The sequence below is a fragment of the Peromyscus eremicus genome, chromosome 1 (assembly GCF_949786415.1).
Source record: "Peromyscus eremicus chromosome 1, PerEre_H2_v1, whole genome shotgun sequence".
In the NCBI taxonomy this organism is placed as follows: domain Eukaryota; kingdom Metazoa; phylum Chordata; class Mammalia; order Rodentia; family Cricetidae; genus Peromyscus; species Peromyscus eremicus.
Genome location: NC_081416.1, coordinates 124800660 through 124871964, shown reverse-complemented (window position 1 = coordinate 124871964; position 71305 = coordinate 124800660). Strand labels below are relative to the sequence as shown.

General features: G+C 49.7%; 1 protein-coding gene across 1 annotated transcript; it reads left to right on the top strand.

Moving 5' to 3' along the window:
• The first annotated feature begins 23780 nt into the window (after positions 1-23780).
• Rgma (repulsive guidance molecule BMP co-receptor a) lies at positions 23781-69516 on the top strand. Its single transcript, XM_059272992.1, has 4 exons — positions 23781-23907; positions 40589-40704; positions 58010-58524; positions 66956-69516. Exons 1-4 carry the CDS (start codon positions 23894-23896, stop codon positions 67652-67654), a joined length of 1344 nt encoding a protein of 447 aa, XP_059128975.1. The 5' UTR covers positions 23781-23893; the 3' UTR covers positions 67655-69516.
• The last annotated feature ends 1789 nt before the right edge of the window (positions 69517-71305 follow it).

The following is a 71305-nucleotide window of genomic DNA, read 5'->3' as shown; positions in this document are numbered from 1 at the left end:
ATCTTTTTAGGGCTTAACAAAACATTATAACCCAGAAAAATAATCTTCTCCTAACCCAAGCATTTCTGATATATTTTTTTGCTCACTACAATAAACTCCTCTGAATCTACTCCCATTTCTATATTCATGAATTTATCTATTGTTTTTTTTCTCTTTTAAAATATTCTTATTACATTTATGTATTTGTATATGTGTGTGTATGGTACATGCGCGTGTTTGCATACCATAACATACATATAGGGACCAGATGACAATTTTGGGGAATCGGTTTTTGCCCTTTACCACATGGGGGCTAGGGATCGAACTCAGTTCATCAGGCTTGGTGGCAAGCTCCTTTACCTACTAAGCCGTCTTGCTGGCCCTGTTTGTTGTTTTTTTCTAAATAAATAATATATTCAGAGGCCCAAACTGTTGAGAGTCAGAAACATGTTCAGTGAAAGGGAATCCCCCACTCACACCAACTCCTCTCTGACTGACTTCTCAGAGCAATCAGCAATCAAAAAATTAATCATGTTTTCATTGGTGTTGTGCAAATACTTGAGGAAGAATCCTAAACCCCCTCCTGTGTTCTTTAGGCTATCCTTTCTATGTCCATCTAAACTACTCAAAAAGATCACCTGCACCCGGCCTATCTCTGCTTAGTATCACAGTTTTACCAGGGCCTTCTGCTTCCCTCTCGAGGATCGCTCTGCTTCAGCAACTCTGCCTCCTAGAACTAACCATGAGTCAGTTGATGAGCGATTTCACTGTCCCTCTTATATGACAAACCTTTTCCTGGAGAGATGCAGCACACACATGTACTCACCCTAGACAGGGAACCCCAGACAGACCAAAGTATGGATACCACCAAAGTCCAATTTGGTGAGCAATGTGTTTTACTGGGGTTACTTACAGGCATATGGGTGAGGAGTTACTTACAGGGGCAGAGAAGACTTAAAGACAGCTGCATCACCGAGGCCCGCCCCAGCACGGGTGACAGCTCACAAAGCTGGGAACCTGGCACACTGCGCAGCCTGCAGGCAGTTCGACAGGTTGGAGAATAAGTCGCTGTTGCTTACCAGGAACCTCAGTCACTGCTTCTTCCAGACCACTGGCCTGGACTCGAGAATCTTCTTTTCAGTTAGGGTGTCTGAGAGCCTTCTATACAGCCCAGCTTCCTGGGGTCTGAGAGGGGCTGTCAGTTCTTGATTACTCTGGCAGGGCGGGGCCTAATGAATCTGGTCAGTTTCAGGGACTTCCTGATGCTGTTTTGGGTTGTTTACTTTCCTATTTAAGGGGCTTCCCTGCAGGATGGAATACTTCTACTTCTACACTGTTACACAACATCCTTCTTCAGAAATCCCGTCTGGGTCCGAATGAGAAGTCCTATTTGGTCTTCTATTTCCTGATTTCTCTCCCTTCATGCTCCTTGTATAGGGATGTATTTTTGTTCTGTTGGGGCCCCAGCACCTGTCAAAGTCATGATAGCAAACAACAAAACAAATGGCTCTTGTACTTGATTCAGAACAAACTGCTTAAACATGGGCTCGCCCTTGGCGGTTCCAAGAAGAGCAGGAGACAGTTGACGCTGACAGGTCTAACTTCCCGACACCTTAGGAAGAGCTAAGGAGGGACTGTCTGTGGTGATACTGTGTTCCCCAATATATTGTGCACTCTAATAAACTTATCTGGGGTCAGAGAACAGAACAGCCACTAGACAGACATAGAGGCCAGAAAATGGTGGCACTCACACATTTAATCCTAGCATTCTGGAGACAGAGATCCATCCGGATCTCTGTGAGTTCAAAGCCACACTGGAAACAGCCAGGCATGATGACACACACCTTTAATCTCAGGAAGTGATGGCGGGAAGCAGAAAGGAATGTAAGGCGTGAGGACCAGGAACTAGAGCTCTTTAAGCTTTTAGGCTTTTAGCTGCAGCTCTGCTGAGATCCATTAGGATGAGGACTCAGAGGCTTCCAGTTTGAGGAAACAAGATCAGCTGAGGAATCGGCGAGGTGAGGTTAGCTGTGGCTTGTTCTGTTTCTCTGATCTTCCAGTGTTCACCCCAATACCTGGCTCCCGGGTTTGTCTTTTTATTAATAAGACCGTCTAAGATTCGTGCTGTCCCTGCTTTATGTGTGAGCAGAGCTGTATATGGCCATGAGTGTGCCCTTCCCATTGTCCACGTCATCTGTAAACCACAAAGGGAAAGAGACAGGTAACAGAATAACATAAGCAGGGAACATCTACCCAAGAGAATGGTCGATTAGGGTCATTGATCCACTCTCGTGATTCAAAGGCAACATCTCCACCTGGGGGAGGGAGAAACTCACAGGAAGATATGGCTGGGACCTGAGCTGCAGCAGATGGCAGCTGGAGAGCCACGGGTCCCTGGAAGTCTGCCCTTCTTTTTCTTCTTGACCTTTCAACTCCATCATGGCTGCCTTTTGTGTCCAGGGTGAAAGCTATAGGCTCCAGTTCCCTGGAACCCTCCAAAGACAGAAGAATGCCCTAGCTGGCTGTCCTGGCTGCGGGCGTGGGTGACAGCTTGGTACTGGACAGGTGCCTGTGCCACCTGACTGATGGGCATGCCTGGTCTCAGAAACCTGAGCAGATCTGGCCCTTAACTCCCCAAGCTATGTCCTTACCCTGAAAGATGACAGGAGCTGGTGGAGAGCAGGAGCTGGCACGTGGGACTAGTTTCAGCTGGACTGTTCTGCCTCCTGTACTTCTACCATGTGGCCCTTCAAGGAATGTTGGGGCCTCTCCACTTCCAACCACATCCCTATGCAGACGGACACCTTGAGATGGTGGGTGCTGGAAAGATGGCTGCAGGGTCCTCAGTAATCAGACAGGGGTGCAATAACACCTGAGTCAGGAAGAGTTGGCCTCGGGACGATCAATGTGAGAACAACATCCACTTTGCACAATTCTAGAAATGTGAATAAGGCAAGCATGGTTTTCCTGTATGCAGTAAGGGAATGCTGTTGTATGTGCCTGGAGACTCTAGCTCATCTCTCTGACCCTAAAGGCCTTGCTCCTTCACTCAGGGATTGGCCTGCTCTGTTTCTGTGAAGCCCACAGCAGCTCTCCTGGAGAAATGATTGGCATCTGATGAGAAAAAAAAAAAAAAGAAAAGAAAGAAAGGAAGGAAGGAAGGAAGGAAGGGGCCTGGGCCTCAGCCTGGCGGTGCACACCTGTAATCCTAGCTGCTCAGAAGGCTAAGGCAGGGAAATCACAAGTGTAAAGCCTTGAACAGTTACAGAGTGAGTTCAGGGCCAGCCAGAACAACTTCGTGAGACTCGGTCTCAAAATATAAAGAAAATAGGGAAGGAGATGTATGTGGAGAGAAAACATAGAGACAGGGAGAATTGGATCTTACACAGGAATGGACTGTACAGGGAGAATTGGATCTTACACGGGGATGGACTGTACAGGGAGAATTGGATCTTACACAGATGGACTGTACAGGGAGAATTGGATCTTACACAGATGGACTGTACAGGGAGAATTGGATCTTACACAGGAATGGACTGTACAGGGAGAATTGGATCTTACACAGGGATGGACTGTACAGGGAGAATTGGATCTTACACAGGGATGGACTGTACAGGGAGAATTGGATCTTACACAGGGATGGACTGTACAGGGAGAATTGGATCTTACACAGATGGACTGTACAGGGAGAATTGGATCTTACACAGATGGACTGTACAGGGAGAATTGGATCTTACACAGGAATGGACTGTACAGGGAGAATTGGATCTTACACAGGGATGGACTGTACAGGGAGAATTGGATCTTACACAGGGATGGACTGTACAGGGAGAATTGGATCTTACACAGGGATGGACTGTACAGGGAGAATTGGATCTTACACAGATGGACTGTACAGGGAGAATTGGATCTTACACAGATGGACTGTACAGGAAGAAATGGATCTTACACAGATGGACTGTACAGGGAGAATTGGATCTTACACAGATGGACTGTTTGTTTGCTTCTTCCTGGAGCCGTACCACCCACAGCTGGGAAACAATCAGTATGACCTAGGTTCCAGTGTGTGTTTCTAAAAGGCAGCTCAGTTTCCTACTGTTTTTAAGGGAAAGATACATATGAGAAGGATGAACAAAGTTCATCATCCATCCTTCATGTGACCTCAAGTCCACATTCTTCACAGTTCCAGGCAGGACCTCATTGGCTTCTTTTGCCAACCCTTCAAAGAAAGAGGCTGTCCACTTCACAGGTGACAAGTGGCAGTTCAGAGTTGTGTGGCTTGCCTGTGGTCAAGTCCATAGTCACAAGGCTGGAGCCAAGACTTCCATCAGAGTTGTCTGGCCTGTTGGGTCATGTTCTGATCTCATCTCTCCCCTTCCTGCTCTTCTTCCCTTCCCCTCCATCTCCAAAGCAGTCACAAGGTGTTCATACCCATCCCTCCCCCAAGGGTAAGTAGAAGCATCCCACAAATTTAAAAGGTTTAAAACCTAAGCCAACCTAGAAATTAGAGTCATGGAGAAAACGGAGAAGGTTGTAGTGTTTGGGAACACTCTGCCCATCTTCCCATCATGAAGCCACTGGGATTTAGACTTGGGAGTCCCCACAAAGGGAGCTCTATGTAACCAAGCCTTGGATATATCTTTGAGGTTCAAGGACACTCACTACTTTGCAGCACACAATGCTCCTACCAGATATTTTCAGGGATCACAAAGTGAGTCAATCATGTTCCCATAGCATTTCACAAGTCATGTTCTGTCTCCTTCCCAGTGTTTATCTCAGTAAGTTCCCACTGATGGGATGAAGGTGTGAATGCATACTCCTTTCTCATAGGTCTCCAGTTGAATGGTTGGAATACTGTCTACTCAGGGTTTCCAGGGAAACAGGAATTGACTCTCCATAATCCATGGATTCCATGCCTATGGATTCAACCAGCTGCAGACTAGAAATACTTAGGTAACATCATCTGAACATACACAGACTTTTCTTGCCATTTTCCCCCAGCAATGCAGTATAAAGAACATGTGGGGGGGGGTGGTGGTGCACACCTTTAGTCCTAGCACTCAGAAGACAGAGGCAGGTAAATCTCTGAGATTGAGGCCAGCCTGGTCTACAGAGCGAGTTCCAGGACAACCAGGGCTACACAGAGAAACCCTGTCTTGAAAAACCGACTACAAAAGAACATCTGCCTGCTTTAGAAATAAAGTCATCTCAAGAAGATTTTCAAGTCTATGGAAATGTATGTAGATTCCATGAAAATGCCACACTACTTAACATGATAAGTATGATAACTGGAGCATCCTCAGCTATTGGTAACCTCTGTCCATGAAGACTGAGGGATACATACATATTTTTGTACATAGAGCTTTCTTTTGAAACATTGGCTCTTAAAATTGTGGGGCTAGAGCCGAGCGGTGGTGGCACAGGCCTTTAATAGCCGGGCGGTGGTGGCACAGGCCTTTAATCCCAGCACTTGGGAGGCAGAGGCAGGTGGATCTCTGTGAGTTCAAGGCCAGCCTGGCTACAGAGTGAGTTCCAGATAAGGTGAAAAGCTACACAGAGAAACCCTGTCTCGGGGGAAAAAAAAAATTGTGGGGCTAGAAAGTTCAAACTATTAGGCTGGGTAATCTGCCGACTTAGAAGACAAAACTCTTCAGGAAACTCCGGTCTTTTTTGTTTGTTTGTTAAGGCTTTTTAGTTGATTGAGATTCAACCAAATTGTAAAAGGTGATCTGATCGGTTGTGCTCTATCTAAAGCTACTGATTGTCACTGTCAATCACCTCCAAAGCCTTCGCAACAGCATACACACTAGTGTTTGAATCAAGTGGCCCCCTTAGTGAGGCCTAACTGATGTATAAAAAAAAAATCATCACAAATGCATGCATCCCTCGAAAACCTAGAGATTATAACAATACTGCAGGCACTACTGAAGGGGAGAAAGATGTCAGAAGCTGGCGATCATCAACAGTATGATGACCATGAACTTACAATCACCAGGTTTAGAGTTAGCATGCTATTACTATTTGCGTTCTGTGCACTTGCAGAAAATATTGGACGAATCTGGGAATCAAGCAAAACTCTGGACACTGTCAAGAGAGCAATCAGTGAGCATCATTGAAGCTTCACTCTAAGTAACAAAAAACGCTATTGTATCTCGACCGAATTACACAATTGGAGAACTGTGAATGGTCTTGACTTGGAAGCCCTTGTTTTACATATAGGGAACCCATGACCACAGAGATAAATTAGTTTACTGACAGTTACATTCCATTCAGCTATATGCCTCAGTCTTTCTTTCCAATAGGGTCACAAACTACTTAATCTTTATTGAGTACTTACCCTATGTATGGTTTGCTGGAGATACTGTCAGGCAATTTCTTGAAAGTCACGTAAGCCTCTAATGATACTGTATGGTATGTATTACCAGCCTTATTTTACAAAAGGAAATACTGAAAGTGTAAGAAATTTTCTTAGGGTCACTGAGTATAAGACAAGATCACTGGAACTCAAATGCCCACTGCCTGGCTCCTGACACAGCAGGCGAGCTCTGGAGGAAGATGAGAGCAGTTCTTGTGAGATTTATGCTTTGATGATTGGGAGTGGTGACACCACACAGGGGTCAGAGCCTGAGAGTAACACGGCAAGACAGGTCAATACAGAGTAGGGTGTCAGCAGATTCAGACTCTGGAGAACCTGGAGCTATCAAAATCAGAGATATGGGAATTTGATATGAAAATAAATATTTGCTTAGAATAAGAAAAATTCATAGACTTCAAAGAGTTGACCACAAATGTTTTACCCTCTAGAAGAACCGACGAATCTTTTTGTTAATTAGCTGCCTAGCAACCTCTACGGTGCCTGTATCTCCACACACGTTCTACATATCCTTCTGTCATCTTTCTGTAGCAAGGTAATGTCTTCTACACACACACACACACACACACACACACACACACACACACGCACGCACGCACGCACGCACACAGGATAATTCAGCTCTTCCTATGAAGGGATGGTAGAAATTTTATTTTGTCAGGTGGTGGTGGTGCACAACTTTAAACCTAACACTTGGGTGGCAGAGGCAGGTGGATCTTCGAGTTCGAGGCCAGCCTGGTCTATAAAGTGAGTTCCAGGACAGCCAGGGCTACACAGAGAAACAAAAAAAGAAATTTGACTTTTATTCTTAGCCATTTAGAAAATAAAATTTTCCAACTAATTTCCAAGGTGGCTGTGCAAATGTTCAAGACAATTGTCAAAACAGAGAAACCTTCAAGGTTCCATGAGAACTGTGATATTTCAGGGGACTTCTGGGTTCCCAGTACAGTGACCGGTCTTTGAACTGATGAAATACATTGGTCAATTTGCTGTTGATGTCTTCATGACTGCGTGGATTAGAAATGTAGTCATCTTACTAATATCACAATTTGAGGTCAAATCAGCAAGAAACTGAAATCTTTTCCCAAAATATCCATATGATTTAGCCCTCAGTTAACTGAGCTATCAAGATACCCAAGGGCTCACTCATCACTTCTGTCACGAGTAAAATGTCACTCACTAAGGACTTTCTTTTAATAAAGCTATAATTTCTGACTTACAGAGTTTTTTGGTTTTTGACAGGGTTTTGCTATGTAGTCCTGTCTGGTCTGGAACTCTTTACAGACACCAGGCTGCCCTCAAACTCACAGTGATTTTCTTGCCTCAGCCTCCCAGGTTTCTGGGATTACAGGCATCCACCACCACAGCAGGCCTATTACAGTTTCTATTGTCAAAATAATTTCCCTGATTTCTGTTTAGTTTGTTCATGGTCCCCTCAGTTTGCTTCAATTTACTGAACTTTGTTTTTCCTTAAGGGACAGAGTCTTTCCGTGTGGCCTGTGTTGGTCCCTCATTCCTGAGTTCCAAGGAGCCTCTGCCTCAGCTTCCTTCTTTAATAGACAAATTTAACAAACACAAAATAGCTTCACTTTCATCTGCATCCAAATTAGAGTCTGTAACTTCTCACTTCTTTTATTCAAACATTCTAAACCGTTTCCAAATTCCGAAAATATGAATATTCAAGCCTTATCAACTTTTTCAATATGCCTTTTGCCTCTCATTTATGTTCAGGCTTTCTTCCAAGCCTTTGAAAATATCTTTTTCTGTTCTTGACGTGTCTTCCTATGTCATAAGGCTTAAACAATTTTCTTATAGGCAGATACCCTCACAACACACTCACTAAAGAAAAAAAAAATCAATTCTTGGAAAAACTGAAAAGAAATCGTGTCAGAGCGGCAAAGAATGGACACAGCCAACAGAAAGACACAGAGAGAAAATGTTCAAGGTGACCTTCCATTGCAGTCACACATCTTAGTTTTATAGAGTTACGACACTTCGACCAAACCAGAATGCTTTTCTAGGACACTTTCCCAGGCCCCACAGCTGAGTCAGAAAGAACCTGGGTGTCCCAGGAGAGCCTGCAGGTGGACAATACCACGGGAAGGACAGCTCATGGTCATGAAGAGAGTTTGGCTTCGGGGTGATGAGGGCCTCAGAAAGAGCTTTGGTTTTGAGGTGACATTTTCTGCTTTGTTTCATTGGTACCCCCACACACCAAGAAGAAAGGAGAATGAAAAGTTGATACATAGGGGTGCAAAGTCTCAATTGGGGGGGGATGCAAAAGGATTACCACAAATCCAAAGCCAGTGTGCTCTACACAGCCTAAAGCCACCCAGAGATGCATGCGAGACCTTGTCCCCACCTCAAAAAGACATACTCCATGCCACAGAATTTGGGCTTAAAAATTATTGTAATGGTAAATGGTATGCTATATATATATATATTTTACCTCAATAAAGAAATGATTAATAGGGTTGGGGAGATAGCTCAATTAGCAAAATGCTTCTCTTGTAATCATGAGGATCTGAATTTGGTACATCAGAAACCACATAAAACTTAAAAACAAAAATCGCCAGGCAGCCGGGTGGTGGTGGTGGTGGTGGTGGTGGCGGCGGCGGCGGCGGTGGCGGCGGCGGTGGCGGCGGTGGTGGCGGCGGCTGCACACGCCTTTAATCCCGCACTCAGGAGGCAGAGACAGGAGGATCTCTGTGAGTTCAAGGCCAACCCGGTCTACAGAGTAAGTTTCAGGACAACCAGGACTGATTCACAGAGAAACCCTGTCTCAAAAAACCATAAATGATAGATAGATAGATAGATAGATAGATAGATAGATAGATAGATAGATAAGTAGTCACTAGGAATGGTGGCACATGCTTGTAATCCCAAGGTTAGGGAAGTGGAGATAGGTGAATCCTTGGGTTACCCTAGCCAACCTAGCCTGGGGTGCATGTCTATGTACATGTGTGAAAGTCAGAAGAAGGTGTTAGGGGGTCCTCCCATTCCTTTGAGGGAGGGTCTCTCCCTGAAGCTGAGACTTGCATTTTCTCAACTGTGTTGGAAATCGGCAAGTATCAGAGATCCTACTGTCTCTATTCCTCCTTGGAGAGAAGGGCTCGAGGCACACAGACCTCTGGTTTGTTATGTGGGTGACGGGACAGGAACTCTGGCCCTCATAATGGCACCAAGAGTGCTCTCAGCCACAGAGCCATCTCTCCAGTCCCTCTTTTGTCTTTTTCTGCGCTGTGTTATTTCCTGGAGACCTCTCCTCTTAGTGGAATGTATTAGTAATTGAATCCTTGCGCTGAACAGTTGTCCAAAGTGTAGACATGCCGCAGTTGTATAACCATCCCTCTATGGGAAGACATCTGGGCCACCCAAAGATGGTTTTCACTATTATAAATGAAGTTTCTCTGGACGTCTGTGTTCCCAGGGGTTCATGTGAATACAGCTTTTCTTCCTCTGGGGTTTATGCTGAAGGCTGCAATTATTGGGTTAAACGTAGCTGTACGTTTAGTTTTAAAATAAACTGTCAAAAACTTGAAGGATGAGTCAGTGGGTAAAATGACTGCTGAACAAACGTGAGGACCTGAGTTCAAATCCCCAGCACCCACAGAAAAAGCTAAGCCTGGTGGCGTGTGCCTATAACCTGAGCACTGTGGACACAGAGACAAATGGATCCCTACAACTCGCTAGCCAGTCTAGCAGAAATGGAGAGTGCTGGTGTCAGCAGAGGTCCTATCTCAAAAACTAAAGTGGAGACCCTGGGGCTCAGGGACCATCCCGGAAGGAGGTAGCAGTCAGAGAAGACAAGGACAAAAACAACCACAACCAGTGTCTTCCGACCTGATAGGACCACTGCACAGCAGATGTGCTGGCCTGATCAAGATCAAGCCAGTCAACATTCCAGCATAGAGAGGGGAGGGGCTCCTGAGCCCCTCCCCCTAGAGGAGCTACTGAGAGCTGATGGCTCCTCAGGGAAGGAGAGTCAATTTCCTTTCAGGGTATGGCTCTTAGTAAGTCGTGACCATGTTTCATTGAATAACCCCACACCCAGGAATATACGGGCCGCACTGACTGGACTGGATGAGTTATGAAAAAGGACATGAAGTTGAGAGGCAGGGGTGAGGAGATGGGGAGTGGATAGGAAAGGAGTCAGAGGAAGGAGTGAATGTGATCAAAATGAAGTCTATGCATGCATGAGATCCTCAAAAAACTCTCAAAAATATTTTATTTTAAAAAATAAGTAGAGAAATAGGAAGAAACCCGAAGTCCACCTCTGGCCTCTGGACATAAACTCACACACTCGAGCACACACACACACACACACACACACACACACACACACACACACACACACAAAGAGGAAGGAAAGTGTAAATGGCCTTCCCGAGTGGCTGTGCCTTTTACAGCCCCACCACCTTGTAGAGGTCTCTAGGCGACCCACGTCCTCGCAAGCATTTGCTACTGACTTTGTTTTATTTCAGTCACTCTGACAGCATGGTGCACCTCACTATGGTTTTGCTTTGCATTTCACTAGTGACTCCTGGTGCTGAACAGCCTTTCGAGGAGCCCTGGGAAGCAGTGCCAGGCCAGTGTGAACTTCTGAAGAGTCGCTCGGAGGAGTTGGTTGGACCAGTCCCTGACAAAGGCTACCAGGGGTCTGAGCCGGAGCGTGGCAGCTAAAGGACAGAGTACGATGAGGGTTGGGGGTTCCAGAAACATCTAGAGAGCTGGCCAAATGACTCCTGAGACAGACAGACTGAGACACTGTGAGGGAAGATGGAGGGATCCAAAGTAAATTCTAGGTTTCTAATTCAGAGAAGAATCTCTCAAAACACTTCGCTTTGCCTGTCAGCCCTCCATGTAACCCACACACGTTTGGATATGAGCTCTCAAAACTGTACTTGAGCCGAAGATAGAAATTAGAAGGCTCAGCTCTTCTGCCGCTGATTTTTAAAGTCTAGCTCATCGAATTCTATCTGTAGACCTCCCACCACCCCCAGAAGCTCGGCATCCATCATTGACAGGCATACAAAGCGTTCTCAGCAGCCCATGACACACATCTCGTGCCTGAGAACCATTTATCCAGATGATAGAGATGAGGTTTTATTTCAGAGTTCATTTTAAGATTCGTACATTTTAATTTTTTTTCCCACTGTGATTATTTTTTCCATTGGGTAATGAGAAGGAAATCTGGTGTAGAAGCATACAATATGTTAAGTCCTTCAGAAGTGGTTGTGACTTCTGGCGGCTAGCTGGTCTTCCTGGGGAGCAGGGTCTCAATGGCGCAGCAGTGTTGGCTTCCGGTCCCCTGGGTATTATTGGGTTTTGGAGGAGTTCCTGCTCTGCCCCTAGGCCCCCTCCCTCTTGCCACAGGTGGCTGCAAGCCCTCCCTTTGAACCTGCAATTCTCTCCCACAGCCCACACACTGCAGAAGCCCAGAGGGTGCACCCTTGGCTCCAGAATTCATCCCTTGGGTCCTGGCCCTTCCTGGTGAACACTGTCACCCAGGAGGGGTCTTCTACAGGTCCTCACACTTCCAGCATAGTTGTAGGACTTGGCAAAACTTTGTGGTTTTTTTGTTTGGGGTTTTTTTTGTTGTTGTTGTTTGTTTTGTGGGTTTTTTTTTTTTCTTTCTTTTTTTGGAGACAAGGTTTCTCTGTGTAGTTTTGGTGCCTGTCCTGGATCTCACTCTGTAGACCAGGCTGGCCTGGAACTCAGAGATGCACCTGGCTCTGCCTCCCGAGTGCTGGGATTAAAGGCGTGCGCCACCGCTAACTTTATGGTTTTAAAATCACGTTCCCTGAGGCTTTCCAATCACCATGCGCACAACAGCAGTACCCACATCATTTAGCCTCCAGATAATGCAGCATGAAAAGGAAGCCAACCAGCCCAGCCATGGAGGGAGCAGTAGATACTCAAACCTGGGCTCTCATTTCAACTTACAGCAGAAAACACAAAGCCTGCAGCCCAGCCAGGCCTTTTAATATGCGAGGCGGTCCACAGAGAAGTCCAGCCAAACCCCAGAAAACACAGGCTCCAGCCTTGCCACTGGTATTTCATAAGTCTATTGCTTCGGTGCAGTCCCAGAGAAATTGAGGTTATCCTTCGAGGTTCGGAAGGAAGGTTAATGAGCAAAAGCCAGCTTGCTCTGTTTTATCACCTGAATCGCAGCCGCTGATCCAGGGTAACACAGAAGCCACGGGTCAAATCCAAGATCTCACTGCAAATCAGGGAGTTTTTCTCCCAGGAATATGAAAGTGACCTGGTGTCTCCTAATAACACCTCAGAAGCCGTCAGCCCCGAGAATTGGAAGGAGTGATAACGCAGGATTGCAAACCTGAACCGCACGCAGGGCTAGCTCGGCATCCATTCCATTGATTGCCTCTGCTCTTCAGATCTGGGCTTCCAGGCTCCACGGTAAGCTTTTTTATTTTTCATTTTTTCCACAACTGAGAAAATAGTGAAGCTTCATTTCTTCCCCCATTTATATTTATCTTCTTGCTTTATTTTTGTATTTTCTAAAATTAAAAAAAAAAAATCCAATGTCCGGATCCTGCTCATTTAAAAACAAGCAAGCTGACTTCCGCTGTGTGAAACGGGGCCCTTAAGGAGTTTCCCTGGAGGATCTACAGTTCCTGAAATGAACCCAATCTGAAGAAGCTGGGACACAGTAGGGAAAGAGGAGAGCCATGTGACCTGAACTTCCTCCTGGCATTTCCCTCTGGGAATTCACTCAGGTCCCTAGATCACAAGCCCCTTCTGTGCTGAGCTGGCTGGCTTCTTTTTCATGCTTTATTTCTGCAGGCCAGGAGTGTGGGTGCCACTGTTATATGCTTACAGACTGGAAGATCTTGGCCAATGCAATTTTAGAATCGTAGAGGTTGCAAATAATCAACTGTCCACAGTCATGCCAACCACAGCTGTAGCTGAAGTTTTCTCCAGTCCTGCCTGGCCCAGGTCAGGACAAATCTCTCTCACCCGCCAGTCCCACAGCCGCTCAGACCCAACCAAGTAAATACTCAGAGACTTACATTGTTTACTAACTGTATGGCCATGGCAGGCTTCTTGCTAACTGTTCTTATATCTTAAATTAACCCATTTCTATTAATCTATAAGTTGCCACGTGGCTCGTGGCTTACTCGTACCTTACATCTCGCTTGTCATGGCGGCGGCTGGCAGCGTCTCTCTGACTCAGCCTTCCACTTTCCAGAATTTTCCTCTCTCCTTGTTCTGCCTATACTTCCTGCCTGGCTACTGGCCAATCAGTGTTTTATTTATTAACCAATCAGAGCAATACATTTAACATATAGAACATCCCACAGCACACAGCCCTCTTGAACTTGGCAGTCCGGCACCCCATTGGGATGATGAGGTAGAAGTCCACACTCCAACCTCTGGGAAGAAAAGGACAGTAGGCTGGGTGGTGGAGAAGTGAGTTTGGGGGTTCTACAAAAGTGATTTCTCTAAAGGATAAAGCATCCATCATGCTCCCAGTGACATGGAGAGCCTTACACTGAAGTGTAATATAATGTCTGCGAATGTTCCAGAAGAATGGGAGAAATTAGAGAGAGAAATATGCATTTAGTAGCTTTTTACTTTGCCAAGATATTTTTTAAAACCATGACTTTTACTATTGTTTTATCACAAGAATAAGTCCTGCACATGTGTATACAAAAGTAAAAGGGGGGAGGAGGGAGGGAGGGGGACACTCAGATTAAAGAGCAATGCTTTAACTGACCACACCCAGCTTCCTGCTGGATCTTTTCATCTCCTTGGTTTGGGTACCAGTCCCCTCCCGGGTTGTGCAAGGGACTTTCTGAGCATCCTTTCTCACAGGAAAGAGTAGTAGGTCTCAGATGTGGGTTTCTTGCTGAGAACTTCTCCAGTAACCAAGCCTAAGAATAAATCAGCTCCAGTGGAAATCACGCCCTCTGGGGAAGAGAAGAACAGAGAAATAAAATTCTAATGAGGAAATGTTGATTGACTACTTAACTATCAAGAGCTGACCCCTAAAGTGGATTCCCTTTCTCAGTTTAAGCCTGAAACCAGTGATCTCTCTCAGGGTTGATAGGGAGTTAGTTGGCCCAAAGCTTGGCCGGTACCATTTGCTGCACTGAGAGGTTCTGCTTACCTAGGCTAAGGCCTCAATCACTGAAAGCGTTCCCTGAAGACTCAGAAGGTATCTCTAGAGGCTCACTTGTCTGCAGCGCTTGGATGCTCTATGAAGACTCTGATTGGTTGGCCTCAGTCTACTCTACATAAACTCACAAAACAGATGAAGGGTACTTCCCTTCTTGAAGATGTCCCTGCCTCAGTTTCATGGCTTTGGGCCAAGTGAAGGTCTCCCGACGATCATTCAGACACAGTTCCTAAGGGATTGACAGCCTCGAGCCAGGTTGTAAGAGACCAGCCCTTTAGTCACAGCTGACTTCTTCGCACACCTCCTCAGGCAATAGACCCAGGTAACTTCTTTTCTACTAGTGTGGAAGAGGGCACTTGCAGGGAGCCTGCAGAGCACAGAGAGAAGCCATGCCCCTCATTCCCGCAATAAAGACAAAAGAGGAAAATCCATAACCAAGAAAGCGAAAACCACATGGAGATAAGGTGCCAGTTTCAAAAGGGAGCCAAGGGAGTGAGCAGGGTGAAGGAGGACAGAAGCAAGAACTCAATAAACAAAGGGAAAAATTCTGTACTCCTGGTGATGATATTTTAAGGTATAAATTGATACATTTCATAGGTGGCATTTTTAGTACATCAAATTGACAAAAATTTACAGTCCTCTTCCTGGGGTCTTGGGAAGCTGGCACTCTCACACTCCTAGGAGGCACTGAAAACAATTGCAGCTTTTCTGGAAGTCATCAGACCCAAGAGCATCGACATCCTTTGACTCAATATTTCAAAGGTGTGTGGGAGACATGATGAAGAATGTGTAAAAATGTCTCTATATCAGAATGTGCACTAGTGCCCAATACAAGGAAGTTAAGTTAGGTATGATGTATCTATGTAAGGAAGTAATGTAAGCATAGTAAGTCAGTATTTGTTGAAGTGGAAAGTTCAAAATACACAGTTAAGTTTTCAGAAGATCAGAAACAGTGAGCATACAGTTTTGGGGTTTTGTCGTCATTTTTTGTTTGTTTGTTTGTTTTTGAGACAGTTTCTCTGTGTAGCCTTGGCTATCTTGGAACTTGCTCTGCAGACCAGTCTGGCCTCGAACTCATAGAGATCTGCCTGCTTCTGCCTTCCGAGTGCTGGGATATAAGGTACGTGCCGCCACCACCACCAGGCAAGTTTTTTGTTTGTTTGTTTGTTGTTTGTTTGTTTTTAAATTTATACAGTTTATTCTAAAAGGATCCCTGAGCAAAAGAGATAAATAAAGAGTTGCCTACTTTTACAAAGATTTTACTTGTTGACATGTTGAATTCTGTGAACGGAGTACCAACTGGGGCTGGAGAGACGCTCAGCTGTTAACAGCATTGGCTGCTCTTGCAGAGGACCTGGGTTCAGTTCCCAGCACCCACATGGCAGCTCACAACTGTCCTTAACTTCAGTTCCATGGAATCTGACACCCTCTTCTGACTATGCCGCCACCAGGCACAGATGTGTTGCCTAAAAACAGATGCAGGCAGAACATGCATACACATAAAATAAAAATAAATAACTTTTAAAGAGAAGATGTGCCTCCCTTATTTTTTAAAAAAAAAAAAGGAATTGGATAACAATAAACATAGATTAGTAAGAAAAGTGTAAAATCATGGTAAGTATTGAGTAGAGAAGGAAAGAAAATAGGGTGGTGAGTAAGAGAGAGACCATGCTGAGATTTAATACTGAGATGCAAATTGCTAAAAGGAGAAGTTCTTGAGAGGCTTCCATGCAGGGGTAATAGCTAGAGCAAAGGCCCTGAGGCAAGAGCCAGATGTAGAATACACATTTAGATGCAGCTGGGTCGAGTAGCTAAGGCAAAGTGGGAAGGGCAGAGTGGTAAGTGCTGTCGGAGAAATCCTCACGGTTACAGGCTACAGGAAGCCATGACAAGTTTTAGTCAACACACTGTCAAGAGACCGTTGAAGTCTCAAAGAGAAGACAGGATCTCGTAAACAATTCTACACTCCGTTCTGGTTGCTGTGTCAAAGACTGGATTCGAGAGCACGAGAATGGATGCAGAGAGACCAGACAAAGGGTTATTACCATCCAAGCAAGGTTCAAAAGTGAGGAGTTGAGATGGAGAGAAATGGATCCAGTCAAGATCAAGGTCAAAGTTAGTACCGATAGTATTTGCTAAGACATCGATGACTCCTGGGGTTTCCCCTCTTTCATCCTGTTCCTCTCAAATATTTCCAGTTCTAATCCCAGGCCTTCCCCACGGAAGTTCATCTTTAGATGTCCTGTCTTCAGATTCTATAAGACGGTTTGGCTCTCAAACGAAATTCCAGTTCTTTAGCTAGCTCAAGGTCATTTTCATCTATTCCAACTTGGAATAATGATATCAAACAGCTGTGGTGTTCATAATCCTCCCAGTGGCTTTTGAAGGAGGGAGGGTACAGCAGTCAAAGAAAACATGGGCCATCTTTTCCAGTACGAGAGACACAGATTCAAACTCGGGTCCTTTGGGTCCAGAACCAGCACTTTCCCTCTATGCCATGTTAGATCAATAAAATGCATTCCTGATCTGGGCATGGTGTTGCACAGCTTTTATCCTAGCACTCAGGAGGCAGAGGAAGGCAGATCTCTATGAGTTCAAGGTCAGGCTGGTCTAAATAGTGAGTTCCAGGAAAGCCAGGACTATGTAGAGACCCTGTCTCAAAAAACAAAATTACTCAGCTGCAAGTTGTCAACCAAATATTGCTAGGCAACAACAATCTAAATTCCCTGTTGCACAGAAAGAAGTTGATAACTGCCCAGCAACTTTAATATTCCAGCTTCCCTTGCAGCTAGATAGGGACATATGAGAAGCCAGTCCTCCTCCACATGCTTTGCCCTGCTTACACTGCAACCCAGTCATGCAACACTCCAGCTCTAACTATTTATATCACAATAGGGCTTTAGGGAGGGAGACTGAATGAAACAATGACTGGCAAGAATCTGAATGACCACATGGAGCAGAGTCTCCTGCCAACCTAGAAGTTCACCCTAGACTGCAATAAATAAACTTTGTTCTTGAAGTCTTATTATTGAGTTTCCTCTTTACAACAGTCCAGCCTTACCCTAATCAAATATCACATCAATAGTCTAAATACTAGTGATATTTTTTGTTATAAGATCAATGAAGCCAGGAATAGTGATTACACAAACATGTAATCCCAGCACTCCAGAGTGTGGAGAGTTCAAGGCCAGACTGGGCTATATAGCAAGTCCATATGTGTGTGTGTGTGTGTGATATGTATATGTGTATGTGTGTATATGTATATATAATGTGTGTGTAATATATATGTATATATGTATGTGTATGTGTATATACATATATGTCATATGTGCATGCATACACACATGATTGAACACCTCAAGTAGTACCTTCTGATAAATCTTAACACTCTAAAACTCTGACTCTCTCTCTCTCTCTCTCCCCTCCCCCTCCTATCCATGGATAAATGTGTCTGCTCTGTAGTCTGCATTCAATTTTTGGTGCTTTCCTATGGGAACCTTTAAAATTAGTCTTCACTGGAAACCAAGATCTCCCTGTGTGAAGTATGATTTGTTTCTATCCAACCAGTGAGATTTCCTCCAGAAGGACCCAAAGTTTAGCAACCAAAACAAGAGCCCATGAAACGGGTATGACTCCCTCATTCTTAGGACACTCATCAGAGTGCTTAATGAAGTACAGTGTCTCTCTGAGCGTCCCTGTGGTTCACATGACTCGGAGTCCTCGGAGCCCACAATGTACCAGTGGAGCTCATCCATGAACATTGGATGCATTTCACTGTGGGTGACAACATGAAGGGCTTACTCCGCTAGGTTTGGCAGCACTATAGAAAGCAGAGGTCCATGCTGACTCCCTAGGACATGGGGTGTGTAGTAGTTCTGTCCTGAGCCTAGCAAGAAAGGTAAGGAAATGGGGCGGGGGGAAGGCTACCAAATTGATTTAAAATGCATCGGCTTTGGACTCAGGTAGACATGAATGCGAATCCTGATTGCTTATTCACTTTGGAACCCGTTTCCTATAAAATACAACGACTAATTCTTACCTGTTAGGATGGTACAAGGACATAGGCAGCATCGATGATGGATACTGACTGTGCTTGTAGGGGAGGAACTTAGTAAATGATTGCCAAACAAAATCCAAAGGGATCCCCCCCCCAGCCCAGAAGAATAAGAAGCCAGCAGGCCTCCCCACCTTCCAGATCACCACAAAGGGAATGCGGCCTGCCAAGCTGGTTCCCAAGGCCTCTAGACTGTCAAGGCCTGGCTTCTGTGGGTGCTATTGTGGGATGGGAGGAGATGTTCACTGACCACATCCCAGCTGGTCTGCAGCTGCGGCTACCCAAACCCTCCAACTACACTCATGTCTAAATCAGTCAGCTTCACAGAAAAGTCCACTACCAAGTGACTTTATTCTGTTGCCTAAAGTCATGAAGGAAAAAGATAAATAAATGAAGAAATGTGGTGTTTGTTTTCTGTTCCTAGGACTGATAGTTGATTTTTTTTTTTTTTAAACAAACCCAATCCTCATTTTACTTTGATTACCATTCTACCATACTCAGCAGATGGGGCTCAAAAGCTGACAATGTCCGTCATGATAGTGTGTGTGTGTGTGTGTGTGTGTGTGTGTGTGTGTGTGTGTGTGTAACAATGTCAGCCATCTATATGCCACATCGTGCAGGAGGAGGTCTGAGGACAGCTTTTGGAGTCAGCTCTCTCCTTCTGCCTTGTTTTTGAGGCAAGATCTCTCCTGTTGCTGCTGCTATGCTGTGGACTCCAGGCTAGCTAGCCTACAAGCTTCCAGGCCATTCCCCTGTCTCCACTTCCCATTTCACTACAGGTACTCAATGACAGATGCAATCCTTGCATTCAGCTTTTTACGTGGGCTCCAGGAATAGAATCCAGTTTACCAGGCTAATGTAACATGTTCACCCACTGACCGGCACCCATGTGCACAGGCCCTGGGTTTTTAGATTAAACATTCACACATATTATCAGGTATAGAAAACTAAGTGACTTTCCAAGGATGGCTTGGCGGTGCCCAGCCACGTGAGTCTGATTATCATCCACCTCTCTCTTCCCAAGTCTCCCCTTCTTCAGCTCTTTGTAGCAGAACTTCATGGTTTCCATATGTTTTTATCCTTTGTAGTGTTAAGGATCAAACCCAGGGTCTTGCACTTGCTGGGCAAGCATTCTCCCACAGAGTTATCTGCCCACCTCACTTCTGCCACTTTGGTATTTCTTTATTCCTCAATCCCGTGCAACGTGGGCCTCCAACAGCTCCTTCTTCCTAGTGTCTTCTATGTGTCCAGGAACCAAGAGTAATAGGATCTCCTGGCTGCTCTTCTGCCTCTTGTCTCTGCCGGTAACGAAGTTCCAGTCATCCATTTCTATTCTTTTTCAACTCAGCTACCTACCTTCTATGGTTCTCTTCTGCTCACTCCTCAGTGAAGACGGCAGTCAAACCCCAACTTTCTGTAGTCCGTTCTCCCCTCCTATCACGTGGGTGCAGGGACTGATGGGACTCAGGTCATCTGTCTTGGCGGTAAGCTGCTGCAGCAATCACCTTCACCCTGCTGAGCTGTCTTGACAGTTCCCACAAACTTACTTAATCTAGTTACTACCTTGGTGTCCGTTTTTAGAACGGATGTAAATTGTTTGAAACTCGGTTGTTTCTTTGGCCTCGTTAAAACATCTCCCTTTTGTGTGGTTTTCTACCATATGGCCTGCATGTTCCTCATTCCATGGACCCCCAAACCCAACACACCCCACAGCTGCTGGCCAGGATAAAATCTAACGGGCAATGTCAGATCATGCAGCTACGACCCTCCCTTTCACACTTACTTCTTTTAGCAGGTCACAGCTTCATAAGGTCACTGTTTGGAAGGGAGGGCCAGCAGGTGGACCCAAAGTAGCATTTGCAAGTGCAGATTTTATTAGGACTGTTTTATTGGAGGGAGGGGTCTACACCGATGGACAAGGAGCCTGCCACTCCTCAGAAAGATCCTTTTCCTCCTGTTTTCCAACTACGCTACAGGTGGCTCAGGGCAAAGACTGTGTTGTGCAATCAAGACGTCCTTGCAGGGTCCAGCCTCGGGCCTGATGATGAAGTAAGTGTTTGATACAAAACCCCTACACGGATCCGAGAGGGCAAGCTCCCAGCGCTGACTGCCTTCCCTGATGCCACTAGGGCCAGGGGTGAGCTAGAGTGACACTCTTTCTCCACCGGGTCTTGGCCGAGTTCTGACTCGGTACTCTTGAGTCCAAGCTATGCTTCTACAGCTCTGCACTTGAAGTTATCGAGAAAGATGGGTTGAGCGTGGGGGCGCGCGGTGGGGTGGGGGGTACTCCGACCCTTGAGAGATAGCCCGCCATGTGCCTGTTTTGTCCGTCAGGCAAGAAGGAATCTCTCCTCTACTCATGTTGCATTCACTTTCTGAGGGTGCCTTCTCGCCCAGCAGGTGCCACCACTCATTTGCAACCGACAGAAACAGCAAATTGCTCCACACCCCGGGAGCTCCGCCAGCTTTCCCGCCCGCGGGGCGTGGTGCTCGGAGGAGAGCCGCCTCCCGGGTGCGCCAACGCCGGGCGCTTCTCGCAAGCCGGCCGTTGGCTCTTCTCTCGCCTATCTGCTGCTGCTAGTGGCAGCCTGGCGACCTGGCCTCTCCGTGGCCAGCAAGCCCTCCTTCTCACAAAAGGAAGGAAAGAGCGGCCGGAAAGGAGTAGACGCCCCAGCTGCCTTTCTATGAAGCCAGATTTTAACTCTCGCTCTGCTACTCTGCACAGCAGAAGAGAAACTGGGGCCGCGTGTAGTGGCGCCCGCCTTTAATCCTAGCACTCTGGAGGCAGAGGTAGGCAAATCTCTGAGTTCGAGGCCAGCCTGGTCTACAGAGTAGAGCAAATTCCAGAACAGTCAAGGCTAATCAAAGAAACCCAGAAACCAAAAGGAAGAAAGAGGAGGAGGGGGAGGGGGAGGGAGAGGGGGAAGTGGAGGAGGAGGAGGAGGAGGAGGAGGAAGAGGAGGAGAGAAAAAAAAACTGCTATAGATATTTCTGTGGCTTGCTGCTTCCTGTTCTAATTTGCTACTGCCTTATTCAAACAAACAAACAAAACAGTCTTGAGTCCAAGTTAGCCTATTTTCTGTTCCTATGCCTAAGGAATTCAGGGTCAAAAGAAAAACAAAGGTTCCCTGGAGTTTTATATTAGGAACGTTTCTAGATTATTCTTGAAGCCATGTACAGTTGTTAATTGGCACCCTCAACATACCCCCATGGCCTTATTTAAAGACAGTGCTCACAGGCATATTTCAGCTGCCTGTGCATAGTTCCACTGGAATTGAGTATGGATGAGTAGTATTTATAGGCTTGTCTTCATCGACCACGCTCATCAAGGTAAGTAACTCTGGCTTCCTCCACTGACCCACAGTTGAGCTGAGATTTAAAGTCTGGTCCAGGAAGTAGGCTGTTTGTACCCCAAAGTGAGAAAACCCTACCTGGTACTTTCCAAGGATGACTTTTGAAAATGAGACATAAATTGTGAAATGCCAGGCTTTTCCAAAGAGCATTTTTTAAAAGGAGAGAGAGAGAGAGAGAGAGGGGACTGAGTGATAGCAATTACTGTGTATCTGCAATACACCAGACTCTCCTGGGTGCTGGGGATGGCATGATGACCCAAGGAGAGGTTCCTGACCACTTACAGTATGATGAGAAGACCACAAATAAAGGCGTAATTACAGATTGATGTCAGAGCCAGGAAAACAACACCTGGGATTTGGGAATGGGGTTGGGGAGCGTCCCTAAGCAGAAGATGACGGAATGTGAAAAAGAAAGATAAACACACACACACACACACACACACACACACACACACACACACATTTTCTGGTACAACTCCCATATTTATAGACAAGGAAACTGAGGCTTAGCAGACCCAAAAGTTTTGTCCAAGGTCGAGGCTAATTATGGAAACTAGCCAACTGCAACACCCAATCCCTTCCTGCTAAAAGCACGTGGATCTTATTTATAGCTCAGTTATAGATTATCCAAATTCATTTGGCCAATAAAACGCAGGACATCGAGTTCAAAACCACATCCCTTAAGACCACAGAATAAATAACGATGGTGTCTTAATAGCAACGATACCTTTTCATTAAATATGGAGTTCCCATCCTATCAAAATTCAAGCGCTTGGTTCAGTATAAAGGGAAGGTCAGGTCGTAACCCTGTCTAAAATGTCCTGGCAGCGCTAACTGTGCAGTGCTAATTTGGGTGTGTGTCCCGGCTGACTTCACACCCCAGCTAGGGTTTCAGACCTACACGTGGCGTTGGGGCGAGACCCTGGGGATGAGCCCCTGCGGGCTTGGCGGTGCTCACCACTGTGTGCGTGAGCTGCATGAAGAATCCTTTTGAGAAGCCCTGGAGTTTCCTCTGGCAATCTATGCGAGGAGGGCGGGGTAGGGTGGTGGGAAGACGCAGTGACCGGAGGTTACCTCTGAGGCTGGACCGCAGTCGGGAGGGCGTGCGAGACGGTCCTTTTACTTCAGACTCTGCAAATGTGTAATTGTAGTCGAGTATATACGGGCACTGAGCATGCGATACACATACTATTTATTTTTTCCAATAAGATTCTTAAACGGGAGTAAAATCCCATTAGAACAAAGGCGCGGCTCGGCAGAGGTCAATATTTATCCACGATAAGAAACCTTTGACCACCGAGGGTCCCCAGATTGAAAATGTGGACTCCACGACATCTTTGCCCTGGGTTAGGAAAGTTGGTTGCGTTGGCAGCAGGGAGGGTCTCCGCACTTGCTGCTGGCACCCCGGGATCGCGAGCCCGCAGGGAAAGTGTGCGCTTTCTGGCAGGCGCGCCCCCAAGTCCTCACACACCCCACTAGCACGGATCGGCAAGGGTGGGACCGCGGAGGGGCGGAGCCTTCGGAGCCCCGACCCCACCTCTCCCGCCCCTCCCTCCGCCCCGCCCGCGCTCGCCCCCCGCCCGCTCCCGGGGCGCCCGGCCCGCCCCCTCCCCGCCGCGCGCAAACGAACCTCGCGACACCGCGCGGCGGTGGCGGTGGCGGTGGCGGCGACGGGCCGGGCGAGGGAGCAGGTTAGCCCGAGTCGCCCTACTCTGCAGTTGTCTCGGAAGCGCAGGCTGCGCCGCCCGAGCCCTGCTCCCGGGAAGCACTGGCCAGCCAACCGCTCCCGGGGCCGGCTCCTCCAGGCGCTCGCAGGCATGCAGCCCGGGAGCAGGCGGCGCGCCCCGGGCCGCTCCTGAGTCCGCGGAGCTGCGGGGACCAGCTCTAGCCGGGCCCCTCCCACCTCGCCCAGGGGCCCACGAGCGACCGCCCCACACCTAGTCTTCGCGCTCAGCCCCGCCAGCGCCACCCCCCGCGGGCTGGAGGGGCTCATGCAGCCGCCAAGGTAAGCGCAGACAGCGGGGCAAGGGGTCCTGACGTCCCCAAGGCGCCGCCGGCACTTGCGGCTGCCACCGCACTGATCTGCGGCTCCCCCAACCCGGTGTCTCATCTCACACATTTGGGGCTTTGCCTGGGATGAATCGCCTTCGCTCTTGGCAGCCGGAAAGTTTTGTGGTTTGGTGTTTGTTCTTTTTTTTCCCCTCTAAAATGCTGTCCTGCGGGCAGCAGGCGCTGCGCGCGGCTGGGCAGACCCGGCGCACGTCTCACCCACTGTGAACCGGCCTGGAGCTCCCTCTCTCCTGCGCGGCCACCTCTTCCTGAGGCAAGAGCCCCTCCTGACCCTCAGAGCTCTGGACAGGTCTAACCACCCTGCCGACCGACTGTGAAACCCCATTTGCTCGCTTCATCCAGGCTGGGGGTGCAGAGGCTGAAAACGAGCGCGCCTGCCGGGGTGAGGTGTGGGGGGACGTTGGCGTTGTACACCTTCCAGGCTCAAGTGTAAGTGACGCCTTGCTTGGGATTGTCCGGTGTGCAGGAAGGTGCAAGACTTGGGGTGGGTGCTAAGGGGAGAGAATCCGGAAAGGCTCGACGTTCCTAAGTGGAGAGGAAGGCAAGACACTCAGCGCCTCACTTGCGCCTTGGCTCATTCCCAGGTCTGAACTAGGGAAGAGGGGCAGGTGTATTGGGGGACCGGTGCAAATGTGAAAGACGCTCGGATGCAACTCTAGATTGCATCTTAGTAAAGTAATTGCATTAGATTTGCTCAGAGGGAGAGTCAATTTCCCCAGACTGGGATTTTAATGGGAGTCTTGCGCTGTTATTATGTGGTGTGGTTTCGGAAGGCGTTGGATTGTATTTATTTTATAAATTGGGTGTCTTGAGGCTGATGGATTAGGGAAAATATCGCCATCTAGCGGAAATGGGGAGCTGTACCTTCCTCTCAAGCCACAAAGTTGGGCGTCCTCAAAATAGACGCCTGTGCGAGGTGGAGAGATGGGGACTAGACATGCCCAGAAAGACTAGTTTGCAAGTGTCCCTGCCTTCCTGCGGAGCTGGAACATCCTGATGCCTGGAGCTTAGCTCCAGGGACCGAATGGTGAATTGTATTAGTGTATTAGACACCTCAAGGACTTCCACTCCCTTTGTGTAGTTTTAGGATCTTCCAGCAAAAACAAGGTAGACAGTCACCTGGTGCCTTTCTCGCCCCGGGATCTGGAAAGCCTGTGTGGTCACCTTACTGCTCTCCAGTGTATCTATATCTATATAGGTGATTTGTGAAATTAATGTTAAGCCATGACCCTTAGAAAAGAGATTAGATGTTTAAGTGCACTCTTCAGGGGTAACTAAAGATCTGGGCAAGTGTCATGTCATCTGCACTGAAAGGGAAGAGTGTACCCCCAAATGGTCTCTTTTTCTCTACACACGAGGGGAAGAATTTCCACTTTTCACCTACCAAAGCATCATGACAAGCAAGCCTGCTTCACTGAAATGACTGACGGCGGGATGGCATGCAGATGGACAAAGGCTCTGGGTGGGGCACCCACACATCCAGGCAGGCTGTGCATTCTTTATGGCTGGTTTGTGCTGCCACCTTCCAGGCCAGCTGATACTAGCAGGGGATGAGCTCTCTGTGGGAAGGGCACTCTGCGCCTTGGAGAGCCTTGTGGCTTTCTGCCTGTGATAAAGTGTGTCCCCCACTCCCTCCCCACCCCCGGACTCCTCTGGGTTGCCGTGGTAGTAAGGGGGGGACCCAACCTCCTTGTTCTTTCTTCTTTCCTGGTAAGTCTTATGTATCCCCAACTGCTCTTGACTTCTCTACCTAGCCAGAAATGACCTTGAACTTCTGATTCTCCTACCTTTCCCGTCTGAACGCTGTCACCTGATATGTGCACCGTTGGGAATCGAACCCAAGGCTTTGTGCATGCCAGGCAAGCACTCTACCAGCCGAGCCACATCCCTAGCTCCAACCTCCTTCCCTTACCCCCCGCCCCCCCTCAAAAAAAACCCTGCTCCTCATTTCCTTCCCTGGTGAAGACTGGTGCTTTCACTCCTAATACACATGATGTGTGGCTGGTCTGCCCATCATACCCCCACCATTCTGTCTTGGTTCTGTCTCCCCACTCGCACGTATTTGCTTAATAAGCATGACAAAAGGGACCTTTGACTACCTTGTCATCTTAATAGAGGAGAGCATATCTGCCTTTCACTGCTGCGTGCCCAGTATGTGGGCTGATGTAGAAGGCAGGCTTGGAAGCTCCTGTTTAATACAGGCCCTTGAGTCTGCTCCTCAGCAGCCTTCTGTAGTCCAAGTTCAGAATTAAAGGCATAGATACTACACACCCCTGAAGCCAGGACAGAGGGACCCAGCCCCCTTTACCAGGATGCTCACTGCTCCCAGGAAGCAGGCTGGCATTTGTACGGTTGCTGGCATTTTCATTTCCTGGAAAAGGATTCCAAAGAGGTCAAGGGGAATGGCCATAGTTCTAAGTCTAGATCAGTGGTTCTCAACCCGTGGGTCGCCACCCTGGGTCCAACAGTCCTTTCACAGGGGTCACATATCAGATGCCTGCATATCAGATATCTGTATTCTACAATTCATAACAGTAGCAAAATTACAGTTATGAAATAGCAACAGAATTTTGTGGTTGGGGGTCACCACAACATGAGGCCCTGTCTTAAAGGGTCACGGCATTAGGAAGGTTGAGAAGCACGGCTCTAATGTGCTCTTTTCTGCTACAACCTTGCTAAATGAATTGGGTTCAAGCCCATTTTAAAAACCATATATGGCTGCAAAATTTGGTCATGCCTTAAAGTATGCAGGGGAGACAAAGGGGCAGGTATGCCCCCTGAAACCTTCAAAAGCAGGCACCCAGAGTTGGGGGAGGGGAAATGGGTACACCCATGTGAAACAGCAAAACCAGAGGAGGATTATCAGAAGGCCTCACAGACTAATTGGAATATGCTAATTCTGCTAAATAAATTAGGCGAAACCCCTCTAAGATGTCATTGTTCAAATTACCTTTGTCTGTTTCTGTTTCTCGTGGGATCCTCGAGGAGAATGGCTTTGTGTTTCTCAATATTCATTGTTTAGTCGTTCAACAACCCTAAACTGAAGTTAACCCGGTGAAGACAGTCTGGTTTCCCCATCTGTCTGGTTTCCAGCCCAAAAGACAGACTCCTCTCTCTCTTTTTTTTTTTTTTTTTTTTGGTTTTTCGAGACAGGGTTTCTCTGTGTAGCTTTGCGCCTTTCCTGGAACTCATTTGGTAGCCCAGGCTGGCCTCGAACTCACAGGGATCCGCCTGGCTCTGCCTCCCGAGTGCTGGGATTAAAGGCAAGCGCCACCACCGCCTGGCTAGACTCCTCTCTCTTTAACCCACAGCCCGATTACATCCCCCTTCTCTTAGTCATGAACGGGGATGACTCAAAAAGCGAAGGACCGCTTTACCAGGCGTAACATCAGGCAGACTTCCGTGTCCTTTGGGTGGAACATGCTGTACACGGTTTAATCAAGGGTCAGAGGCAGGAAGCCGGGTGAGGTATAAAACTTCCTAATTCTCAGGACAAGAAGAAGCAGTTTTGAAATCTTGGCAGAAATCGACGATGTAAATGCAGAAGTCTTTTATTTAAAACATTTTAAAGGCGCTGCTAATTGATGAGCCTGCAACCCCACGCCCTCCGCGTGAGAAATGAAGGTGTGAGCAAGCAGTTTACGCAGAGGGTTAATGATGGAGCTCCCCGTGGGATTTACTTTGAGTTTTTCAGTTGTCTATTTAAAGTACTGCTGCCCAGAGGTCGGATTTTCAGAAATGAAAATACTGCACTTAGCCAGAGTGTGAAAAAACAGAAGGGAAAAGAAAAATCCCTGAAAATGAAAGATTTTACTAAAACAAGGCCAATTCCTTTAGCTTCGGCGTCCTCCAAGGGCCAAAACAGAGATCAACAAAGTGGAGAGAAATGCTCTCAAACGTGTTGCCTTGTATTTCATTGGAGCATTTTGAGAGATGCCATGTTTGGTCACCTTCCAGGACGCTCCGATCTCTCCAGTTCTTGCAGGAGCTTGCCCTGCCTGATGGCGGCAATTGGTCCTGTTACCTGATAGTACTTTTGGCTCTTCTTATCTGTGTGCACAGAGCTCATCTGCCGGAGCCCTCCAAGGGTCTGTACCAGTACATTCCTCTTTGCATGATTGTCTTCTGAAGGATGGACGCAAACAAGTTTTGCTCATCCGTAGGCATGTTGAAGAATCTTTTCCTCAATGGCTTGTGAGGTGGGAACACACAAACACACCAAGACTGACGTGTGACAGCCTTGGAAACCTTCGTCACTTCTCACGCGACATCAGCCATCCTTCAGATGGTCTTTCACAGAACTCACTTTCCTGTTAGACTCACACGTGGTACTCAACACTTGGTGCTTGTGTGTCCCCCTCCCTCCTGAGGGTCTGTTCGTAAACCCTGAGGTCACACTGTGCTTTCACAGTTTGCTAACACAGGTTCCGTTCACTAAGTCTGATTCTGTCTGCTAAAGTTTGATAGCCCACTCACTCGGTCTTGCTGGCTAACTTTCCCCTGGTAGGGATACCCATTTAATCTGTTTAAATGCTGGCTCTCGAGCTGATGGACAGCAACTGAGCAATCTTGCTGACTTCAGAAGTCAGCTCCCAGTAAGCTCTTTCTGCCCTTAAGGGTGTCATCCTGAAAAATAGATTACTTTGACCAAAACATAACCAGGGGACACTGGAATCCACACGAGGATACTTTTTTTTCCCTAGTCATCCAAAGAGCACACAGAAATGCATAGCTCACTGACAGAACCACAAAAATTACAGGGTTTCTTTAAAATAATTGGTACCTTGAAGAGAATAATAATTAATATTTGGACATTGGGGTGGGTAATGTGCTTTTATTCTCATTTAATTAAACATCTCTGAAGGGAGAAGGTATAGAATAAATAACAGAGTTTTCACGCAGTTGCATTGCTGAGAGGCTATTATGCGATTCATGGTGACGTCTCCTCCGGGTCTATCCCTGCTAGGCATGGGCAGGTCATTTCTGCTCTAGCCCAGGAGATGCATGAGCGTTTAGCTGACTGTCACGCCTCCGTCACGGCAGCAGAAAAAGTTTGCCGTCTGGACTTCAGAATGCCGTCTGTTTTGTTTGAATTGTTTCCCTGAGGCTCGTGCACTGGGGTTGTCAGCTGATGGGCTTTTAGGATGTGGTTGGATCTTGGAGGCGCTGGTTTCACCGTGGATCAACCCATTTCTGGATTCACAATTTGACAGTGTTACTGGGAGGAGGGGGTGGTAATGGAAACATTAGGAGACAAGGCCCGATTGGGGGAACGTGAGTTCACAGGGAGAGTGCGCTTGAAGGATGTATCCTGTCCCTTACACTTTTTACTCTCTCTGCTTCCTGTCCGCCGAGAGATGAGTGGCTGAATGGCCTCACCACAGACCTAGATAAGTAAGAGGCTCCCCTCTGGTGGTTATCATAGCGATGCTAAACTGACTACTCAATGTCCCAACTTAGGATCGTAGGACAGGGAAAGCTCGTGGTGACCCCCTCCTGTCATCCTAGCCCTTAGAGGCTGAGGTGGGAGGATCAGGAGGAGGTCAAGGCAGCCTGGGCTATGTAAGAAGTTCAAGGCCAGCTGAGGGTTTGATGTTGCTTTCACTTTTCTCTGCTGGGGATAGCTTCAGAAAAGAGCTCCTAAAGGGCGGGAATGAGATCTCTTCTTGAGTAAGTGGCTGCCATTGGCAGGGTCTACTGACTCAGGGCCTGGTTAAGGAGCAGATCTCCCCCCGCAACCACACACACACACACACACACACACACACACACACACACACACACGAACCGGAGTTAAGAGTTCACAAGAGAAGGTGAAACTCAAGGTAAGCAGGTGCCCTGTACCACCCTTCCCCTCCCCTTGCACAGGCGTGCACACAGACACACACACAGACACACACACAGCACACACATACACACACACCACACACCACACACACCACACACACACACACACACACACACACACACACACACACACACACACACCGTCCAAGGCAGACGCCACCTGGCTTGCAATCCGAAACGCCTCCAAATGGTCTGTAAGCTGGAGGAGATTGTACAGAATTGATGCTGCAGCTGGACTAACTTAACCATTCTCTTGTGTAATTTTTCACTGTGGTCTAGAGCATGGTTAAACCCAGGAAAGGGCACTGTGAATACTTGGCAGAGAAAAATTTAAAAAAAAAAAAAAAACCTCTTGCCACCCGAAAGACATGAAGACTCCTGTAATCCGTTTCTACTTCTGAAGTTACTTAGGAGGGGTGGGAGAGGTTGTTGCGGGAAATACTCCTTTTCTAAAAACGTTTTTCTATTTGTGTGTTAGTGTCTGTAAAATAGTATTTCTCTAAACATATTCCCATTTCTAACACACAATCCATCATGAGACATATGGGATGTGTTATTGAGCTGACAGGAAAAGATAAACCTTGGGTGAAGACGAGGCCCAGCTGTGGCTTGGTAAGAAGAACACTGGACTTGGCATCACAAGGCCTGGATTTAGCCTCTGCTGTGACATTTGCGTTCCTGGGGACCTTGGGCAAGTCACTTAGCCATCCCAAGTCTCAGACTCGTTTATAAACAGGAACTGGCTATGTCCACTTACTTAGTTAAGGCAATTCTATGGTTATCTATAGAATTAGATCTTGTAATAAGGGCTCATTAGGCCCTAAGACCCACTCAAAGTCAAGGTTATCTAGGGATCCTTACAGGGTGCTGTGGCTTCCCCCCAGTTCCCACACATGCAAAGGCTCTAACAGAACCTGGCATTCTATTATAACCCAAACAATGGTCTTCATCCACTATACACAACTAATGTTGGCAAGCACTTTTCAACACTTTCTTTTCCAGGCGGTCTGTTCTGAGTGGATTGTATAACTGAATGAATTCCCTTAACCCTCACAGCAACCTTCTGAGGGAGCTACCAGTACACCCCCGTTTTACAAATGTTTTGGGTTTGATGAATAACTTGACGGTTCCTCTTGCTAAAGGTCCATGGTATTTGTGCTTGGCACCAAATTGTTCATTAATACAGATAGGGTGGCCTTCTGCTGGTGAGGAGAGATACATTCTCAGCTCACTGTCCGCTCACACAGTTGCCATGTGGTGGATAAATGGTTTCAAGCCAGTTCTGTCCTCGGGAACTTACTGGAAGAGGGAGAAGTAAAGGCTGTGTGGTCCACTCATCATTACAAAAACGGCATAGTTTGTGTGTATAAGTATCCAAAAGCAGTTTTCAAATTTTTTTTAAGATTTAGTTATTTTCATTTTAGCTGTATGAGTGTTTTTCTTTTGTGTATGGTTGTACACCACGTGCCTAGTGCCTTAGATTCCAGAAGACTGTGTCGGATTCTCTGGAACTGGAGTTATGAATGGTTGTGAACCATCATCACATACTGGGGCTGGGAACTGAACCCTGATCCTGTGCAAGAGCCTCTTGAGTACTGAGCCATCTCTCTAGCCCCTGCTTTTAGTGTTTTTATTACATTATGTTAGAAGACAGCTTGCAGGAGTCAGTTCTCTCCCACCACATGGGGCCCAGGGATGGAACTCAGATTGTCAGGCTTGGCGGCAAGCACCTTTCCCCACTGAGCCATCTCACTGGCCCCCAAAGCTGCTTCGAAAATGAGAGGAGGTTATTAAATGGCTTCAGAATATGGTTTCAGGTAGATCATTATTGGAGAATTTCATGCGGACAGTAAAACATAAAAACATCACTTCTCAAATAACATTTCCTACTTGCTCAGCAATATTTCCGCTTGGGGAATGCAGAAATGGTAAAGATGAATCTCTAAGTCGGATGTTGTTGGACTAGGACAAGCAGTTATAAAGATAGCATGAGTTCAATGCATCCCTACAACAGGGACTGAGGTACTTGAAGACCCATCCACCACACCCTCAGACGCAGCCAGGCCATGATTCTTCAGGTGTAGGAGCCGAAGGGCCCTAGATAGGACAAGCCATGATTGGACCACACAGCTAGAAGTAGGCAGTCCTCATCCCCAGATGACTCCTTCCTCACATGTACTGCAATATATTTGGAAGGCTGAAACTTGACACTGACGGTTAAGCAAGTCACAAATGTGCCTGCTATTATATTGGGCTTTGTAGGGAGAAGAATGGGCAGTTTTGTAGACAACGTTAGGTGTTTTGGAAGCTTCGACAGATATCTCAAGAGAAAAGTAGGGACAGAGACTTTGATTGCGACACTCCAGTGGCATGCACTTTTATAATCCCTGAAGAGGGACGTGGGGGAAGTGCTGAAGGAAGAAACATGGCTGATCCAAGAGTTTGCTGAGGATCTTGGAAGGATAATAGCTGGACCAAGACACAAAGATGGAAATACGGTCCTAGAAACTGCTAGAAGATCATCCGGAGGAGTCCTGTGCATCCTTGATCCAGGCTGGGAAAACAGAACACAAAGCAAGCCCTTGCTTCTGTTCAGGGCAAGAGAAAGCTTATACCGTGGCCTAGGTTAGCAGAGGCAGGGCTAGGAAGCAGCTGGTGCCATATTCGAGGCATCGTGGCAGCAATACTCACACCGACCAATCTGAACTTTCTGAGAAAAAAATGACTTTAAAGTGGGAATTGAAGCCCAGGAAGATGAGAGGCCATAACTGTAAAAGCACCTGACACCCCTCAGATGCACTATTTCGCATTTCATTCTGTCTGAATATATGCACATTGGCTTTGGCTGGTGAACTCAACTCTTTGCTGCCTCTGCCATGTTGGAGGATTCATGGTACGATTTAAATGGAAATAGAATAGGAAACACCCACTGTGGAGGGGACAGTCAAAGGCTGATAGTTTTGGGCAATAGTAATGTTATAGTAAAAAGAATAGTAGATTGATAGACGATAGATAGATAGATAGATAGATAGATAGATAGATAGATAGATAGATATTAGTGTTCTATTTAAAAGGATAGATAGGTAGGTAGTTTGATATGTTCTTATGCACACATGGAAATAGAAACATCTGGAAAGATGTGCATGAACCATTAACAGTTACTGCATCCAGGAAGAATTACTTGACAGAACACTAAATTTTTTTTTTTTTTTTTTTTTTTGAGACAGGGTTTCTCTGTGTAGCTTTGCGCCTTTCCTGGAACTCACTTGGTAGTCCAGGCTGGCCTCGAACTCACAGAGATCGGCCTGGCTCTGCCTCCCGAGTGCTGGGATTAAAGGTGTGTGCCACCACCGCCCGGCTGAAATTTTTTAACATGGACCCATATTATTATTTGTTTTCTATAAATATATTTGGTACAGGGTTGAAGGAAACTGAAAGCCCAGGAAATTTGTTCTTCTAGCATGTTCTGTCTTGGAAATGACTTTTCTCTCTTCCTAGCACAGTGAATAAATACATTCATGCCAATAGGAAGGGATAGAGTTTGTGAGGTTCCAAGAACACTCCACGCACACGTCCCAGGTCCACTGAGCTGGTCCGTTAGGCCCTGAAGATTCTCTGACTGTTCTAGAAATGGACTGATAGGCATGAAGGCTGACGTATGGGTCTGTCTGATACAGTTTGTTCAAGAAATGAAATCCTGACAGAGGCTGGTTTAGACATGTGAGGCCGATACTGATGGTGAAAAGCATTGTGGGTAATGGCTGTGCATTTGTAGCAGAGGATGTATGTCATGCTTTGCAGACAGTTGTCCTATTTAAAAGAAGTTACTGGCAACCATCTCGCAAAGCCTCGCCAGCTTTGTGGAGGTTCGTGTTGTCTTGACAGTGGAATGGGCCGCACACTCAGGGCTGCTAAGAACCCCGAAACACCCCTCTTGGGGCGCTGTTATCTATCCTGTGTTGAGAGGCCAGGTTCTCTACTGAGCTGCCTGTGTAGACCAGGCCTGCCTGCTGCTCATCACAGGGTATCTCAAGTCCAGCCCAGAGCCCTCAGTTCTTTGAGTGAAACAGAAAAACAATGCATAAACAAAAGGAATTTCTCTCTTGTGAGGAAAAACTATTACTAATCTGATAATACATATTTAAAGTTTCAGAAGTGACTAGGATCTGCAAATATGGTTTTGTTTTGTTTTGTTTTTTTTGTTTTTTTTAGTGCATGTGAAAGTATCCCAGGTGAAATGATGCCTCAGTTTCTAAAGAGAGCTATTGGAATATCAGGGTAATATGTTCTTTCAGAAACAGTAACACTTAAATGGTGGAGAAAAAAAATCTCCAAGAAGTCTTCTTAATTACCAAGAAGTCATCCTCATAGTAACAGGAGAACCATCAAAACAAAAATAGCATGCACACACAGAGAGAAAAGAGACCAGCTAGAAAGCTAGGAAGAGAGAGTGGGCCAGATGACTCAAGGAGCATGTTTCGAGAGTCTTCAAAATCCATAGTGTGTGCGTGTGCATGTGCGTGTGCATGTGCGTGTATGTGTGTGTTTTGCTGGATCAACCCAGAGTCCTGCATACACAGACAAGTAACTGTCCCACTGAATCCTACTCCCGAGCCCTGAAGAGGTTCTTAGTGCCAGCGCAGTGACAGCAAGTTTACAAATGCTTTGGAAGCAAATTAATAGGGCAAAGCCCTCTGCTAACCTGTTATGGCAATGAAGGGAGAGGAAGTTCTATGGCTGCCTATCCTATCACCTACTGCAGAGAAGACCATCGTAATGAAGGGTGGCAGTGGTGTCCTCATGGCCAAAATGTACAATTGTCCTTGCACTTGGCACCCTCATCCCCACAGAGGGAGGCTGCCTGTGTAGCGGTCCCCTTCAGTAGTCACGCTCATAGAATCTGCACTGAATTACTATTGCTAAGCACACTCTAAAGTGTCAGTTATCTAGATGAAGCCCTACAGCTCCTAGAATGAACGAGAACACGAAACTGGACAATTTAATGGGAGGGAGGTAAACCAAACCCAAAGACAAGGAAGAAACCTAGGGATGAATTACATTACTTTCAAAGTCCCATCCAAATCAAGGTTCCACTCAAAAGGTCATTTATCAGCATCCAGTGGCTAGCCGGATGGTGGTGGCGCACACCTTTAATCCCAGCACTTGAGAGGCAGAGGCAGACGGATCTCTGGGAGTTCAAGGCCAGCCTGGTCTATAGAGTGAGTTCCAGGACAGCTAGAGCTGTTACACAGAGAAACCCTGTCTCAGAAAACAAAAGCAAACAAACAAACAAAAAAAGAGTTCAGTGCCTGCATAGTAGGAGGAAGGGAATTGCCAAAGATTAGAATTATCCTCAGAGACAAGAAACGAAACTAGACTAAACAGTACTTTTCTGGATGAAGAATTAAGAAGAGTGGGGAATCCCCCAGGATTGATTGTGTACCCAGATTTAGCTTAAATTTACATAGATTATCTGAGGAAAGCAAGGTTGGATGGTTCCAGGCTGCAGAGGAGGGGCAGGTCCTGTGGAGACAGCAGAGAAACGGTGACTATGTAACTCCTGGGTGAGCCTAAGACTGAGTAAGAAAAACACAAACGAAGCTTTGCAGGCACATGCCCGAATTCATGCATTTCCAGTAACACAGTCCAAGGGATGAGAAAACAGCCTCTAGAGCCCAGGCCGTTTAGAGTCACACAAGGGGATGCTGCGGGTCTTTGTAGTATGTTTGTTAGCTAAAGGCCACGCAGGTCTAGATATTCAGAAACTGCTTAACGTTTTATCAAAAATGGTACTGGACACCAAGCCAAAACAGAATGTTCTTCCCAGGCTGACGTTTGTCCTCCCACTGCAGAAATAATATCTCAAGGCTGTAGAAGGCTGAGCAACATTTAATCACCCCCGAGAGCATCTTTCACAAGAGACTGCCCTGCTGTGTTCCTTTAGGGCTTCAGTGTGGGAAGATAAAGGCAGGAAAGTGATAGGATCAAACTTGAAGGTCATGGAGAACACAAACAAAGACTGCCTCATCAACTCAGATGGCTAGACCAGGAGTTGCCCTTGAAGTATCAACGAGGAATGGACGGGTAAATTTAAAAGAATAGGTTCACACTTGAAGCTATCAAGTGAACCAATCCAGTTCTAAGTAAATTGTGTGTGTGTGTGTGTGTGTGTGTGTGTGTGTGTGTGTGTGTTTTTGCATGTAACACATGTGAGTTTCTGGGATTGAACTCAGAGCCTTGTGTACACTAGGCAAGTAATGTACCCTACAATCAACTCAGGTCCTCATGTTGGCAAGCACTTTACCAACCATCTCCCCTGTCCCCTCCCCTACTTTTTCAAAGCAGAGTGAGAGCAGAGGACACTCAAGAATATTTATCAGATTTACAACTGAGAGGTAACAATGGATTGAGAGGCACTGGCAACACATCTCTCCATTGATGAGGTTGGCAGAAATACCTGAGACCAATATGAGACCATTGGCTTCATCTATATCCAGTGGTCTGTTTGTACAAGTAAGAGAAATCTAAACCAAGAGTGAAGCCAGCCAAATGAGGAATGCCAAAGTTTGCCCTATCTGGAACAAGTAACCGTGTTTCCCGGAAGAACCTATGGGGTGGGTCATCACATGATGAAGACTCCATCGGCCCCTACAAAGCTCAGCAGCTTAATTCAACTTCAGTGAAAACCAGATGGCATCTCTGTGGACAGCCTCAGCCCCGGCATGCAGTAATCCCCACCATCCCCTTGGAACGCCTCTGGCTGATCTGGAACTTACTATGTAGACCAGGCCAGCCTCAAACTCCCAGAGATCCGCTGGCCTTTGACTCCAGAATGCTGGGCTTAAAGGCATGCACCACCACGCCCAGCTTGAGTGAGTGTTTCTGATCACTCAGCCAATTTCATCCTCTGTACAACAAGGGTGATCATGAGCCTAGCTTAGTTGAAACTGTCTGAAGATGTAAATCAGCACAGACAGCGTAAGAACAAATCCAGGGACTGGAGAGACAGCTCAGTGGATAAGAAGAGTATGTGTTGCGCTTCCAGAGGACCTGAGTTCAGTTCCCAGCATACCCACATCAAGTGGCCCATAACTGTTACTCCAGTTCCAGGGACTCCAACATCTCCGACCTCTGCAGGCACCTCCATTCACATGCCTATACCCCCATACAGATGCACATGCATACGCATAATTAGGAATAAAAATAATTTAAAAAAGAAAAAAATCAAACTATTAGCCATGATCATTAGAAAGCAGCCCTCAAGACCCCTGAAAATTCGCATCACCTTTTTGACAAAGACCATCATATCTCACTTCCCTTCTCCGTCGTTGTTCGCTAGTGTTTATTTTCACAGCAATTCAACCCAGGTTGTGTTAGCTTTCCATAGTGATAACAAAATAACCGAGCTTGTTAACTTACAAAGGGGGAAAAAATCGAGGTTTGTCTTGAGACACAGGAATGGGTACACTGGATACTAGAGTGGAAAGGGAGAGTTTGAAAAGATCTGATTTGAACTAGGGGTTGAGAAGAGAATGAGAGGTGAGGGATACCAAGTCCTAACGAGTTCCACGGGCAAGACGAAGAGCACTGTGAGATGAAGCCTTGGAAGCTAGGAGGGGCTGTGGAACCTCAGGAGCCTGAGCTCTCCTCCGGGCACTGGGGCTTCCTGCAGGCTGTCTGGGACTGGGAGAGGGGCAAAGCAGAAATGGACTGCATGTGGAAGACACCGCTAAACCTGCAGGCGGGGCTCCCGTTGCCTTGCCAGAGGGTGTCTGTGCCAGTGGAGAGAGGTGGAAGATCCCTCGTGAAGCATAGCACAAAGGACATGAGATGGATGGGTGTTCAAAGAAACACAAAACAGGTTGTCTTGGCTCCCAGTTTGGGAGTTTCCAGTTTGGGACCAGGTGGGCCCACGGCTTTGGGCCTCGGGAGGGCATGCTGAATGGCATGGTGGGAGCATGTGGCACCATCAACATGGCCAGGAGACCAAGGAGGAAAAGAGAAGGGTCAGAATCTCACGTCCCAAGGACATAAGGACCACCAGGCTCCACCTCCTAATGCCTTCCCTGGGGACAGCTGGAGACCATTCTGTCTCCACACCACAGCAAGAATTGCGTAGCTTCTTTATCCCCTGAGATAGCACAGAGTCTATCCTGAACAAGCACATTTAACTGACTGATCCCAGCCCTAGCCATGGAGCGAATAGCAATCGTTAGCTGCTGAGAGGAGAGTTTCCTCTAAGGGTATATCCCTTGGTAAGTTGACTAGTGGAAGACCACATGCCCAAGAATATTTATATTTGGACATCACAAATTGGTCTTGAAAGACACAAATTTGGGTGGGTAAGGAACAGGGTGGGGGAGGGGTGAATATGATCAAAACAGGTAGGAGGAAATGCCAAATTCAAAGAGCTGGGGGAAAAAAAGAAAAAGAAAAGAAAAAAACTTGGGTCTCAGGCTGGAGGGGTTTCTCAGTGGTCCAGAATGCTTGTTTTCTTACAGATGACTCATGAAGGGAGCTCACAACTTCCTGTGACTCCAACTCCAGGGCACCTGACGCCCTCTTCTGGCCTGTGTCAGCACCTGCACACATGTGTACATACTCACAGACACACACATAAACATAAATGATTTTTTTTTTTAAAGTTGAGTCCCCTCTGAAGACAGCACCTATCCCTAGCAGGGATGCTGGGGAAACTCCAGGGCCTGGTGCCCCTCCCAAATTATATTCAATTGTGCTCTTAAGTGACAATAATAGCCTGGCCCTTTCACATGGACAAACAGGTGTCGAGATGAAAAATCTTGCTGCTACAGGGCGAAGGACAGGGCTAGAGAGGCACTCCCTTCCTGCTTTCAGAAGGCCACAGACCTGGAGATGCTGTGCTCGGGGGCTGCTGGGAATACTTACAAGATCTCTCATTATACAGAGGTTTAGAATGAGCTCCTGGAAGGCAGATTCCAGCCAGTGGTGTTCATTGCTGGACCTAAGGAGTGGAAAGGCCTCAGCAAGCCTCTGGGCCGTCTGGCTGAGTGCCCACCTCAGTATGCCCGGGCTGCTCCCGGAGCAAGCTGCTCTGCTGTGATCCGCACAGTTGTAGGGTTTGGCCGACCAGGCTTGAAAGGGAAACTTTTGAGCCCTGGATTGGAGACAGTGAACTCTCCCCAGACAAACTTACACTGCACGCGGAAGCTTCCGTTCAAGGGAACAAGAAGTATGCAGAGCCTGTTAGTCTGGGACCTAAGTATTTGAGAAGAATCCCCCCGGGGTAGCCCAACGGGAACCGGCGACCAGCTGTAACCAGGAGCTTTTTGACCAAAGGGAGCTGCAGCCTCCGGCGGCCCAGGTGACTGAGGAATTAGTCCCCCTCACCTGCTTCAGGAAAGCCAGATTCTGAAGCTGTGCTGTCTTGCTGCCTGTCTGAGCCGCCTTGTGACTTCAGGGCATAGAACCCCACCCCCCTTTTCCTCTCAGCCTCCTTCTCCCGCAGTCTCCCCTCCCACCGCAGAGCCCTCAACTCAGACATAGCCTGCAGCTTGTGTGGCCCTGCAATGAGACTGTGATAGCTCTTAAGAGAAATTGGATCAAACCCCAGAATTTTTACCCCCAAAGAGCCAGCTGGGCAGGCTTGGGGGGTGGGGTGGGCCGGAGGAATCCGGTTGACTAAAAACACTCTCGCGCTGGCATATTTGTGTCACCCAGAAGATGTTTCTCAGGGGAAGTTGCCAGTCCCCTAAAGACCAACAAAGGCAGAAGAGCTAGGGAACCTTGGAGAGGAGACATGTTTCTCCTGGAAAAGTAAGTGACCGAATCAAGGGAGATCACCACTCTGAAGCCTTTCCAAGATGGGCCTTGGGAGTACAGCCTCTGGCTCAACACCAGAGGGCCGGGCCCGCGCGCCCCAGGGACCACAGTATCTCTGTCTCACTAGGTTGGTAGCTGTGTCCCGGAAGGCAGCCTTAGGCCCGCAGGATCTCGGTTCGTGAGAGAGATCTCTGTTGTTGCAAACAGGGCCAAGTTCTCCAGAAGCAGCCCGGTGCTTAGAGATGGTGCGGGAGGGGGCACCCAGCAGCGTCCAGATAGGTGGTCCAGGTCCAAGGCGGGCGTGATCCTTGAGGTGCCGCCGTGGAAGTGGGTCATTCGTCCCAGAGCCTGACAACTCCGGAGGAGGCTTTTCAGTCTTCTGCACCGGCGAGACATCTGAGGTGGGGGGAAGTGAGCCAAGGGGTGTCGGTGGCGGCTTTGGGGCGGTAGTCTTGTTGCAAAGGGAGGCTGGAGTTTGTCTCCAAGGCCTTTCAACTTGGATGAGGTGCTGATGGGGGAGGATTAAAGCTCTCCGAGATCCTGGTGCCCTGAGCGCCTCAGCCACCCGGGTGAGTGAGTGGGGCGTGGCAGTTAGATCGGAGCCGGGGACGCGCCCTGCACTAGCGGGCCCCTGGTTCCCCAGGTCCCCTTGGCCACCCGCCCGGCTGCCCGGGCCGCCTCTCCTCACTCCCTCCCGCCCGCCAGGATGAAACCCGAGCTCGGGAGGGCGGGGCGCGCGGCGGCGGGGCGCGGGGCCGCTGCGACATTGGCGGGGCAGCGAATGATGGATGGCGAGGGCGGGGCCCGGGACGGGGGAGGAGGGGGGTGGGACGACGACACTGTGCTCCCTTGGCGGAGGTGGACCGGGCCTCCCGGCTCGCTGCTCCCGCCGGCCGAGGGAGGCTGCCTCTTCTCCGCAGCGTGATTGATTTTTTTTCCCCCCTCCTTTTCTTCTAAACTTCTTCCAGGGAGAGGCTAGTGGTAACAGGCCGAGCTGGATGGATGGGTATGGGGAGAGGGGCAGGACGTTCAGCCCTGGGATTGTGGCCGACCCTCGCCTTCCTTCTCTGCAGCTTCCCCGCAGGTAAGGCACAGTACCCTGGCCGGGGGACAGCCGGCCGGGCCCGCTCCTGGGCCTCCCTGCGCGAGTTGGGGCCCCGGTTCGCCAGCCCCCTTGGGGACCCAGATTCCCATTCGCACGAGTCTTTGTCCCGTACCCCGCATAGGGAGCGATGAATGTCCAAAGAGACCTGGAGGTGAGGGAACTCCTGCCGAGCTCAAAAGAGCAGGAGCGGGTGGGGAGATCTGCAGAGCTGGGCATGCCGCTCTGCCCCACTCCCTCCTTCCGAGAAGCGGGGTGCCCTGGACGCCTCTTGGGTGCGTCTCCAAAGGAGAGGAGAATGGGAGGTTCGGACTCCGCACCTCCAGCTCCTCGCCCACCAGTTTGTAAACCTGTTGGTTGCCCAGGGGTGGAGCTGGGGGCGCTGGGGAGGTCCCAGACTAGTCCCCGACCGCCCCGTCCCGCCCCCACGCTGGCCCACGCGGGGAAGCCCACGGACACAGGCTCAGACGCGTTAATTCCTGTTTGATAACATTCTGCGTCGCCCCCCCCCTTTTGTTTTTATTGTGCCAGAAAGCGAGAGAATTTCAGAATTAAAGCTAAAAAAGCCCATCTGTTTCCAATGAATCCCCCATAGTTTTTCACAATGTTTTTGGCAGATCGCTGCTTTCAAATTCCTCCGAGCCCGGACCTCTTGTTTTTGTTGGGGGAAGGGAGACCAACTCCACAGAGAAGCGTTTGTTCCTTCCCAAACGCTCCGGTTTCTTTACTTTTTTTCCCCTCTTGGGGGGGGAGGGGGAGGGGGAATGAACGAAGCTTAAATCCCCGGTCTGTTTTCTTTATAATGTTTCGTAAAACTTTATTTCATTTTTATTTCATGCTGCTCGGAGTCTGAAAAGGCCAGTTAAACGCTTTCCACACGTTTTTCTCTTTTTAAAATACAAATAAACAGTGTCACGACCAAATGGTCCTCCTTGTAAGGCGGGATCTCCTGGCAGTTTCCATTGTGTTGTGGGGTTCAGAGGTGTCTTTGAGCAAAAAATTCCAGCTTGTCTCGCAGCGCGGCCAGATGTGGTTCTGCTGCCTCTGCGCAGCTGAGATTTGCAAGAAACGCTTTGAGTTAGGACTGGGACTGGGTTGTTTTGATTTCCTCTTCAGCCAACTGGATTTCAAGGAACTGACAGAACAGGGCAGGCAGTCCAGGCTAGGCCTGGCTGCAAGCTGGCATTCCCGGGGAGCACACAAACATTGGGGTAAGGGTGAGTTTACTCTCCTGTCTCAGCTGAGCTGCGCCCCCGCCCCCGCCCCCCCCCCCCCCCCCCCCCCCCGCCCAGTACCTCCTTAACCAAATCGTCCCTGCTCCCTCAGCGGCTGCCAGACCCAGGAGCATCCTAGACTTTCAAAACCTTTTTCTGAAACTCTCTCCGGAAGAGATAGATCGCTGCCCAGGATCAGAACGAGGGGGCAGGGGTGTCAGTATGTCCCTGCAGACACCCTGGAAATATCAAAACCCCGCAGTGGTTCCAGCAGGGGAGAACCTCCCCCTACTATCGTGTTTTTAAAACCCAAGTTTCTTCATCTAAATCAGTGGTTCTCAACCTTCTTAGTGCTGCGCCCCTTTAAATACAGTACCTCATGTTGTGGTGACCCCAAGCCATAAAATTACTTTCGTTGTTACTTCATAACTGTAAGTTTGCTACTGTTACGAATCGTAATGTAAATATCTGTTTTCCGATGATCTTAGGCGACCCCTGTGAAAGGACTATTCGATTCCCTGGGGGGTCGCGACCCACAAGTTGAGAGACTGTGCTCTAAATGTTCTATTTGAAAGACTGATTTTATTCCTTCCCAAGAATTTATAAAAAGAATTTAGTTAAAATTTAAAAACAAAAATCAGAAAGAAAAAGAATTTCCGAGAAGCGGCAGCGTGCAGTTGTGTTCTGTCTCGGTTGGGTCCGGATAAAGATCCAGCCCATTGGAAGTTTTATCAGATGGGTTGATAAATGGCTTTTGTCCCTTGGCTGCAGTGGGGGATGTGATCTCAGCTCTGAGCTGAAATTGAGAAGGGGGGTTCCTAGGGCTCTTAAAACAACACCTTCCTGCTCTGAAGGCTGCAGCGCTTCTTAACTCCTGGGGCTGGAAGGGGAGGGGAGGAAGGGCCAGCGGCAGTAAGCAGGAAGGAGCTGCAAGGGATGGGTAGGATGGGGGGTTGCGGTGTGTGATGTTTCCCCGTTCGTTTCTTTGTCTTAAAAACTTGTTGTTGTTGTTTTTAAAGTGTCCACAGCATAGTGTGAGGCATACTAGTGGGTTATATAATTCACAACTCAAATTCCGCCACTTTGGTGTCCAAGAAACCCATTTCTTTTTGGCTTCAGGGCTGGTAACTAAACCCTGGCAGATGGAGCTGATAGCTGGGTTGTGTCATGCCAACTGGCTAAGGTTTCCCCCTCACTGGAGCCCTCTGACAGTTGCGTCTAGTCAAAACTGCCCACCTCTGTGAAAACTGAGCCGCCGGTCACCAACAACCAAATAAACTGAGGGGTTTAGGAATGTGAGTGCTCAAGAGACCTGGAGCAAAAAGACAGTTTCCTCCATCGGGAAGAGATAGATGTGTGATTTCCACAGCAGAGATGCCCTGTCACGGCCTCTGTCTGACATATTGGTCCAGCAAACAGGATGCCCCAGAGTAAAGGTCAGAAAGCCTGTAGTTCTGGTAGACAGTTGGGTGGACATTAGGGACAGAAAGCCATGGCCTCCCCCACCAAAGACAGGTGGAAACTGGCCGAGCAGCCCTGTGAAAGCATACGTTTGTTCGGAGTTCGCCTCTTGAATGGCTGCCAGCAGTAAGCGGGAGTGCAAATTAAATTGGACATAGTTATGTGCAGAAAGATGCCTTCACTCTGCCAGACTGAGAGTGTTTGTGTGTTTTGAGTGTTTACGTGTACTTACTTAATGTGTATGGCCCACTTCCCGAGTCCCAGCCTCAGTGACAGCTTTCAGAGCCTCAGCCTGCACAAGAGAGGAGGGCTGGAGGGGTGTCTGTTTGAATACTGTTCTAGGACAGAGGATGGGACAGAATGGCTGTATCTACCCAAGCCGGGGTGGGGTGGGGTGGGGGGAGGCTGGAAAACACTTCTTAGACCAGTTTTCCACAAATAGCATCCTCTTCGGAACACAGTAAATAGATACGTTGTAAGCTGTGAGGCCATTGTGACTTATTTAAACAGACTTCCAAGAGAAACCCATCCAAGGCATGGTGTGTGCAGGTTGGCATGTTTCCTGTAGCTATTCGTGCATGCTGTGCGGGTTCTCGCAGGGTTCTCAGAATGTGGGCCATGGACCAGCAGCATCAGCCTCCCCCAGGAACCTCCCTCCCCACAGCAGGTCTACTGAAGCAGATGCTGCTTGCCCTCAGTGCTCTGACAAGCCCTCCAGGGGATTCTGATGCTTCATTCGAAGGGCTAGCTTCTAAGGAGGGTGCAGCTTCTCTTCCCTGTTTCTTTCCCTAGTAGTTTCATTTAATTTTTAAATTTTCCTTTATTTTTAGTTATGTGTATGTGTGGGTATGTCTGCATGTGCACCACATGTATGTAGTGCCCACAGAGACCAGGAGAAAGCATGGGAGTCCCTGGAACTTGAGTTATTTGTTTTTATAAACTGTCCTGTGTAGGTGCTGGGAACGGAACCCCGGTCCTCTGCAAGAGCAGCCAGTGCTCTTAACTCGTCAGCCAGATCTCCAGCCCCTCCCTTATGCTTTAGAACTCTATCTGTTGTAAAAGTGTCAGTCTTCAAGGGGGGAAACTGAGACTCAGAGAAACTAAGGTTCTCTGAAGTAGCTCAATATGTCTGCATGACTGCAGAGATGAGAATATTTTTAACTGAACTGCTGTGTAAGAATGCAGAACTAAGTAAGCCTGCTTCCCATATACAGCTGTGTCTCTGAGTTAGGCTTTGTGTCCCAAAAGGAGAGTGTATTAGCCCATTTCAGTTGCTATAACAAAATACCACAGGGTTTGAGGGTTATAAACAACAGACATTTGTTGATTATAGCTGTGGTGGCTAGAAAATCAGAGATCAAGGAACCAGCCACTGTAGTTACCTACACTTGAGAAGAGGACCTTTCTAGTCCATGTGTCCTGTACCTTATTACTGGGTCCCCCCAAGGCAGAAGGGATGGAAAGCTGATTCTCTAGGATCCTTTTCATAAGGGCACTTTCATGAGGGCTCTACTCCCATGACATAATCACTTCCTAAAGTCCTGGCTCCTATTTATAACACCATCACTTTGAGGATTAGGGCTCAGCATGTGAGTTGGAGGTGGGGGCTGCAGAAGAGGGAAGAAGAGGATGTTAGTTACAAGAGGCAGGTGACTAGCAGCCAGGGGATGACAGGGGCAGGTGTTTGGCTTCCTGGGAGAATACAGGTATCAAATCCTAGCGTTCCCATGGCCCCTAGGCTCTGAGGGTACAGTGGATAGAAAGGGAAAGGTTCCCTGGTTTTCTGGTGGCAGGAGAGCCCCTGCAAGGTTGGGGGGAATTGCTAGTAGTCACCCTGGTACCCAAAGGAGGGGATCTTGGAAAAGTGGAAGGGTAGGAGAGGTAACCCAAGGGCATAAGTAAGGCTTGAGATGGGGAAGAGAAGGCACTGGGGTCCTGCAGAGGCAAATGAGTCAGATTGGGAATATGTTGGAGGGACTGCAGTTCCCTCCAAAGAGCCCGCCTTGGGTGGACTGTGCCAGGACTGTGCTCTGCACTCTACCTTCAGGTTTGCGTTGAGTACCAGCTTAGTGCCATAATCTTTTGCTGCTGTGCCAACATACACCCTGAAGGCCTTTTTTCCAGTGGCCCACTCATACCAGTTTGCCCTAGACTTTCTTAGTCTGAAAGTCAAGACCAGGATATGGCCTCCCCAGTGCCATTCCCTCCCCACTTGTATCAGGGACCCCACCACCCAGAAGCATGAAGACTCCCCTGCAAAATGGTCTCCAGGTAGGCCAGTCACCTAGAGCTGGGAGTCCTTCCTCTTTCTGCCTTTTTCTGCCCTTTTCTGTTGTCACATTGCTAGAGCCACAGCATGAACAACAACCCCAGGAGCGGCCTCAGTGTCCCACTCCAATCCCGTGCCAAATGGTCCGCACTCAGAATCTCGTGGTCCTGTTTTAGCATCCAGGAGGGGCATCTCTGATTTCTGGCCCTATATTCTTACCATACTTCATTTCCGAAGATCCAGCACATCCCAGCCCCCTCCCCTCTGTATCCCATTCCCCTTTTCCCTTAGGATGCTCCATGCCTTGTCTTGCACCACCCAGTTCTGAGTTGAACACTCACCCCTCTGCCCAAAGTCCAAATTCAATGAAACCTACTGTGGTCCAAGCAGACTTTTGGGTGCCCAAGGCACCTGTCCCTTTAGCCTCACGGAGTTGTGCGCTCCCCCTGGTTTCATGGACTCACACGTCTTTGATTTTTGTCCTCTCAGTCTCCACTTCCGTATGTTAAAGGTGGGAGCCATTTTCTCCCGGTCTACACCGATCCTCCCCCACGCCCCTCAGCACTTCCAGATAGCCCTGGAAGCTGCAAAGCCCATAGGGGTTTGTGTGTGTGTGTGTGTGTGTGTGTGTGTGTGTGTGTGTGTGTGTGTTTCTTTTGATTCTAGCTTTTTTTTTTTTGGTTTTTCGAGACAGGGTTTCTCTGTGTAGCTTTGCGCCTTTTCCTGGAACTCACTTGGTAGCCCAGGCTGGCCTCGAACTCACAGAGATCCGCCTGGCTCTGCCTCCCGAGTGCTGGGATTAAAGGCGTGCGCCACCACCGCCCGGCTGATTCTAGCTTTTGTTCAAAGAACAAAGACCACAGGACTTCCTCCCCACTCAAGACACCCCACATATTCCTCAAATATTGTTTCTGATTATACAAGCAGTAGATATAAAGACTAAAAGGGATTAAAAATCCAAAGGTCTGGCCTCTCACAGACAATTTCTAATTAACATTTTAACAGCATCCTTCAAGACCTAATACCTTCATAGTTCCCTCTCCCAGATACGGTTGTCTGAAGGAGGAAAATAAGTTTACGAGTTCTTCTGTGGCTTGCATGGCCACAGGGTACTAGGAGTCTCCAAGTAAGTCCTCAGGAACCATCATTCCCGATAAAAAGAGTTTGCATAGCATTACACAGGCCGTTACCAAGCCGAGCCCAATACGATGCCAGACTCCTGCCCTTTCCAGATTTTGGATAAACACAGTTGTTAAAATTGGCCGTGTAGACTGTTAAAGTCTGCTGTTGATCCTGTGAGGCTCCAGATGTGGGGCTGGGGTAAGAAAGACCTGTGAGACGACGATGACACTGGACCACCCCCAGTTCCCACAGAGGCAGGCTTTCTCTGCCTCCAAAGGCCCATCCTGCCCTCCGACATTATCTAACTCTGTGTCCCGGAGAGGAAGATGGACCATCGCAGGTCAGGAAGACAGGCCGGCAGGAGTTTACTAATGTACTTATTGTGCGCCCTATCGGACAGAAACACTGGGACCCCTGGACGTTTCCTCCCTTGCTGTCTCTGCACCCCGCCCCATTCAGGAAGGAGTTCAGGGTTGGGCCTCCCACCTGGGTACCAACCCTTTCACACCTGCAGATGGCAGGGAGGGAGAAGGTGGGCCTCCACAGTGGGTTCTTTCTTTTTTCTTTTCTTCCCCTCAACTGTGTTTTGACCTGCCTTGACCTGCAGCTGAGGAGAGAAGTCCAGCATTGCTGGAGGCAGAGTCTGGATGTAAAGCTGTCACCTCAGGTGTGAGCCCCATGTCAGAAACCGAAACACACCACATCTCTCACCTGTGGCTTCATTGTCCTGGGAATTCCATACCACTGGCCTTCTGGGGCCCGGGGCTGTTTTATCCCTCCCCAAAGCAGGATGTACCTGATGTGGGGGACTTGTCTCTTTACTTGCCCCCATGCGCCCCTGTTACCCAGACAAGCTCTCAGTCTTGAATTGACAGGCTGCCTGAAGCCTCCCACTAAAGAGCTAATTCATAGCTTTCACACCACCCTGTTGCCCGGGAACTGGTTCCACATGGCTCCCGTGGGAGCCGGGGGAGGGTAGCCTGTTTGGAAAGCTGAGGTGTGCCCTTCTCCTTGGCACTCAACAAGGGTGCTTGTAGCAACTTGGCATGTGTGGAGGCTGAGGCAGGGCAGCCCTGGCTGGGTGTGACTGAGGGGGCAGTACCGTCTTGCCCCGGCTCTGGGAGTGGCACTCAGCCACCTCTGCCCAGGCTGGCTAGGCAGTGAGTTCACCCGCCAAGACCCAGCTCCCCAACATTTCTGCCTTCTCTTCCTAGATCACCCGAGGTTTTCCCAAAAGCTCTCCTTCTTGCACCCAGCCATGTCCTGCTGACCAGACTCTAAAGGAAGCCTGGACAGTTCCCAGTGGAGCTGATGGGTGGGAGACAGAGTGGAGTGTCAGCTCTGGGGCCCTTAGGCTGCCTGGGCCAGGAATGTCACACGGGAGCGTGGTCCCTTCTAGCTACAGTGATGAGTTAAATGAGGTAGACTGTGCAGCACCTGGCTAAAAAAATCTAGTCTGTTGGGTGTGTCCCTCTCGGTATCTGAGGCCAAACACCTGGGTGTTTACACCAGGATGATTGAGTGAAATTCCTGCAAGAGTGACGCCAACAGCCTCAGGCATCCATTCTTGTCCCGTAACCCCACCCCCGCCCCGCCCCCACGTACACCTAGATTCGTTGCTATGGGATCAGCAGGAGAGCCGGGCTTGGAGGCTCCTACTCAGTGAGAGCAGTTGGCCCTCCTACTTGGTGACCTGTCCCCATTCCCATCAGGATAGTGATGTGACGGTTTTTTCCAGAGGCGTATGGGGGTAGGGGGTGGGGGTGCTCTCCAGACCAGGTGGGCAGTGGGGAAGGGAACCTGGGGACTTCAAGCCTCCGTGCTGGCCTCTCCCCGAGGCTGGCAGACTTCCTAATAGTGGCTTCCCCTCCTTTCTTCCAGCCGCCGGTGGCCTAATTGAAGCTCTTGCCTCTTAAGTGACACGGCTTACTAAAATCGTATTCCGAGGCTGCCGCGGGGGCTTTCTGCAGGAGCTCCCCGGCTGAAACCATCCGGCGGGCGCTTCTTTCGTAGGCCTGCCAGCAAAGCGAACTCCCCTCCCCCTCCCTCAGGCATTTCCACCCAGGGAGCTAAACTTGGGGGAATCGTGAGGTAGGAGGCTCCTCAAGGAGGAGAGGCACTAAGACACGCCGCAGGAAGCAGCTTCCACCGCAGGGGCCAGAGTGACAAAGGGGCCGCCCCGCTGGGCTTAGTACCTCGGAGCTGCACGTAGGCAGGGATGCTGGAGGCTGGAGCAGAAGGGCCGCGGTGGAAAGAACAGCAGAGGGCCTCCAGGGAGCCTTCCCTTTTTCATCTAGTGCCCCCTGGTGGCAGGATCCAGCAGGATGGCAGATGGCAAACGGAATTCAAAGGATTCCCTCTCCCACCCAGCAAAGGGCAGTGATTTGAAGTCGGGCACTGTTTTCTTGATGCCTTTCTCCACCCTGCTGGCTCACCCCGGGGCCAGCCAGGTGTTTGCCTCTTGTCAATCTCAGGGAAACGCTGCTTCCCTCATACCATCTTGCCTCCGTCCAAACTCAGGTGAAACATTCTAGAAGTTGGTAAGGCCATCCCCGCCTAGCACAGAGTGTGTTCCGAGAACAGCATTCATCACCGTGTCCAGTACACGGCAGGATCCAGAACTCTGAGCAAGTAAATCAGTTCTGACAGTCACCGTGCAAGCAGAGTTGAAAACATCTTGTATTCTAAGGGATGCTTACCGCTTTAAGAAAAGGCATGGCTGTCTCCCTCCCACCTCACCCTGCCCCTCCCCTAGGCCCCTGAAACCTGATCTAATCCCTTTGCACGCGGGTAATTTATTGGTCTATTGGGCTTTTCTTGGTGGCAAATTACATTGTCTTTATTCCTGGGCTCAGGCCCTGGAGCGACTCACCACATTCCTAAAACTCCTTTCTCATGGTTGATCCTTCACACCCCCTCTGGGCCCCGGCAAAGTAAGTTTTATTGGGATGCTTTGTCATGCAAACAGGGTGGTAATAAGCGGGCTATTATTCTGAAAGATTGGGCTTGATTAACAGTTCAAAGGAGGGCTAAGGAACAAACGGAGCATTGGCTGTACTGGGGCCGTGGATATTTTTCATCCTGCTGGTTGCTGTTCTGGGATCCTTGCATTGCCTTTCTGTTTCCCAGAGGTGCTGATTGCCACCCACAGAAAATAATTGAAGATGAACCTGAGCCATGCTACCGTGGCTCAGTCCACAAGGAAGGCAGGCACCGTGGAGCTGTCTCAGACATGTGATTGGCTAGCTATGGGCAAATACACGGAAGTCCCAGGTTTCCACCAGAGGCAGAGTTGGACACAGTGTTGAAGGGAGGTGGGGTGGACCTGGCTTCTGAAACCACAAACTATGCCTTAACTGTGGAATACGGAAGTGAGAGGGTTGTCAGGATAAAGATGGGGAAGCCCTGTACTTGGGAAATTGATGGGCAAATGGAGGGAGATGGGTCCTGGTAGCCACCTTCCAGAGGCACTGGAGCTGTACAGGCTACTCGAGGCTCTCAGGGGACCGGCTGCAGGGTCAGGCCAGAGGAGGCAGCACCGGGGAGGAAGCCTGGGTGCACCTCTGTGTTCCTCAAATGACAAATGTGGGCAGTTACAGTTAGCCTAGATTTCTGTGGCTCTAGAACAGAGAACATAGAGGAAACTCCCTGAGAGGCCGCTGGAAGTGTCCAGAACAGGAAAAGCCAGCTCACCCTAGCAAAGGTGTGTATCTTGGGGACAATGGCAGGTGTCAGCCACCTTAAGAGGTGAGCGTCGCAAAGCCGGGAGTGGTGCCATCACTGGTGTTTGGGAAACGCAAACAGTAGGATCCAGAGTTCAAGGCCAGCCTCAGCTACATAGTGAGTTCAAGGCCAGCCTGGGTCTCCTGAGACCATCTAAGTGTTCAGGCACAAAGGGACCCTAGGTGACTCACCCTGAAGCAGTGGCCTTATTGGCCCAATCAGAAATTGACGAATAGTTCACATGTTTGCACCCTGGGATTTTAGGATAAGTTCAGGGATTTCCTGTTGTTGAGTCCGGGTAGAACCACTGTCCTTGCAAGCTTCTGGGTTCTCCTGTTTGTCCTGGTGTCCTTTCTCTGGACAGTAGCTAGTCCTAAATGTTGGTGGACTCCAAAAGCGTGGGTTAAAACAAAATGTGCAGAGCACACAATGCCTCCTAGCGAGCTTTGAGGAGTGTCAGGCTCTGTGAGGTAGGTACCTTTGTACTTGGGTGAGGTCGAGCACCAGGCAGTGAGTCAAAGGGACCCCAGAGCATCCTCAGCCCCACAGTGACTGGAAAGAGAAAAACGGGTGAAATGTCTCAGAAGGTTGATGGTGCTTACTACCAAGACCTGAGTTAGATTCCCAGAACCCACATGGTAGGACAATGACTCCTGCAGGCTGTCCTCAGACCTCCACACATGTGCTACAGCATGGACACACACACACACACACACACACACACACACACACACACACGTGCATGCGTGCATGATATATTCGCACGTGTAAAATATCTTGCTTAAAAAGAAGAAATAGGAAAACGTTTTAACTACTAATCATATCCACTCTGGCTACCAGGTGAGGTGAGGCCACTTCCTCAAGTGCATTCCCCAGAAAAGAACAGTAACCTGCCACTGTCGGGCAGTGAGACCCTTTCTGCCATGCAGAGAGCACTGAGGGACTTGCTCAGAAAGGCTGGCTTCCCCTGTTTGCACAAGCTGCTGTAAGATTTGTTACACACACTCAAACGCTTCTGATTTCCATGAAGACTGGCCTCAGAAGTCCCGGATTACTGCCTCGAATCTCTTGCTTAAATATATATATATATATATGTGAAATATGTACATATCATGTTTTAAAAAAGCAGCCTTTGGGAGAACTTCTGATAGGGGACCCCACAGCTTTTGCTTTTTGATGCTGCACCAGGTTGCCTGTAGGTCCCTGACCTCTAAGAGGCCTGTGGTTGGTGATTTAATGCAGTGGACATGGTGTGCAGGCTGATGCCTCTGTAGAGGTCAGGGGCCTTTCAGCTTACTACCTGTGACGACAGTCCAGTCTTAGTGTCTTTGAGGTCCCTCCCCAAGGTCCTTAAGAAATGGCAGCTCTGTGTACATTATTTCAGGCTGACAGACCCCAGAGAGTCATGTTACCATCTGAAGAGGTAGCAGAGGGCACTCGTGGGCACACCCACTTCTGGCTCCGACTTATCACCATCAGTATCCTCTTGCAGGCTGCTGCCCTGCTCTGAGCTCTGATGTCTCCATCCGCAGTGGGAGAGTTCAGCCTTTTTCTGAGGCTCTAATGAGGATTCTTAAGGCTGGCTTAAGGCCTCGGGAGCTTTGGGGCAGCAGGGGGAACCTCAAGAGTCAGAGGTAGGTCATTTCTCAGCAGCATCTGCTTCAGGTGGCCCTCCACAAGCCTTCCTGCCAGGAGGGCGCAGAATCAATTTGTGCTGTGACAATAGAACCGCCGGGGGCCCCCAGGGAACTGATCATCTCAGATGGCGTCTTGAGGGAGGACTTGTAGGGAATGCGGTTTTTTTTTTTTTTTTTTTTTTTTTTTTTGAGAAGCATAGAATGGAGCTGAGGAGATGACTCAGTAGATAAAGTGCTTGCCTTGTGAGCTCCAGGACCTGAGTTCAGATGCCGAGCATTCAAATAACAGCCAGGCACAGTGGAGCATGTCTGAAGCCCTGGCCCTGGAAGGATGTGAACAGGTGGATCCCGAGGGCTTGCTGGCTAGCCGGTCCAGCCAGAACATCATGTTCCAGGTTTAGGGAGAGACCTTGTCTCAAAAACTATGATAAAGCACCTGACATCAACCTCTAGACTGCACACACGCACGCACGCATGCACGCACGCTACACACACAGGGGTGGAGGTGGAAGATACCAGTCTACAAATACTATACACATGCATACCCCACCCAGAGAGAGGAAGGAAGGAAGACAGAGAGAACGAAGCATAGAAACACTCCCAAGACCAGTGCACATCTGAAGCACACTTGTGGCTTTGTGACCTAGGGCAGCTCCACCCCCTGCGGCCTCCCACTGGTAAAACGAAGATAAAAAAAAAATCCTGCCTCCAGGGTAGCAGTGAAGGCCTAAGATGAAAGCAGTTTGGTTTTTGAGGGGGGAGAAGACAGCAGTTTGGAAACTGAGAGCTGTGGGTGCTTCCTGTGTGTGTCAAGGAAGCGAAGAAGAGAGAAGCTGGTTCAAGGCCTGGCCGCCTTTTTTGCCTGTCGGTGGAGGGCAATAGTAAACCCTGGAGCCACGGCAAAATTAAAGGCGGTGTGGGCACATCTGGTGCGCCGTGGTGAATCCCCAAGTCACACCAGTAGTGCTAACGATGATTAAACAAAGCTTACAGCACAAACCTCTTCCAAGGAGCCTCTTTCTTGAGTTCTGCAGACTTGCCCAGTCAGCACCTCTGGCCCTGCCCACCCCACCCCCCTGCATGACTGTGGCTCAAGGCGGTCACACAACTGTGGGTTTGACCTGGATGCCTGCCCCAAACCCCAAGTGCCCCCCTAAGCTGTGCCCCGCCCCCTTTTCTGTGAGACTAACTAGGTATTGACTGTGACACAAATCTGTCACTTGCTGTTGGCTTGACACTCAGTCTCTTCCCCAGTCTCTCTGGGTGGAGAAATCACAAGTGTCCCCGTTTTTCTTTCTTGCAGAGAGCCCAAGGTTTCTTCATTTGCTCACTAGCAAAGACGAAGTAGACTTCGCAAGTTCAGGTCCTGGCCCTTCTGATTGCTCCATCCTTCAAGTGGGGGTGGCGTTTTGGGGAGCCACGAAAACTCCAGGGAGGGTAGGGTTGTGGAAGCAGGAAGCGGGTGCCCTGAATCAGGCTGGGGCATAGGTCACCCGGGCCGACGGGGCAAGAGCTTACTCGCCATTTCTTGGTTAACACCCTGTCTTTCTGCAGAGCCAAGGGGATGATGCCAGGCCTGGGTCACCCTGGGAACAGGTTTATGAAGTGATGGAAGACCAGAGCATGTGAGGCTAAATCTGCCTAGACCTTTGATACCTGGCTAGATGATACCTGCATTGATAATGGCTGCTTATAAAGAGGACCCAGGCAGGAAATGAGGGAGAGTAAGGTTTTTTGTTTCTGTACCAGTCAGTGCAGGCCCTGTAATACCACCACCCGGCAGAAGTCATACACAATTCCCATTTACTTCTCATGCTCCTAGAAGGAGGGTCAACACAACCAGCTTGGGTTCCAGGGAGGGCCTCTTCCTGGCTTGCAGATTGCCGACTTCTTTAACATCTTCTTGTAGTGGGGAGAGAGCAAGCTCTGGTGTTTCTCGTAAGGGCGCTAATGGCATCATGGCATCCCCCACCATCATAGTGCCGTCTAAGCCTAGACGCGTCTCAAAGGCCATAATTCAAAGGCTGTTATGTTGGGGACTGGGACTCATTTGTGTGTGTGGGGGGGGTGTTCAATCGATAGCACACACCGTGGTGAAAGGGAGGTGGAAAGTGATGGTCTGGTGACATCAGTGCGTGTGGAAAGTGTGGCCCTTGACACTTGGGCCCTGAGGTGGTCTGGGGTGAGTATGAACAGTCACTGGATTGAAGGAGCTGCCCAACTTGGGTAATACGAGTCAGGGTGGGGAGGGGGATCCACTGAGCTCAGGAGTGACAGCTCAGGCCTCTGTGGGAGCAGGGGAGGGGAAGGGAGGGCTAAATCCCAGTGGAAAGCAGGGCTTGAAGAGGAAGGAGACTGACTGCCACCCTTTCTATCTCCTACCATCACTTCTAGCCTGGGCACATTGTGTCCCTCCCTTTGGTAGGCTGGGACCCCCGTTTATTGCACGCCCCCCGGGTCTCACTCATGCCGTGAGCATATCCTTCAGTCTGAAGCCTTAAGGCAAGTTCTTTGCAGATAAAGAAACTGAGGCAGAGTCAGGTCCTCACAACTACTCTGAGAAGTGACATTGAGCCCAGTGTCTTCCTTCTGCTGCCTGACACCCCACATGCCACTGTGACCCTCAGACCTCTCTATTTCCTGTCCTGGGCAGCCATAGAGAACTTTCTCCACACGGCTGAGAAATAGAGTACATGGGGCAAAGAAGTCCACTTAGGATCCTGGAGTTTACCCGGGAGTAGGGAGCTAACGGAGGGCCTAGGTTCCTGGGTGTAAGAAGAGTGACCTGTTGCCATCTGTCAGCCACAGCTGTGCAACCGGCCCCATGTTGGAGATGGTCAGCTCTGAAGGAGGGTGTGGGCATGGGTAGTCGAGGGGCTCCACCCTTTGTTCTTCCGTCATGGTGAGGATGAGGTAAGATGAACCCAAGTGTAGTCTCCAGTCACGACAGACGCCATGTCTGTGGTGCTTTTCTCACATACCCCTCTTCGTGATTCTGAGACAGCGGAACAGCAAGCCAGCATTCTACTCCCAGGACTGGGGTAATCAGAGGCCGTTGGAGCCAAGATGAAGGGCAGGTGGCCACAACAGTTCCTGTGTGCCCCTGTCCCCACATACCATCTGGAGGGGCAACACCCAGGGCTTTCTGTGTCCACATGAGCCTGACCCTCAGGCACCACAGGTTGTGGATGTCAGGATCACATCTTATGGATTCCAGGAGGCTGCACATTGTGGAGTCTCACAGTGCTCCACGGCTGCCATCCCTCTACACAGCAGGTACCAATGGACCAATGGCCTGGGCTGATGGACCGATCCTGTTTTGTTCAATTGTGTTTTGAGACAGGGTCTCACTGTGTCACCCAAATTCTCCCAGAACCCTCCTGCTGTTGCTTCTCAAACGCTCAGATTATGAACATGCACCACCCTGCCTGGCTCTGGTCTGATACAAGTCAGCCTTCTTCAATTTACATAAAGCTATACAAATGGGAAAACTGTAACTCTTCTATCCAGTGTTTTCCCTAATGCTCAAATAAATACATAGCTTCTCAAACTAAAAGAAAAACATGTTCAACAGGTACCAACCAAAATGAACTTGTTTACTAAAGGTATCGAAAACACAGGTAGCCTGAGTCTAAGCCTACACCCGGAGTCTCAAGATGGAGACTGACTTCTCTATAGCTTGACCCTTAGTCACTGTTCTGTTGCTATGAAGAAGCATGACCAAGGCAATTCGAATAAAAAAAAACATTTAGTTGAGGGCTCAGTTACAGTTTTAGAGGTTTAGTCCATGATCATCATGGCAGGAAGCAGACAGGCATGGCATAGGAGCAGTAGCTGAGAGCTTTGCATCCTGATCCGCAAGCAGCAGGCAAAGAGAGACTGGACTTTCCACGGGCTTTTGAAACCCCAAAGCCCACCTCCAGTGACATGCCTCCAACAAGGCCACACCTCCCAATCCTTCCCAAACAGTTTCCCTCCCTGGTGACTAAGCATTCGAATACATGAGCCTATGGGGATTATTCTTATCCAGACCACCACAGCTCAGGTGTGAGACCTGGCACAGACACCTTTAGGAGCAGAGTGCAAGCACTCCTATCCCCTAAGTAGGTCAGAGCTCCATAGCAGACCAGCAGGCACACATCAAAAACAAAGGTGTTCCCAGGGAGCCCTACTGGGGAGAGTAAGTGTTCCCGTCAGGCTACCCTCAAAGAGTTCTTCTCATTTTGATGTGAACCTTGATTTTTCAAAGGAAATCCGGCAGGAAAGAAACAAACTGAATTTTTCAAGGTTACAAGCCAAGTTACCCAGGTCCAGCCCCTTTCCCTTCGGATACCTCTCTTGCCAGCATTGGGCTGTGACCTTCTGGCTGGACCTCCAGCCCCTTTTATCCTGGGACCTGCATAGAAACATTGATCCTGCTGCTTGGGTGCATACCTGACCACTCATCGTCACTGTAGGTTGTATGGAAGAATCTAGGAGGCCAGGAAAGGCTAGATTGCTTGTGTCCAGACACAAGGTGTAGGTATGTTAAAGCCTCAGTTCTCAGACATGGCCATCTCTAAGGTCTCAAGGTTTGTGAATGACTTTATTTGCCAGCCAGGGAGCTCGGCGGGTAAGTGCGTGACATACAAACCTAGCAACCCGTTCAATCCCCAGAGCCCATGCAAGAAGCTCCACAGTCACACACAGGTCTATAATGCCAGTGCACCACTACGGAGAGATGAGAAGTAAAGACAGATGGGGGCGTGGGGGGGGGGGGTCTGTCAGAATCTCATGGGCCAGCCAGCCTGGAGTTAGAAGCATAGCAGGAACAGCTAGCTAAGAAACCCTGCTTCAAAAAGGTAGCATGCAAAAACCAACTCCCCAAAGATGTCCTCTGGCTTCCACATGTAAACCGTGGCAGGTGCATGCGCACACACAAACACATCCTCCTAAATTACAATAATAATAACTAGAGCAGATTCAAGGTGACTCTTTCCATCAGCTTCCCAGACTGTAGGAAAGAGAGAGATGACCAAGGAAGCTGGTTCCTCTGTGACAGGATACAATCATCATAGCAGCCAGCATTGATTGAATTTAATGGTATTTCCTGTCCACCCTAAGAAACAGTCCCTGGGAGCTCAGGACCAAGGACCTCCACAGAGTGAGGACCAAGACCTGTGGCAGGGTCCCTCTGTGTGACAGGAAGGATCCCCCAGGAAAAGTTGAAGTCAGTTTGGTATTATGTCTTTGTTCTGCCCTGGTGGAAGGACTGGAGAATGCATTGATTGATAAGGTTTCCACACTTAAAGCTACTGGCCCCACGGCTATGTGAGATAAATCATTAACACTCAACACATTCACACAGTAGATCATATTGTTATTCCTTATTTCAAATGAGTGTAAAGATGTAGAGAGTTCTGCAAGGTCTCATGGTAGCAGGAATAGGGGCACATATTTAACAGTAGGGTTTAAATGCCTATCACATTTCGGGTTGCTAGGCATTGGCTAGAATTCTTGGAGGTAGCGGTGAAGTATAAGTGAGTATCTTGTTTGTTTATTTGTTTTCTTTCTTATGTATTGGCTTTTTCTTTTTTTTTCTTTTTATGCCCAAGGATGGTTAGTCAACCATCACCATCCGGCTAAATGCAAATGCTGGTCCTTTTCTGCAATCTGGTCCATGTGCCTGGACTCTGCTCACCATAGCAGGCTATGCAGAAAAATCTGGAAGGCTAGATAGGGCAAGCTACTCCACAGTTCACTTATCAGTGGACATGTATTATAGGTCGCAGCATCTTAGGTGAGGTCTCCCCGCACCTCTAACCCACAGAGGTCTATAGAAGAGGGTCCCAATATGATGGCGCGTCTGTTCTTCTCCATAGCCGTCACCCCCTGCAAGATCCTCAAGTGCAACTCTGAGTTCTGGAGTGCCACGTCGGGCAGCCACGTCCCCGCCTCGGACGACGTACCGGAGTTCTGCGCGGCCCTGCGCACCTACGCCCTGTGCACGCGGCGCACAGCGCGCACCTGCCGAGGCGATCTGGCTTACCACTCGGCTGTCCATGGCATAGAGGACCTCATGAGCCAACACAACTGCTCCAAGGACGGCCCCACCTCCCAGCCACGCCTGCGCACGCTCCCACCCGCTGGGGACAGCCAGGAGCGCTCGGATAGCCCCGAGATCTGCCACTATGAGAAGAGTTTCCACAAGCACTCAGCTGCCCCCAACTACACTCACTGCGGCCTCTTTGGGGACCCGCACCTCAGGACTTTCACAGACCACTTCCAGACGTGCAAGGTGCAAGGCGCCTGGCCGCTCATCGACAATAATTACCTGAACGTGCAAGTCACCAACACGCCTGTGCTGCCCGGCTCTGCCGCCACCGCCACCAGTAAGGTAAGGGGTTTATGGCAAGGATGGGGCAGGCCTGCGGGGGTGGGGGTGGGGGGTGTTCAGGCTTTGCTGGCGCCAGGATGGCTCCGGCCCCATTGGGTTCTTATAGTCAGTAAAGAGGCAACTGGTTTAGAAAGGAATGTTCTGGAGATTCCTTGTCTGGAGATAAACCAACTTACAACTACGTCTGTATTTTTGCCTCTAGTGTGGCATTTCTCAGACTTCTAGACGTTGCTCACAAGGAGTCATGAGACCACCTCACCCCCCACCCCCCCACCCCTCCTCTGGTGCGGGAAATCAGCATGTACAATGTATAGGTTTATTTGCTTATTTGTTTAACTTCTCTAAGTATTTCATACATGAGTACTGTATTTAAATCATTTCTACGCCCTTTCTCTCCCCACGCCAACTCATGTGTCCCTCCCAAACTTTTCAAATTATTGACCTCTTCTTTAATTATTGTGGTATGTATTGTATGATACACACCTACTGGATCCGTTTAGTGTTGACTGTATACAGGCAATCATTAGCTGCTGAGAGAGGAAGACTCGGTCTCCTCAGGGATGAGCCCCTGATAGGTTAGTCCCAAGTGCTTAGCCCTAAACACGTACACTCTTTACTTAAGCAAACGAGAGTAAGAATAGCCTAGCGTGGCACGGATACGAAAAGCCGTCTCTGAGTGAGGTTGGGTACGGTAACGGTAAGTGTTTGAGAGACTTCACTCCTGATATATGGGCTTACGTGTGTCCAAATGTGCCTCACAGGTGAAGATGTGAAATGGATTTCCTACTGTCCTTGTAGTTCTAAAAACAGAAGTTCAGAGGATGCTGCGGAAATGGCTTAGTCAATAAAGTGCTGGCCGTACAAGTGTGAGGACCAAGTTTAGGTCACCAGCACCCACACGGAAAGCCATGCCGCAGCACGTGCCTGTAACCCCAGCCGTGGGAAGGCAGAGACAAAAAGCCCCTGCCTGGGCTTGCTCGCCGGCCAGTCTAGCTGAATCAGTGAGCTTCTGTTTCAACAACACACACACACACACACACACACACACACACACACCCGTCTCAGAAAGAAAAGCGGAGAATTAATTGAGGAAGACACCTATATTGACCTGACCCCTACATGTCCACGGACTCAGACACACTTCACATACGAACATAAATCCATAAATACAGAGTTCAGAAATATTCCCCAAACACTTATTGGCAAGCCTCTGGAATAGTCTCACCCCCAGACTCTTATCTTGGTAGAAACATGTTAAAATCCAATCAGAGGAGTCTGGTCTGTGTTCCTCTCTCTGGACCAGTGGCCTTGCCACCTCTGCGGCTACATTTATAAATGCAGCAGCTGTAGAAGGTGAGAGTACTGCTCTCTGCATCCCTCCTCCAGGATGCATGCACGCCTCCTGGCTGGTTGGACCACTTCGATGAGCGATGGGGTTGGACTTTCTTTTTTTTTTTTTTTTGGTTGTTGTTGGTTGGTTGTTTTTGTTTGTTTGGTTGGTTTTTTTTGGTTTTGTTTTTTTTTTTTAAGCCCTCAGTGGAGTCTGGGGATGTGATACAGTCGTTAGATTCAGCATTCAGTCCCCAGCACCACATAGAACTAGATATGGTGGCACGTCCCTGTAATCCCAGGACTTAGGAAATAGAGCAGAAGTATTGTTAGTTCAAGGTTACCCTACATAATGAATTTGAAAGCAGTCTGGACTATGTGAGACGTTGTATCAAAAATAAAAAAGAGACAAACAGATCATTCAATAGTTTTTATGTAGGTTCAGAGGCCAGGGCTGTGGGATGGGATAGATGAACAGCCTAAACTACTGGGTGGAGTTCGGCCCTGTGTCTCCTTGACTTATCTGGACCCTGAGAGGCGAAGAGAGCCTTGAGTGCCTGGAATGGGGGAAGACAGAATGGAGTATGGACCAGCCTAACAGAGTACTCCAGGGGTCATCCAGAAGCCCTCTCTCCTCCTCCTTGGGGCCAGCCCTGTCTGGCTATTGTAGCTCCTTTTGACCGAACAGGAGGTCCCAGGAGGCAAAGGGACTTCCCCACCCAAAACTCCTGACCCTGGAATGTTCTCCACTGCCGTGGAGCCAGCTAAAGACCGCACTCATTCTCCACTCCAAGGAGGGCTCCCTGTCTGGGTGGCAGGTCTCAAGTCCTGCTCCCAAGCCAGTGCCTGAAACATCTAAGAGACGTGGCCCCATTTCCCAGGCAGAGAGATACTCCTACCAACCCCAGATTCTCCGTCCTTGCCAAACCCAGATTCTCTGTCCCCTGCTTCCTTCTGCCGGGAGAGGGGAGTGCATCCAGTGACCTCAGACTTGCCAGGAGGTAAGAAAGATATCAAGGTGAGGGGAGAGTGCTGTCAGGCAGTGGGGACATGTCTGCCCTCCTCAGTGCCTGGCCTCTGTGCTGCCAGCCCCGTTACCAGAGCCCCCTGGGGCTTCCAGGCTGGCTAGGAGACAGTGGGTCTATTTCCCCAGGAGGAATGTGTTGGAAGACCACATGTTAGGCTGGGCCAGGCTGGCGCACAAGGCTGTTTCTGTTTCTTCTCTCCCTGCCACACCCTAGAAGAGGACAGTGAGGTGACCTGGCAGCCAGAAAAAAAATGCTCCATCGCCACCACTTCCTTCTGCTCTGGTGGCCCTGACCTACCAAAGGAGTTCTCTTTCTGGGCCCTCCTGGTGGGTAGGAAACAGATGGGTCTTCACCATGGTTGCCCTACCAGCTTTCAGAGTACTAGATCATGATGCCTAGAGGTCAGCGAGGCCAGAGCACCACCCACCCACACACACACACCCACACACACACACACACACACACACACACACACCCTCCTGCTCCTCAGAAGACTTCAGGGTGCCCCAGGCAAGGATCCAAACACCTTCCTGTAGCGTTCAGCTGCTCACCACCCTCCTTCCCCAGAGCCAAGGTAAATGAATGTTGGGAGCCTGAGGCGGCAGCTTCTAAATGCAGCAACAAACACAGCTTTGGAATAGACCCAGTAGTCCCCCTGCCCCAGGCTGTGGGCTCCTGAGGGCTGGCATCTAGGTCCTCAGGGAGACCTGAGGATATAAGGCATGAGGGATGAGGACCAAGGTAGCTGCTGCTCCTCTTGACCTAAGAAGGTGTCATCACCCAGTGTGACAACAGAGCCCAAACACAGATCGGTGTGTGATGAAGGAGGCTGGGCCTGGATTCTGCCGCCTTGGAACGTAGGCGGTGTACTGTGAGGCAGCGTGACTGGCCTTTAAACACCGGGCTGGGGTACACCTAGACCCCAGCGCTCAACACGGTAGTGCTGTCCGCAAGGCTAGGGAATTAATTGTCCGTTTGCTCCTGTGCTTCGTTCGACACCTTTCAGAGGTCCGATCTCATTCAGCCTTGATGCAGGCCTCTTGGCACCAAAGAACGGCCTGAGCAAGAGCGGGAGGCCTTCCCTACCTAGACCAGCATGGAGGTTTCCAGAATGGTATGGGGTTGTGCGGCAGAGCTTGCCGAGACCAGTCCTCCTTCCTCTGTGACCCAGACCTTTGATCTCAGCAGGCAGAGAGCTCTCAGACCCCATCAGCCTGGCTGCCAAACACCAGACAGTGACCGTGTTGGTATCTGTAGCCAAGCCAAACTCAAGGCTCAGACCAGACCGGGAGCCTTGTGGGCCCCAGATGAGCTTACCTCAGTGGCCAGTTTCCACGGCCCTGGCATTCTGCTTGTTCATGGAGCCTCTGGCTCCGCGAGTGTGTGTGTGTGTGTGTGTGTGTGTGTGTGCGTGCTTTCTGATCCCGCCACTCTGATCCCACCTCCTAGTGCCACGCTATGTCCTCCCTGCTGGCAGCTCCTGCCTCATGCCAACAGCCCAACACAGGGTGCTAGGGCAGCAGCATGCTTTGGCTCTGGCACTCCTGGGGGAACTGGGAGGGTCGGCTCTTAGCTGGCTCCAGATGACAGTGAAAGTCTCTGATGACAGCCAAGGGATGGGGAACATAGGGAAGCAAGGGACGGAAGAGACTTTCACCCCCAAAGCAGTATAGTCTCTGGGGACCTACTCTCACCATAGCCTAGACTCCAGCTCCAGCCGTGTCCACCCTCCCCCTGCGCCCCCTCCTCTACTTCCCAGAAGCAGCCTAGCCCCAACCTGGTGGCCTTGCTCACCCTCTGTTGTGGAAGCTGCGTGCAGGAAGTCTGGCCCCACATACACACTGCCTCACCCGGGGCCGTTGTACGTTCCCAGGGCACCGCCATTAGCCCTCCTGGCCCCTCCCTTTATCTTCAAGGGCAGTAGAGAAAGGGTTTTCTACAGAAGGACAGACTTGTCAGTCAGCATCCCACTCCACTGCCTCTTCCCAGTTTGGCTGGTGGTGCCCACTTCATAGGCAAGGAAAACTGAGGCTCTGAGGGCAGGAACTCTGCTCTCTACCTCCCCCACCTTCTTTAGCCTTGTTTATTTCCCCCTAGCACTCAGAAGCCTGTTACATCACGTATTTATTCTCTTTCTCTCTCTCTCTGTCTCTCTGTCTGTCTGTCTCTCTCTGTGTCTCTGTCTCTGTCTCTCTCTCTCGCTCTCTCTCTCTCTCTCTCTCTCTCTCTCTCTCTCTCTCTCTCTCTCTCTCTCTCGTGTATATGTTGGGGAGGCACTGAGAAGTCCGGGGGCCCCCTTGAGAAGGCGGATACCAAAGGCAGAGAGTCATCCATGCATGGTGGGTTGGCAGCCGGCCGCCAGGCTGTCGACAGGCCCCCTTCGTGTTGTTACTTGTGGTTGCTTCCTTGGCACAAGTGCCAGGGAGTCAGGCAAGCCTGTCAGCCTTCCAGGAGGCCGTCTCCATGAGAGAGGGCGGTTCGAGCCAAACCAGCCTTTCCTGTTCAGTGATGACACTTGGCAGGCGGGAGCCCCCTTCCCCATGTCTGTGTGGCCTTGCGTCCCTCACCCTGCCATCCCTCCAGTGGCAGGCCCACCCACTTCCCAGACCACCCTGGCTGGGCCTCCTTCATCCCTGCAGGTGCCTCCACACCACAGTGGACAAGCTGTTGGCCGGGAAGAAAAGGGGAAGCCGGGCGGACCATATGAAGTCGGATTTTCTTAGGTCAGGGACAGGAGAACTGCTTCATGGTCTTGTGGTCCAAGGCTTACGGCTCTGCAGCAGGGACAGGCTCCAGCCTCCTTTGACATCCCTGTGCATGCTGGAAACCGGAGCCCTGGGGAGGGAAACAGGAAATGGAGTCCTGTGCTTAGGAAGCGGTGTAGCCAGTGCCTACAGGGCTCACACTCTGGAGACTCAGGCCTCCCGAGTCTTTCTCTCACAAGGCAGTAGGAGGGGGCCAGTCTCTCCTCATACTAGGTGCACCCCACCCTGAACCCGAGGTAACATAGCCACGGGAAGGTTCTTGGTTCTTTTAAAGTCAGAAGGAAGATATTAATATGATCTAGTCCAGACTGTATTCTACACATAGAATCTAAAAGACGTTGGAATAGAAATTTGGGGTTTGGGTTAGTTGATTGATTGGAGGTGGGGTGGATATTGTTTAGAGTTTTGTTGTTATCATTTTGGTTTGATTTTTAGTATTTCTATAGAGTAAGGAACCCACCCAACCCCCAAAAGCCAGAGTACCCTAGCCCCTAAGAGTCACATGGAGCCTGACTAATGACCCTACTAATGTCCCTTCACCGCTCCTGCCTGTGGGCCTATGGCACAGGGTGACGACAGGGCTCTGTGTCTTCTCAGGTCCCAGGACCCCTGGCTGCCACCATTTACTACCTGGTTAGCATGAGGGACCCACAGAACAATGGACTCCCTCCTCCAGCAGCTCTGAATACTTGTCAGCCTGTTCAGCCCGAGTGCTCAGAAGCCACTAGGTTCCACTGCTCTGGCCCGAGGACACTCTGCTTGCCTGGGCCTCCTAGGCTCTTTGCAGCTGTGGTCATCTGGGGCTGCATCCAGGCACTGTCTGCCTCCCCCAGTCCTCACATCTGGCCTTTCTGTGGCTCTTGAGCCTAGGTTCTTGGACTCATTTACTTATGGTCCCCACCAGAATGGTTCTGGTTTCTGGTCCTTACACTTACTGGGCCAGAGATTCCCTTAGCACCCCCAGGATTCTTGCCCTTGACCCTGTGAGCCTTCTGAGGCTGTCATCATGGCCCTTCTGCTGCCACACGTACCTCCTGAGCAGCCAGGTAGAGAGCATCCAGCCTCAGCCAAGCCCCATGTGCCCTCAGCAACCTGCTTCCCTTCCTTGGGTCCCTTAAACCAGCAGATCGTCTGGGGTAGAAGTGGGGGCAGTGTCCCCCTGGAGTCCCATCAGCTAGCTAGCCAGGCCCCTCTCCATGAGGAGTGAGCGTCGTTCTACAGAGAGGAGAATGGTAACTGAGCCTGGGAAGGGATAGCACAAGGGTTGGAGGGGTGACAGCGAGCCCCCGCAACTCTGGGTGTCACCTCGCCCATGTGCCACCTCCCTCCATGGCTTCAGGCTGGGTTTCCGGGTTTTGGTTGCCCTCAGATGGGCACTGCCCTCGTGGTACCCGGTTCCCCATCCCACCTCCTCCCGCAGCTGAGCGGTTGGTTCCTAGCAGCAGCTGCAGGAGGGGGCCATCCTGTTCACAGTCTTCTTGTGTCTCCAGCTTTGTATCCTCCCTGGAAAACAACCGGACACCTCAACCAGGGTGACAGGCAGGAAAAAATCACACTCGGCCCCTTCCCAAGCTGCCCAGCCTCTCCTACCCTATGCGCCAGTGGCCGAAAGACCCTACAGCAGCGGTTCTCAACCTTCCTGGTGCCGCGACCATTTGACAGTTCCCCAAGTTGTGGTGACCCCCCCAACCATAAAATTATTTTCGTTGCTACCTCGTAAACTGTCATGTCGCTACTGTTAGGAACTGTAAAGCAAATTTTTTTTGGAGATAGAGGTTTGGTGGAGGGGTCACGACCCACAGGTTGAGAACCACTGTCCAAGAGGTCAGAACCCCAAAATTAATCCCAGTCCTGCCTTCTGTGGCTGTGTGACCTTGGGTAAGTTACTGCAGCTCTCTGAGCATCTGTAACATTGGGGGTATCGCCTGCCCTTGGAATGCCACAGGAGACTAAGGATAATAACTGCAGTGCCTGGAATGCCGAACACAGGGCGTGTCTGGGGCCCTCAGGACACTTACTACTGGCCCTACCCAACCGTCTGCCTCCCCTGAAGCAGCCCAGCCCAGCCCTTCACCTGTAGGCCACAGGCTCCATTTGGAAATGACCTCCCTGCTCTGGCCTGCGTGGGAGCTGCAGCCACAGCCTGAAGCCTCAGGATTTTTTTTTTTTTTTCATCCTTTCCCTATTCCTCCTCCTCCCCAGCTTGAGGTGACCCCCAAAACTGCCTCGGAGCCAAGATCTCTGTCCTCGCTTGCACGGATTTTGCCCGTTCATCTCTCCGAGCATTGCCGCCCTCCCTCCATAATGCCTGCTGCTGGGCTGGCTCCATGCAAGCTAACCACGGTGTCCACAGGGCTGCCCCTTCCTAGCATTCTGGCATCTGGTGCTGCTGGCGCCCCCTGACTGGTGGCTGCACCTCCCTCAGCTCCACTTCCTAATCACATTGCCTCCCCTCTCGGCTGTTTCCCTCAACACGTGTCTCATTCTGCGGACACTTGTGGTTATCCTTGGGCCCACACAGGTAATCCAGTATGTCTCTACCCGCCGTCCTTAACCCAGTCACATCTACCGAGCCCCACTTGGTATGCCACACTCATGAGTTGGAATGAATCCGTGTCTAATGTTTGGGGGAGGAGTATTTTAGCCTGACCATAGTGGACTAAGGACCTTTTATTTCCGATTGGACCTTTTAATTTTAACTTTATTTTTTATTTTATCTTTATGGTTCACCTCTCTCTAGTGAATGAGCTGATTTGTCTAATTAGGGTAGTGAACTAAAGTTTTTCTAAGTAATTTAGTATGTTAAAAATAAAAAATCCAGCCGGGCGGTGGTGTCGCACGCCTTTAATCCCAGCACTTGGGAGGCAGAGTCAGGCGGATCTCTGTGAGTTCGAGGCCAGCCTGGGCTACCAAGTGAGTTCCAGGAAAGGCGCAAAGCTACACAGAGAAACCCTGTCTCAAAAAACCAAAAAATAAAAATAAAAAATAATAAATAAATAAAAAATCCAGGCGGCAGTGGGCGCATGCCTTTAATCCTAACACTGGGGAGGCAGAGGCTGGTGGATCTCTGTGAGTTCCAGGACAGCCAGGGCTACAAAGAGAAACCCTGTCTCAAAAACAAACAAACAAAAAACAATTACAAAAAAAAAAAGTTATGAAGGAAAATACTAAGTGTCCAACAGTGTGGTTGGTATTGAACTGTGACCACTATGGAGGATGGAGGGTCCGCAGCGCCTCCCAGTTCCCTACAACCTCTAAGGCACATCTCCCCAAGTCCTAATCCACTCTCCTCTGTCCCCTTCTCCATAGCTCACTATTATCTTCAAGAACTTCCAAGAGTGTGTGGACCAGAAAGTGTACCAAGCGGAGATGGATGAACTTCCGTCCGCCTTTGCGGACGGCTCCAAGAATGGCGGAGATAAGCATGGGGCCAACAGCCTGAAGATCACAGAGAAAGTGTCGGGCCAGCACGTGGAGATCCAGGCCAAGTACATCGGCACCACCATCGTGGTACGCCAGGTGGGCCGCTACCTGACCTTTGCTGTCAGGATGCCCGAGGAGGTGGTCAACGCCGTGGAGGACCGTGACAGCCAGGGCCTCTACCTCTGCCTGCGGGGCTGCCCGCTCAACCAGCAGATCGACTTCCAGGCGTTCCGTGCCAACGCCGAAGGCCCTCGGAGGCCGGCAGCTGTCAGCCCCTCTCCTGTGGTCCCCGAGACATTCCCGTATGAGACAGCCGTGGCCAAGTGCAAGGAGAAGCTGCCGGTGGAAGACCTGTACTACCAGGCCTGTGTCTTCGACCTCCTCACAACGGGGGACGTGAACTTCACGCTGGCCGCCTACTATGCCTTGGAGGATGGCAAGGTGCTCCACTCCAACAAGGACAAACTGCACCTGTTTGAAAGGACTCGGGAGCTGCCAGGGGCTGTGGCTGCCGCCGCGTCCCCCTTGGCCCCCCGGGTGCTCCTTGGCACCTTCACACTGGCCCTGCTGCCCGCGTTGTGGTAGACATTTGGCCAGCCACAGAGGATGCAGAGGGAGAGGCAGGCTCCGCACGGGAGCCTTGGGCTCTCGCCCCTGGCCTCTCCTTTGTCTGGGGGCCCTTTTGAGTCAGCCACAGGATGCAGGTGGGCTCCCTAGGACCCCCGTGTTCTCTGCACCATTCAGCAACAGAGGTGGCCCCTGGCTGATGATGGCCGGTGCCGAGCCATGCTCAAATGTTTTGGCCGAGGCTCAGGGCCTGGGACAGCTCTCCTCTCTCTCTCTCTCTCTTAGTGCACGCGACAAGGTTGTGGTCATTGGTGCTGTGTTTTTGTGACGGTAGAGTTTTGTGAGAGGGAGAGAGCAGCGCCCTCCACCCCACCCCCACCTTGTGAATGTGCAAACCAGAGGCCCCCCCCCCTAAGCTGAAGCCCCACCCCCGTTACCAGAGAGACACTGGGAAAGTCGGCTCCTCCCACACCCTCCCACACAATGCACTGAGACAGGCCCGGCTGATGGCTGCACACCTACTCTGGGGCCTCTTGTGCCCCCCCCACATACGCACGCACACACTGTTACACAAGCACACTCGCACACACTTAAGCCCGTGGGGACACCCCAAGCCACCACGTCAGTGGGACTAAAGCAGTTCTTTCCCTAGGCAGGGCCTCCTTAGCAATATGACATCCCCAGAGGGCCCTCGCTCGGCATCTTTGGCGAATGGACGTTACCTTGTGGCCAATAGGCTGCACCCTCCTGGTACCTCCCCCCCCCCCCCCCCCAGTGTTACACAGAGATTTCCCCGTGCGTCCGGCTACTGTGGATGTGAGTTCGAGGTGCCGCCGTTCCCAGGCACCAGCCTGCAGAGCCTCCGGGTTGGAGGGAAGGTATGTTTTGGCTTGAGGTCTAAGCAGGGCCACTCATGGGCTCAGATCCCCATCTCCGGCTCCACCCTCTGCCCCTCTCCCATTGCACTTAAGAAATCAAAGTGCTTGGTTCTGAATGTTTCAACAGAGAAGTGATCCTTGGTTCCTGCTCCCCACCCCCAATTGCCTCCCCACCCTGTTAGCGGGTATAAGAGCCCCTCAGCAGGGGCCTTGGGGGCCTCAGGGCATGAGCAGCAGAGCCAGTGGACAGGGCCAGCTGGCCTGCCCTGTCCTGCTCTCTCCTCACCCGCCTCCTACACTTCCCTGACTGCTGGTCGGCAGCTCCACTCCCCGCCCCAGCCCTCTTGCCTGGATTTCTTGGTGGAAAGAACAGTGTCTAAGAGACCTCCCAGCACCAGGTTCCCCCAGCAGGGTCTCCTTCCACTAGTACCTTCTTGAAACTCTCCGGCCACATGGCCAGAGGCCTGCCATGGGGAGCCTAGCTTTCCTTCAGCTCAAGGGGAGCACCCCTCCACAGAGCCCAGAGCCATTCCCATCTCTGCTGCTGTTCCAGAGGCCCCCCCAAGGGACCAGCATGGTGGCGCATCTGGCCCCATGGGCCACCCAGCCGGTGGCCCTGCAACCCACCCTAGCCCCATGCAGCAGCCCTCTGCTGCTCCCCAGGGACCTCTCATACACTGGCCAGGAGGCTGCAGAACCTGCCCCTCCCTCCCAGAGGTCCTGACCCCTGCCAAAACCACGTGGGTAGCTGGAAAGGGTCAGCCCGGCCCCGCCTCTTCCCTGCTGGTTTTTTAGGTATCCCTATGTTGGAAGTAAAAAAGTTGAAGCACTTTATTTTGGTTGTGTTTGATCACGTTCTGCTTGGAAGTGGGGACCCCTCACTGTGTCCACATGTCTGCGACCTGTGTGGAGTATCACTGCGTGTACATACTGTAAATTATTTATTAATGGCTAAATGCAAGTAAAGTTTGTTTTGTTTTGTTTTGTTATTTTCTTTTAGAAGAGATGTTGAAGTTTGTTTTCCAAACGGAATTTGGTCCGTGGGGGATGGAGAGGTGACTTGGACGGTAGATGTCTCCCAAAGCAAAGTGGGCTGTGCTTTGGCCCAAGCGTGTGCCCGAGTGTTGTGACATGTGAGATGTGGCTGCTTAGCCACCATGGTGGCCCTTTGTGACTCTGAGATTAGTTTTCTTCCTTATCTTGGGCAGTTAGGAGGGCTTGGTTGGTCCAGTTTCCCTAGCTCTGGGAATACTGGAGCAGACCAATGCTACATGAAGAGGGCTATGATTGTCGTCTAGGACAGAGATGGAGATGTAGAGGGGCTGGTCTGAGGTCCGTAATGGCTTCATCCAGCCAGCATTGCCCCGGAGCCCCAGACCCAACTCAGTGCTCTTACCCTCTTCGGCATGCTTTCTGTGTCCAGCCTAGGGGCCCAGTGACATACTCTAATAGGACCACTGAGGAGACTTGTGTACCACCAGGTCCACTGCTGACATGTCATCCATTAAAAAAAAAAAAATGTGGTGGCGCACACCTTTAATCCCAGCACTTGGGAGGCAGAGGCAGATGGATCTCTGAGTTCGAGGCTAGCCCTGTCTGCAGAGTGAGTTCCAGGACAGCCAGGACTACACAGAGAAACCCTGTCTCGGAAAACGAAAGGAAAACTACCCAGTGAGTCAGTGACAAGGGACTCAAACCATATAACAGATTAAGAACTGGCTGAGAAGTCCCCACCTGCTACTTACTGTGCCCTAGCAAGGGCAAAGCGAAGACACATACCTTGGTCTGTTTTGCTCCTGGTACCAAATGCCATGAGCCAGAGCAGCACAAGCCAGGTTGAAGTCAGGTAAGTGACCCTGGGCAAGTCATTTAACCTCTCTGGAGCCCCTGTTCCCTCCCCTACAAACCGAGAAGGACCGATCCCACAGGGCTGGGTTGGTGAGTTCCACTTGCAAAGTGACACCGTGACTGAGTAGTGGTACTGTCGCCCAATGAGAAACAGGATGACCTGCCTGCTTTAAGGGTTGACCTAATTGGGGTGATGGTGCACGAAGAAACTACAGACACATGGAAAAGGTGGGCTCAGGAGGGCCGTGTGCCCTGGTGGAAGCAGCAACAGCGGCGTTTATTGTATACATCTGGGTTAGAGGCAGCTTTATTTCACACAGCTGAGCATGAGGGAGTTTCAGCTCTATCATACCAGGGAGCACCCTCAGGCTGTAAGCATTTGGGAGGAGGAAGCTGCAGGTAAGATTTTCTGGACCCATAACTTCCACATGTGGACCAGAGGAAGGCTTTGCCTTTCCTATGAGTCTGAGGCAAAGGGGTCCTTGACATGGCCGTGTTGATGTCAACAACATAGGCTCACTCAGGACTTCATCTGTTCCCCATAGGGGAGGTGCCCACAGAGCCAGGGTAGGAGACAAGGCCAGCCAGCAAGAGGAGAAATCCAGAAAGGGCATTTATGCCCACCCCACGCACAACCCCCAACACCAGACCTGTGACAGGAGAACTTTAAAGAGCTCTGATTTCTTTTTTTTAAACATAGACTCCTAAAGAAACAATGAAAGGTATATTATTTACAAGGAAAGAGCTAAATATACCTCCTTCATTGTCAGTATCCAGAGGCCTTCACCTCAGTGGTTAGTGGGCTATGTTACTAAAAATAAATAAATAAATAACAGCACAGGGGTGGCAGGGCCCTTGGCACCAGCCACCCACAGGACAGAGTGTGGAAAAGCCAGGCACACAGGGAGAAAGTTGCTCATTCTCCGTCAGATGGAAATGCTAT

What these genes read in the sequence shown, in the direction of transcription:
- Rgma (XM_059272992.1), top strand. An exon ending in TCTCTGCAGCTTCCCCGCAG is followed by an intron (nt 40,705 to 58,009) that starts GTAAGGCACAGT and finishes TCTTCTCCATAG; the next exon opens with CCGTCACCCCCTGCAAGATC. An exon ending in CCGCCACCGCCACCAGTAAG is followed by an intron (nt 58,525 to 66,955) that starts GTAAGGGGTTTA and finishes CCTTCTCCATAG; the next exon opens with CTCACTATTATCTTCAAGAA.